The 72,089-nt window shown below is 38.7% G+C and overlaps 1 protein-coding gene across 1 annotated transcript; it reads left to right on the top strand.

Annotated features, from left to right (window-relative positions):
* The first annotated feature begins 19,703 nt into the window (after positions 1–19,703).
* Positions 19,704–58,380, top strand: ntf3 (neurotrophin 3). Its single transcript, XM_087785781.1, has 2 exons — positions 19,704–19,834; positions 57,250–58,380. Exons 1-2 carry the CDS (start codon positions 19,817–19,819, stop codon positions 58,114–58,116), a joined length of 885 nt encoding a protein of 294 aa, XP_087641907.1. The 5' UTR covers positions 19,704–19,816; the 3' UTR covers positions 58,117–58,380.
* Positions 58,381–72,089: the final 13,709 nt, after the last annotated feature.

Here is a 72,089-nt window from a genome sequence, read left to right on the forward strand (position 1 = left end):
ACCACTGTGTTCGATCTATTTTCTTTGAAAAAAAGGCAAGCGTGACGATAATTTAATTTACTCTCAAATAAAACAACTTTATTTAATTTACTAATATTATGTCACTGTTGTATTTTTTCAATATGTCCTGCTGTTAATAGTTTTATTTCCTTCACGTTACAAAAACCACATCGTCAAGTTGTTTCAGAACTTTTTTCTTTTTGTGTCTTCTTGCGTAACATTTTCTAAACTCGCCGTTCAAAGTCATTTTCCAATTAATAGTTTAGTCATTTGGTTTTAATATTTACTTTCTGCTAAATTTGTTTTGTTCTAAATGACAAAAAGAAGTTTGTAACTATAAAAAGGTTTACAAATTACAAAATGTTCCGATATCAGTTTAAAAAAAAGGTTAGCCGGAAAGAACGATGTTTCAGTTCTTTGAACGGTCTATAATAGGAATTTTAAACAACTTTATCTTTATTGCTTTATTAGCGTAAATCTTCTCTGTTGTTTATTTGATTTTACATAAACTGTCTTCAACACGAACTCACAGCACATCTGCTTCCCCCGTCTTTTAATGAACCGTGATGCATCTGCAACAATGTTATGAGATTCATTGATTCAATGAACCCTCTGTCAGTACTGATGTGTCTGTGAACTGGATTTACTCTGGGAAGAGGCCCAAGGCTTATACATGTCCATAGATTCAAATTTTTACCTTTTTTATTTTTCAGTTTCCAGTTGAAGGACTGAGAGGTGTTGTCCCGCCATAGTTAAAAAACAAACTCCACGATCGTCTGTGACGACTGTAAGAACATATGTTTGATCAAAACCATAAGAACTAAAGGTAACTTGATGGCCGGCGTCTTCAAAAGCCTCCTCGGACGCTCGAGTCACTTTTACAACTGTTTAAACGATTTAATTCTTCTTCCCCCGTCCATTGAGGAGACGTCCATTATTTATTCCACCAGGGCCACTTATTCTAGTGTTACCTTCCTCCGCTCAGATGGGAACTGCAGCATAATCTACCTGCGCAATCTAACCCGACAACTCTCTCCTGCGCTCGGACACACACACACACACACACACACACACACACACACACACACACACACACACACACACACACACACACACACACACACACACACACACACACACACACACACACACACACACACACACACACACACACACATTTAGGAGTAAAAAAAAAAAAGAAGTTTTCTTTGTTGCTTCTACCTCTTGTCTATCTGGCCGAGCGATCTACTGCAGCAACCCTCCTGCCGTCTGGCTTCCCCGGCGAGTAAACTAAACCTGCGGCCCTGAATTAACCTTTTCTTTCTCTTTGCCAACATCTCCTCCCTTCTCCTGACATCCTCCTCTCCTTCTCTTACTCCCTCACCTCCTCCCCCTTCCCTCACTCACTCCGTCCTCTCCTGTTTCCTGGTGTCCCGCGACACGGTCCCACGCTTGGAGGAAGTGATGCGTGATATTGGACGACACGCCGCGACGTCAAAACGCTCCTCGACGACCACAAAAGACTTCATGTCGCCGTTAAAGCGAAGACCTCTGGGATTCTTTTACGAGAATAGTTTCAGTGGAGCTCCGGTTTCAAACTACGCTTTTAAAGATGGGAAATATAAACAGAGAGCAAAGACGGGGACGAGTATTTAGACGTCAGAGACACTTTCAAATCCCTGCTGGTCCATTTGTTTTTTTTATGTGTTTGATAGATATTATTAACACAAGATCAGACTTCATTTCTTTTTTTTTTTTTTGGGTACATTTTGTGTTTCAGTCATTTTTGCACACGGCTGTTAACGGTATTGTTCAAATTTTCGGTTAAATGATATTCCTTTTTAGAAGTCAATTCAGTTTAAAAGCCTTTATGTTTTTTATTTTTTATTAAAATCTTCTCATTCTTTTCCCTGTTAACATAAAAAATGTCTATAAATTGTGTTAATAGTAAAAAAAAGAAAATCAATCAAATATATTACAACATTATGGTAAAATTACACTTCATCATATCACTATAGTTTGTTTATTGTTACTTTAAATAACCGTCAGTGATGTTTTCACACCTGGAAAAAAACGAGTTTATCTACTTATAGAGCAATAATCTAACATATATTACCAATAATTGACTTGTATATCTGTGCATATTTTGGATTACAATGGGAGTTGTGAGTTTTAAATAATTCAACAACTGCACAAAAACCTTTATATTTCTATGTATTCTGGTACATTTTATTTCTTTCATTTTTATTGGCATTTACTGTTGGCAGATTAATGCCACATTTACAAGTTGATTCCCCCATTTATCACTTTCGTTATGCACACAAGATGTTTTTAAAAATCTACTCAGCAGCTCATATTTTCATCCAACGTTGGCAGCCTTTGAACCTGCTTCTTGGAAGAGGTGTTGCGTAGTTGGTTAGGTGTTTGATCAATTGGCCTCATTTTACACGTGTCCAAAGCTTTATAGTCTCTTAGATTGTCTTTTATTTTGTTTGACAAGTTTTATTTTGTATTTGCACTGGAAATTATCAGATCTGGCAACTCTTCTTGAAAGCTACGGTCTCCATGCACTTCTTCTGATGTGGACATCGACTTATTTGTAAGTAAGTAAATAAGTAATTTTTATTTATATAGTGCTTTTCCAGACCAGGGTCACAAAGCGCTTAAACAATCAAAACAATATTCAATAAAGTATGTACTTTAAAGGGCAAGATAACACCGAGAACAACACAGGAGTTCCAGAAAGCGAAGGAAAAGCCTGAACAAATAAATATGTCTTAAAATGTTTCTTCAGTAGTCGGTAGATCCTTCAAGTGCAAAGAGAGAGGAAAATCATTCCAAAGCTTAGGAGCAACAGTCTGGAAGGATTTCTCTCCTCTGGTCCAGAAGCGTGTTCAGGAACCATCAGTAGATTCTGATCCACAGACCTCAGAGCCCGAGCTGGGGTGTAAGGCTGGATCAGATCACTGATGTAAGGAGGAGTCTGACCATGAATAGATCTGAAAGTAAGAACCAGAATTTTAAAGTTGATCCTGAAAGAAACTGTGAGCCAGTGAAGAGTTTTAAGGATCAGGGAAATGTGAGTTCTTCTACTAGAGCGAGTCAGAATTCTCGCTGCAGAGTTTTGTATCAACTGCAGGCGAGACAGATCCTTCTTGTTAAGACATGAAAACAAACTGTTACAATAGTCCAGACGAGAAGAAACAAACGCATGGATTACAAGCTCCAGATCATGTTGTGACAACATTTTCCTAAATTTAGAGATTTTTCTCAGTTGAAGGAAACAGTTTCTGGTCAGTTTTCTACAGTGTTGAACAAGAGACATGTCTTTATCAAATACAACACCCAGGTTTCTCAGGTTCAGTTTGACAGACTGACGTAAGTCATCCAAGAACTGACTCAACCCTGGAATCTTATCATTTGAGAACCTTAAAATCAACATTTATCTGGGTTCAACATGTGAAAATGTTCATCTTGAATCAAAGCTTGTAGCAAGTTGGCTAATCTGCACGAGGTTAGTAACTATTATGGAAGTAGTCCCGTCCCACATGGCAGTCCCATCAGAATATTCAACGGTTGAATTGAACATTTGTAATGTTGAAACGCATCCAATCTTTCACTATACACATTTTGAATTCTATTATTCAATAAAAACAAATTCAACCAGCTCTGTATAGAAATTATTGAATTCAATTATTATTTAATTTCAACAGTTATAATGTTTAAACATTCGATATAATGATGGCTCTGATATACTTTTAATAGACGACAACTTCTCAAGATTCGACAGATAAAATTTGTTTGTTTTGTTTGTGTACAACGTTGACTCTTCTAGTGAGAAGACGGTGAGAAGAAGACAGAATGTACCAGTAAGACACGAGTCGCCCCTCAGGACATGGAAAATCCCTCCGACAGGATCATATGAGTTACTAGAGTCAAGTGTAGTTGAGCGAGTTTGTGTGCGGCATGTGTGCGTATAGGTGTGTGTGTGTGTTTGTGTCTGTGTTTGTGTGATTGTCTGTTTGTGTGTGCGTGTTTGAATGTAGCATGTGTGTGTGTGTGTGTGTGATGATAATGTAAACACCAGCAGATTATTTGATAAGATGTTGTAAATAAACACTGGAGTGTTTTCACTGTGGAGGTGTCTCATGTAACTGAGAGGATGTGTGTGTAAACCAAGCAGATGAAGAGATAAACGTGGTGTGTGTGTGTGTGTGTGTGTGTGTGTGTGTGTGTGTGTGTGTGTGTGTGTGTGTGTGTGTGTGTGTGTGTGTGTGTGTGTGTGTGTGTGTGTGTGTGTGTGTGTGTGTGTGTGTGTGTGTGTGTGTGTAAGTATGTGTGGAAGTATGTGTATGCTTGTGTACTTTTTTTGTGTGTGTGTGATGTTAGGTCACATTGATACTTTACTTTTGTGTCAAAAAAGGCAACTGTTTGGGTGTTTATAGAACACTTTTTGTAAATTTGTTTCAGTTAGTTAGTGGAGGTTTAAGTAACTAATGTTAAACTGATGACAGGCAGAAGTGAAAGCTCATCACTTAATTAACTTTGAACCCAAGTCCATCAGTTTGTCACTTAAATTTGCCGACAAATTACGTAGAAATGTCAACGAAACTTACAGTTTATAACAGGACTAGCAACAGACGACGACTAGATTATGATTGAGATACTCTTTGAAACCAAGGCTGTGTCCCAAATCGCGCACTTCTTTGGGTGCACTGTTTTATAGTGCACATTAGGATAGTGCACGTACTTGGCCAGTGCACACATTTCGACATATAGTACTGTCTCAAATCAAACACTGTTGCTACACGCTGACCGGACATGACTCGACGGCTTCTTCTTCTACTACTTTTTGACACGGCTGTTGTAACACTATCGCCGACACTTGACAGCACTTTTCGCCAATTGTAACAAATTATTAAGTTGTGTTTCATTGTGATATTATTGTTCGGACTGTTTTCTTGAGACATTTACGCCGGTATCTGCTCCGAAGATGTGTCGTCAATGACGTAGCTTCCGTTTGCCGCCATCTAAGTATCTAAGATGGCGGTCGATCCACACTTTTTCTGGCTATTTGAGTGTGCCAATTGAGTACACATTGTACACTACATTTTCGCACACTTCTAATTGGGACCAATTGTGCACTCAAAATACTATGTGTAAGTACAGAAGTACGTGATTTGGGACACAGTCCTGAAAAATAAAATCATGATGCTCATATGGGGTAAAAAGAACGAGTGGTTTGGGCAAGAATTATCTCAACACACTGAAGAATTCACCTTATATAATGTTAGAAAACATGTACCCACATGCTTATTTTGTTGGTTGTTCAAAACACTTCAGACAGTTGGTTCCCAAGATTTTTTTGTCGCGCACAGAGAGCGAAGTTGAAAATATAAATATTTGTGCTTTGCAGAAATAATAGATTTTCAGGAAACAGTTGAACTTTTTGTTTTACAGACACGCTGATGTAACAATGTTAGAAATTGTTACACAGAGAAATAACGGAGAGCAAAACAACCGTGCTGCGTTCAAAGACACGTTGTCTATGGGGAACAAATCGGGGATCACCATGCCTCGTTGAGATGTCAAATATGAGGACAAATCTTTTTTTCAGTTGACTGATATTAGCTTGAAATGCTAAATGTGACCGCCCCCCCTCAGGCCCTGGACCACTTTGAGAAGCAGTGTATCAAGGAAAGAATAATAAAAGGATTTGTTTGCAGATCTAGTGTCGTCATGTCTCTGGGGTCTCGGAGGATAAAAGACAGAAGTTTGTTTCAGTTTGAATAGAACATATAATCGATTCTTAGGGACAGTTTGTAATGGAATAAAAGCCCCAAATGGTTTCTGCAGCGGGCCTCGACGCCGAGGTTAAACACACAAGCAGGCCATAAAACACAGCAGATGAGGCTGCAGGCGGGAGTCCAAAGGGAAACGCTTGTTCCACATGTGACTTCCGACTCCTACTCATGCGTGTTGAGGAGTGTTTGTGGGAAACATGACGAAATACTTCCCCTCTGGGACGGTCGGATGCACAGAACAGCAGTAAAAAAAAAGGTTTAGCTTTGGAGGATAAAAGGAGAATCTTGGCAAAAAGGTTCAGTTTCTCTGGACGGAGAAGTCAATATATATCATGACCACACCTTTGTTGAACTGATCATCCATCCGTCCGTCCGTCCGTCCGTCCGTCCGTCCGTCCGTCCATCCATCCATCCATCCATCCATCCATCCATCCATCCATCCATCCCAATTGACGTATAAAAGGACCTTAAACGACCTTTAAAAGGACAATAAAGTGATTTAATAAAGAACTTTCCACATGATTTTCATCCTTTGACTTTAATCTTACGAGGGCCACAATGATACAGTCAATGACAGACTGTGACTCTGGAACACAGCGTAGCGTTTCCTTCAAGTGGCACAAGTTTAATTCCCTCTCCAGGAATTTGTGTGTTAACCCAAATCAATTATTTAGTCATGATTGATGAGATTCACAGTTCATTATAAAGTTATGTGACATTAGCTCCTCGGGGGTGGTAATGTGGTTTCGGTGTTCTCTCATCATTTCATGCCCTGGGACTGGAATCCATCTGTGTGTTTTCAGGCAGATGTTATTGATGCGACTGCTGACTGATTTCCAGCATTTATCTCATGAGATTTTCCATTGCGTGACAAAAGCACACCTACACAAATACTAGAATGAGGTTGGGTGACTCTGGGGGGTTCGATGTAAAGCACACACTGGTGTGTGTTTACAAAGACTTACTCTTTGTTCTGTCAATAAGAGAAAAAAACAGTGAAATCTGGAGCTGATCACTTAATTGCGTGTTATTGGTATCAGGCACGACTATGTGCTTATTTTTGAGTTCTAAAGTGATAATTTATTGATTCAGGTCAGATTCATGAAGCGTAGAATATAACATCAGGACGACAGGTTTTTTTTGTGGATCCAGATGGTAGCTATAAAAACATGGACTTTGATTCAATGTACTGGAGCTGAACCAGAACTCAGTTCATCCAAAGACCTGCTTTTCGCAACTTGCTACCGAAACACAAGAAAGTCGTTTTCTTTATTGATGGATTTGGTTCTTCTTCCAGACGGACCGTAGCCTTTAAAGTTTTAACACCATTTATTTTGTGAAGACACATTACTGAAGCCTCAAAATATTTGTTCTAGTTGTCTGTCTCTAGTTAAAGCTAATGATGGCTACTTCCTGTTGACTTCCTCTCCCTTCTTATCTTTCTGTCCTGAAATATAAAGTTTAAAAATATTAAAGGTTTTATTAACAAAAAGAATCTTTACTGCTACGATTGTCAAGTCAAGTCAAGTTCTTTTATTGTCAAATATGCATGTATTAAGGCATACAGCATATATTATTGTGCCCTGACTTTAATTCACATTTTAAAAGTGCTTTCTTCTTTTTCCAACAAAAAATACATTACATTTCTTACTTAAAATGATTGTCAAGTTTTTAATAACAATTCCAATGGTCAAAAACAATAAAAAAAAAACTCAACTGTATCTTACAATTGTGTAAGATTTTAATAACTATAAAATGAAAACCAAGATGATGAATTAGAATTATTTGACTTTTATCTCACTCCCTCTCACTGAACTCATCACTGCAGCTCTGTGATTTTAATATCATCATTTATTGCACATGTTCATCATCTCGTTTTTCTGTTTGCAAGAAATGTATGAGAACTGTAAGGAGAATGACATTATTTCAAGTGCTCAACAAGTACATTTTAGACTTAAACCCCAGGTTATTGTTGTAACCGTGGTTCTACGACTGTGTGTTACGGCCTCTGAAGGCTGTCACTATGGATTACCTCCAGAGGTCCTGCCTTGTGACAGGTCGTTGAACTCACCACATCCATAAGGTTGTTGCCAGCAACCACAGGGTGGAAGACCAGGATGCAAATCTCTTGAGACTTAGGTCACCAGAGCCGTAGACGCTGACACCTCAGTTAGAATGAACCCCAAAAAAACCAACTGGTGACCTTGTATATATAGCCAATAGGAGAGTCGTTTGTGCGGACAATGGTCTCCCCATGTGACCCACACCAAAAACACCAGCCATCCGACCCACCCTTCAGAGAAGCAGGCGAGCGCTTGCATGACTTGGACGACTTGTCCTGCAGGACCTGCTGTAACGGTTCGAAACAAGACGAGGATTCAGGGATGAGAAATTGAAATGACCCAGAATTACCTGGAAAGATCAAACCATCGATCTTTAACTGATGATCAATGTTTCTTTTAACGCTCCTGAAAATGTCATCATAGAAATCAAACGCAGATGAACTACCAATGTACTGACCTCAGCATCTTTAATTTTATCCAACGATCTCTAAACTATTCTCTTGATGTTGCTCTTCCAGCTCCGAGCAAACCTGTCTGGGTCGAGTTTCAAAGAAGTCTCCGCGAACATCACACTTATCATCGCATCTGTGTGTAGTTTAGAGAGCTGGACGAGATGTCTACAGCAATTTATCTGAGTCGTTTCATAGTCTCTGACACAGAAATAAAACATTCCTCCTCAATACTTTTCTTCTAATATTATATATATTTAATATTTTGAAACAAAAAGTTTTACCCAACATTGTTTTATGGCATTTATTCTTCCTGTTGTTGGTGTGATCCCTTTTTTGGCATTTGAAAAAAAAAACAACCTTAAGCAGCCAGCAGGTGGCAGTAGAGCTCCGTGACTCTCCTTCTCGACACATAGCGGCGGCGGCTGGTCAGCTGCCATCTGCACCACAAGACATCACCAGAATTGATTTGACTTTCCAGAAGATCTAGATTTCCAATCAAAGTGGAAGCGTCGGCAGAAAACCGCCTTGATGTGAGCGGCGGTCGAAGAGAGCCCTCGCTGTTCTTAAACATTTACCATTTGTTTCTGTTTTATTTCTTTGGGCTATTTATGAAGGCTGTAGTGACACAGCTGGAATGCTTGCGGTTGAATTACTTATTTGTCTGCACAAGTATTTTGCCTGCAATCTTTCACAGGAGACTCTTCGACTCAATAAAAATAAGACGCCGTTTGCTACAGTTTTCATCTGAGCTTTAGTGGATAAGTTATAATTTTTGATTTAGTTAATTATATTACTTACACAAAAATGTTTGACATGGATATTATTTTGAGAAAACAAGAAATCCAAGTTATTTAAAGATACGCCTAACCCTTGTGTTATCTCTAGGTCAAAGTGACCGGGAGGCCCCTTAGAAAAAGTGTTTGAGGTATCCCTTGTGTTGCCTTTTTTCAGGCCTCTGGGTCACCTAGACCCAGATATGACACCAGGGTTAAAAACTTTAGAAAATAAATTCAGTATTTTAGTTTACTGGTGTTACAGGAGAGCACAGTAAAGTGGTTCTAAATATCCGAACAGGCAACAAATTCCCTCGATCGAAGTACTTTCCTTCTTAATAAATGATATTTTTGACGCTCTCACGCGATTATCGGGAAGCTTTTCTTATCTCCGTAGAACAACTAGATCTGATCAACAACCCATACCAGGATTGGATCGGTACATTCTTACTAAAAACCTATTGAACATACTACTTGTTGTTACGCTGCTTAATGACAAGCCATGTTTTATTAATGGGCTGAGATCAAGAGAGGTGAAGAAGAGAATGCAGGCAGGGTGGTGTGGATGAAGAACGACCGACGGCGGTTACCTGTGATTGAGCAGGAACGTCATAAACAAGGCTTTATAGTGGAGTCATGGTGCAGATAAGGCATTTTATATTCTGAATAAAATGGTCGGCTTTTTTTCTCTTAAGTGAGATACAACGTCTCAGGAATCTTAAACAGAAAGAAAGGCTTGTATTAGTCTAAAAAAAAATACTTTCTCAGTAACCTGTGCCATGTCCTTTCGCAAGAAATGATCAATGTTGTGTCTCCATTTGTGTTCCACAACTACGTTTCCGCTGTGTTGAGGTTGAGTTGAGGTCGTGTTTTTTTGTGTTGTTTCTGAGTGGGCGGAATATTTTGCGCAACATGTGTCGAGCAATTCATGCTTGAGATTGTTGTAAATATCGTTTAATAGGAAGTGATTGAATCAGGCCACATCGGAAACATATTTGTTTGTTTTTTTGTGGTAGTCTTTTCTTTTTTTTTTTAGCCTCAAAGTTTCTCTCCAACGCTTACACATGCGTCAGCGCTGATGGAAATATTTGTTAAATATTCATGTTCGTTTTCGGACCGCTACGGAAGGAGTAAAGTCCGATACGAGTCATCGCCGATGACCTCACGCTCACTCACTGCAAAGAACTGAGGTCATTGTGTATTTGTAACAAATAAGTTACTTTCAATATTATTCATTTATTTAACTTTAATTTGAGTTTTTTACTCTTTGATAAAAAAAACAACTGTGACATGAAACTGAGATGATAAATTTGACAAAATACGTTCGTTTTATCCTGGACTTTAATTATTCTGTTTTACTGTTAATTTACTAATATTAACATTGATTTTACTTGTTAGTTTCAAGTGACACTCAAGACAACACTGCTCAACTATCCTGCTAACTGGAAATAAACAACTGTCCGTTTCACTTTCTAACTCAATAAACACAATATAACTTGCACTCCAGCAAACTTTATTAAAAAAAGTTTTTTTCAGTGAAAGTATTAAAAATCTATCAAGCATTTAATTCAATCAAACATGCCTTATTTTACAAAAAAGTGTTTATCTTCGTAGTAGCATTTCAAACTGTTTACTGTCAAAGAAACGTATGTTTTTCCAAGAATACTTGTAAAAATGTATGGTAAAGTATTTGGTTTAACACATTATAAAACGCTAAATGAAATGACCAGTTTCAAGTTGATCTTTGAATAATCTTATTTTTTAGACCAGACTTGAAAAAAGTTATAGTGACATAACATTAGCACCATTGCCAAACACAGCATGTGTTTTTGTTTATAAATCAAGGTAGGTACAAGGTAGGTACAATACACTAATGATGTTGTGGGTCTGCTTGTGTGACCCTTCCGGGTCAAGGTGACCCAGTCGCCCATAAAAACAAATGCCTGAGGTATCCCTTGTGTTGTCTCTGGGTCAAGATGAACGACCTCCCTGGCTTCCATTAATACGTATGCAGTGGTGGAGGTCGTTCACCTTCATCCAGAGACAACACAAGGATACCACAAGCATTTTTTGGGGGCCACCGGGTCACCTTGACCCTGAGATAACACAAGGGGTTAACATGAATTGCCATATAAAAACATCTTACAATATGAACAAATAATTTAACTTAAACAATATTTGAGAGAGGGTTGTATTATAGATATATTTTAATATATCAGCTTTAGCCTCTCATCCCTCTCAGTGAACTCATCCCTGCTTTTAGCAGCTATTATCTTGCAAGTACATGCCTCATAATTTTACTACTTCTGTTGGAATTTTCTCTAACATAGCATTTAGAAGTTCTGAACTGAGAAACTTTCTGAAAAATTCTCTGTTTTAAGACGTCGATTGACTTCGAAAAAAACCTTTTAGAAGTTACAGCCGTTTGGTTAATAAAGTTTTTTTTTGGTTTATTTATTATCTTTGGTTTCCTCCCAACAACTTACGGTATGTTAGTGAACCAGTGCCAGTAAACTCATTTGTTTAGTATAATTAGTGAATTTGTCTGCCAAGTTTTGCCAGAGAGTGCCAGAGAGGATTGAGGGAAGTCAAGTCGTGACACATACCGAACGTCGGAGACAAGTTTCCGACTTATTGTTCGACGTGTTAATGGCGACAGCTAAACCTGCTCACTCAGACGAAATCTGTCGTGTGACGCCAGTGAAAAATGTCACGAGACTTGACCCTTGAGCTATCTCTGGGTCAAGGTGACCCGGTGACCTGAATATAAATGTGTTTGTAGTATCCCTTGTGTTGTCTCTGGGTCAAGGTGAACGACCTCCACCACAGCTTATGCTCAGCTTGACCCAGAAATCACACGTGAGATACCTTTAATCACTTTCTGTTTTTTCGGGGCTACTGGGTCACCTTGACCCGGAGACGGTCCAAGGGTCGAGGGCTGTGTTGAAAGATGATGCTCAAAGCTCAGGATAGAAATGTTGTTTTAACAAAACAAACGTTCCAACTCTCAATGTTCTCACGTCCATATTTATAGACTAGTTGTAAAATTTTAGGGCTTTCATGACGTCGCCCTGCAGCGAGTACCCGAGCGACCCGGTTTCGACACATCGAGCTGTCGTCACCCACTCATTAGCCGTCCTGTTAATGAGCCTGTTTTAACACGTGACCCGCGAAAGTGTTTCCTTTCAAGTCGCAACTCATCAGAGACGCCGAGTCATTTGTCAACATTCGCGAGATTCCTCCTGAAGCGAGTAATTACAGCATAACTGAGGAGGAATGAAGACGACGATCAACACCTGTGCGGATGAGCAGGTGTGTTGTTGTGTGACGACGACACAGATCCAAACAAGGAATCAGAATCAGAATCAGAAAACCTTTATTAGTCCCGCGAGGGGAAATTCGGTTTAACAACAGCAAGAGAAATAAAAACACCCAGAAATAAAAACGAGAAAGAACCCATAAAATGCATATTATAAATGCAATCAGTGGACACAGACCTCTGCCAAGCAGCTCACCCATTATTTATCATAATTTATCGTTTTATTTCCCATTCGTAGCAATGGATTTGATGGAGCAGCAGTTCTGTTCCAGAACTCACCTGCACAACACACATGTCTCTCAGCGTCATGTTCCCCCTCAGGTTTTTAATGAACTGTTGTTGATCATTGATTCCATCATGAGGCTGTCAAAAACGTTCTAAAATGATTCCAGTCGTGACCTGCAGAGCATTTGATTCATCTTTTAAAAACAAATTCCATTGAAGGGGGGAGAAAAAGGCACACAGACCAATTAAAACGACTTGAGATCTGTTGAGTTTTTACGCCTCAGGTCCTGTATTTTGATGAGTTTTCTCTTCCTTATTTGAGTAAAAGTTTTGATCAGTTTGCTACTGATGACAGTTTAGTTACCGAAAAGAAAAGAAAAATGATTGTAATTCATCGATCACAGGTGGATACTGTCCTTGAGGGAAGGTTGTAGGTTCACTTCCAGCTGATTTCACACTTCAAACATAATACTGTAGTAAGTATTGAGTATGTTTCAAGTGTAATGGAGAATACTACACTCGCTGCAGACTTTTTGTGGAGTAAATTACAAAATTCGCTTCTGAAGTTTTTTTTTCTTTATATGGGAGACGGATTTCCTGATGTGTTGATAGAGCTGTGAAAACATCTGAGATTCAAAGTCGTCATAATCTCTTCCAATTTGAAAACAAATCTTGATTCTGGCACCAACTCCTCACTTTTCCTTTTTTTACCGAGCGTGTCGTGACGTGCCTGGATTCCAAGTGTGGAAAGTGAAACCTGAGGACACCCTCGGGAGCAAACTAGATCAACCGCAACATCCCCGAAATTACAAGACGTGGAACTCACTTGTTTGGACAGAGCGATGCTGGAGCTCTGGTGTTTGAACAGGGTTATTACACGCTTATTTGTACGTCTGTATTAGCGTGTAATCGAGCCGGGGTCGGACTAATTGATGGAACATCGTCGGCGTCACGCTCTCCTCGACCCGCCCGTGTGGCTCGCCGGCCCGTGTCACATTAAACTCTGGTGTGGACACAAACACACCGATTAAAAAACAGTTGGAGGCGAACAAAGAATAATTATTAAAATGCCCGGCGGAGCAGAACAAACACACCTGGCAGGAGAACACAAAAGATCGGGAGAAGCTGAACGATATATTGAAGTACTAGAGGTTGAACTGGTACCATGAATGTATAGGAAATAAGTTTGTTATTACTCAATCTATCTCCTTTTTTTCCAGTTTCTTAGGCTCATTTAGTTTAAAGAAGCGGGTGAATGTGAGTTCTTCTACTAGAGCAGGTCAGAATTCTTAATATTCTTTATGAAATGATTGGTTTAATATAAGTTTTTACTTGTGTTTATTGAATGCAACTTCAGTGACGTGTACTGCTGGCCCATGTTTCAACTGGGACCCATTTCACCGCCGAAAATCAAACCAAAGCATAGGTTGATGTAAAAGTTAAAATTAGAAAAGGGGAGTGACGTCTAGTTTTGGTTTGGCGGTTCGATGGCTCCGGGAGTGTCAGCAAGTGGCGTCAACAACAAGCTATTCGCTTCACCACCTGAGACAACAAAACACTGTTGTTTGCGTGAAGAATGTTTGAAACTCTTCTCATGTGTTTACAAGTTAAATGATTCATAAATATGTTTAGTTAAAGAATTGGAATCTGTTTATTGGTTAATTAATGCCAAATTTGGCAAAACATGATAGTATTTGATAGTAACTGAGAGATTATGTGGGTAAGAACGCTAGTGCAATAATAATTTTAAAAAAAACCCATCAAATTCTAAAAAATCAATCTAATTACAGAAAAAACTTATTCAAATGTATTTTACAACAGACCATAAAAGTATTGAAAACCCCCCCAAAAAAAGCATTCAGAAAGAACAGTTCAGTAAAGTAAATAAAACATTGATTTTTAAAAATAACATTAACTTACTAATCTCTAATTTCTGCAACAATTCTATGGTGTTTGAACATCTTCTCCTTCAGTAAACTCTTCTTGCAACGACAACACATACTGGAAGGAAAATCAACTTAATTTGTGGTACAGTTTTTTGGAACGTTTCCACACACGAGTCATGGTGAAGCCAAAATTTGTGCCACATTCGATGGTACGACAGGGACCTCGGGAAACGTAAACCAATTGTAGTCATTTGAGGGTTTTTTTTTTCAATGCTAGAGAAGTTTTATTTCAGAACAGGAAAGAAAGTGAATATTTCAGCTCTGGGATCGGTATCAGCCGATACTCAAGACCTAGATTTCGGTATCGGGACCGTAAAGGCTGGATCGGTGCCATTCCTACACTGAAGTTCCTTTGCTAAACGTAATGATAGCGATGTACTTTATGACAAACAAATCCTGGGGTGGAAGACAAAATCCCAAACATGCCAATATGACAAGAAACACGTTGACCTTGGCTCAAAGTTGCACATTTCTGGACTCGTCTGTCAAGATGTATATCGTGGAAGCGTATCTTTGGCGTGTGAGAGTGAAAATCGGGGAAAAAAAGAGCAACAATGATGGTGATTATCAGAGCAGAACGCTGCATTATTCATCCAGCTCTCCGGAGAGAAGAAGGATGGAGTGAGAGGAGCCTGAAGAAGAAGAAGAAGAAGAAGAAGTAGGTGAGTTCACGGGAAAACTGGTGGGAAATTCACCAGAAGAGGAATGTGACGCAGACGGATGGAGGACGTGATGACCTTCTTTCTTTTCAAAGCTGTGGTCGGTTCTTCATGTTGCATTTGTATCTGGTGTTCGTTTCGGACGCCGCGTGACGCCTCAGAACTCCATGATCTGTGGTCCGGTGTCCCAGCCTACGGTCGGAACACCATAGACAGGAGCAGGAAATTGGATTTCCAAGGGACACACGTTATACACCGGCAGCGTGGTACGGGAAGAAGTAACCAATATAAATAGGCATTAATATGGAAAACAAATAGGGAAATATTATTCAAAAAATGTCTTTACATTTCCGTCGGTTTGTTAATGAATGGAATGACATTTAAAAAAGTTTATTTTTATGTTGAAAATATCAAGCCGAATTATGAGTGAATAAACGTAATAGCAAAGTAATTATGATTTTAAGTTTTTGATAATGAAATGATTTAAAAAATAATAATACAAATATAAATACAATGTATATATATCATTTTAAATGAAGCCAAAACACATGAAGTGAGTTGTATTTGAAAAAGAAACCGAAACGAGTAAATAATTACGAGCAGGGCTTTTTAAACGGAGCGATAAACCAAAGAACAACCAAAAAGTTCAGTTTTTATAGCTTCACTCTAACTTAATGTGGGCACAGAACAGGAACACGCTATGGTTCATTAAAAAAAAAACTAATTTACCCTAAAAGAATATAAAACTTAAAGACTTCAAATAAAAATAAAAAATAAAAATACAACCTCTTGTGGGACAAAGAATATATTGTGTGTCTGAGTTTGATTCATGTGCTCATCTCTGGTCAGATCATTTCCATCATGGCGGGAATAATAGTTTTTTAACCAGTTTCTTACTCTATTTCACGGGTTGGACAAAATAGGAATGTGTTGGTTTTGTTAATGACGGTGTGTTTAAAGGAGAAGATTGTCAGGTGTGTTGTTAGGATCAATAACTTCTTTTCACTTTCGCTCATGTACCTTTAACTTCTTCTACTTCTATGTTAACATTTGTTTTGCTTCTGCAACTTTATTGAACAAACGGTGTAAGAAAACACAGTTTTACACAGAGTCGATGTCTGCTGATAATTTTTTAGTTCATCTTCTCAAAAGAATCTTTGCCTAAAATGTTTCCACCCCTTTGGGTTGGAACTGAGAAACGAGGGTGAAATTGTTTTGAAAGTTACCGGGATCCAAAATGAATCGAGTACACACTGTGTTTTTATATAAAATCATGACAATCTCACATGTCCTCGTCCCCTGCAGCCATGTTCTTGCTGATACAAACACGCTGTTTCTTTAATTTATACTTTAAGATAGTAGTTAACATCCCCACTCTGCTGCACACGATAGATAGAAACGGTTGCGATACATTTTTTTTTTACTAACTTAAATGTAAAGGATATTTTTAACTGGATAATGTACTTGCTAGCTTAGCTAGTTGCTAAAAATGCTTCCAACAGTAATTCTGTGGTAAAATTTACCGCCTTGTAACACTGTGTCCTAAATCAGGCACTTCTCCGAGTGCACTGGTTTATAGTACACATTAAGATAGTGAGTGTACTTGGCCAGTACTCGACAGGGTAGTACTGTCTCCAATCAAACACTGTCGCTACACACTTGACCTGAAATGACTTGACAGCTACTTCTTCTAATACTTTTTAACGCTGATCGCAACCAAAACACTATTACTGACACTTGACAGTACTTTAATAAGTACTTTTATTTATATTTTAATGATAATTAAAAAATAAAACATGTATTTGTTCATGTATATTTGTTATCAGTTGTGACTCACATGAGTGTTCATAAAATAAATAAAAGTTAATATTTTTATTTGAGTTTCGTCTTTAAAAAAAAGTAAATTCTTTTAAGTAGATGTCGGACTCTATTGTACTCATCAGTGTGTGTCTGTTGGTACAAAACTCTTGTTTCATTGAAATATTCACATGATACCTGAAAAAAAATGGGATTTCTTAAATCTGGATAAACAACTGCCTCGTGAATTGGGTAAATCAACCATTATTAAACGATTCAAATACCATTTTTAATGTCGCCTTTAGAACTCGTTATGACAGTAAAACTTTTAATGCTCTGTTTTAAATCTTGTCAAGGTTTGTCATGGGTTGGTGTAAATGAAAAATATTATATAAAAAGATCATATTAATAGATTTATGTCTTATTTTTTATAATAGTCATGATGTTTCTTACATCATGTGAACATCTTTTACCGGATTATTTATTTTGAATGTGAGATGGAAATGACAAAATATCATCCACATTATTTTAATTACAAGCAATCCCTCTTTCTTCCCTCCCTCCATCTTTCCTCTCCTCCGTCATCCCGGCTCTTCTGCCGTGTACAACTCTTTGCTCTTTACATATTTGATGATCCACCACCGTCCAGGATAATCGTTACTCACTTCCACGTCATGTGGTTCGGCCCCAGGGAGCCGCCAGAGACGAGCGTTGCCGTTGCTCACATTAAAAATGTAAAACATCCTTTACAGCGATGACGCCGAAGAAATAAGTGAAGGAAGGGAAGTGAGTGTTCGTGTGACTGATGCTTCGTCATGGATGAGGCGTTTTCTGAGGACGTTTTATTGTGAAAGACATCAGACGTCCTGGATTAAGAGAAGGGTAGTTGGTGTTTGCAGTACATTGTTTTACCACTTCCTTAACTTCAAAGATATATGAAAAATATATAAATATATATACAAAGTAAGAAGCTGTTTTCAGAAGCCTTTCAATAAGCTTTTATTTTGAAAGTTTTTTTTTGATGCCGAACAGTGTAGTCCATCCAGAAACAGGCGATCAAACATTGTAATGTTCATTTATAACTGTGTAGAAGTTGCTAATGCTACGCTAAGAAGGCAATACTCACTGGTTAAAAATGACACGTGTTACGCCAATTCAATTCAATTTTATTTGACGTGTAATAATAACAAAGTTAGCAAGAACTGCATTCCAAACTATATTTAATATAAAAATATTGTGAACCGACAAATTATTTTTACATATTGGACATTTGGCCTGTTGGGACTCACGGGAATGTTTCCTGAGCTCCCTGTAGTATTGTCAGATGTGGGAAAAACCAAAGTTTGTGGGATTGTGGGGAGTACGTCCAAGAAAGTACGGAATTAAAAACAATATTTGCATGAAGATGAAATCGATGCTTCATGGTACTACAGTTTGTTAAAAGATGTCTACATACATTGGAAGTTGAAAAATAGTTTCACTTTAGCTTTTACTGAACGAAATATAACGCTGTGCTCACTTCCTGCCTGATTTTATTCTGTAGCTACTTCCTCAACTTTTACAGTCCCTTAAATTCTCAATTTCAAACGCTATTTATTCCTCACTGTCTTAAAAAAACAACCATAATACTTATAAAATATAATGTTTTTAAATTATTTCATTATTAAAATAAAGTTAATTACTCACTTTTAAGTTTTTTTAAAAGCAAAATTGTTTTTTTTCAAATTATCCACAGCAAATTCAGCAATTTTTCATCAAAAATAATCAAAATAAAATAATAACAAAGAGAAATAAAGAGAAAGAACAAGATGATACAATCTAAGTCTAAAGTGTTTGCTCTTATTGGTGGTGGATATGATCGAAATAACTTTTTTTTATTCTAACTTTCTTTAACTGCAATGAAAATTGAAGGACATTTTGAACGTAATGATAGCTGAGCTAGTGGCTAACATAACGTTATTTCTGAGGTGTAACTACCTACCCTGTAACACGTTGTATATTTTTGAATATTAGAAAGTAAATTCTGCAAATTTACAATGAAATAAATAAATACATTGTTTCTAAGATATTTTTTAAGACAGGAAATAATTCAATATGAAATAAAAATGACTCCTCAAATGGTGGGAATCGTGTTTGTTACAGGCTGGCTATGAGAAATGACACTTTATTAATGTATAGATTGTATTCATAGATTTGTCTGACGTGTAAAATGTTTGTTCAAGGTCACAAGATTCTTTCAAAAAGGACTTTTTTTTTAATATAAAATGTCCATTGCATGTAAAAAGACCTGAAACTTTTACTCTCATTTAAGTTTTCTCTGGACCTCCTGCTTGTCCCGGAGAGTCACGCCTGATCCTTGACTCTCACCCCCTCGTCCCTGAAAACCAAAACTCTCCTCCGTCTGCGGGTCATCAGTCGCTCCCGAGTATCGCAGTGGAACGTTCCCCATGAGAGCCTAATTCTCTGTCCTAATTCAGCAGACAGTGGCCGGCGCTCGCAAGGTCTCGGCGGCCGCACGAAGCCGGCAGCCATCTGTCCTGCCGGCCCAGAGAGAGCATATAGATTATGGTGATGAGGGAGGGAGGGCGAGCGAGGGAGAGGGAGAAGGAGGGAGGACGAGAGCATTATGCACACCCTGATCCTCTCCTCACTCAACCAGTGTGGCTCACGGAGAGGCGGCCGCCTCAGTGACTGGAGAAGTTTTTTATCCTGAAAGGATTCTGTCTAGAAATTAATCACCTTCATGTCGACTCTGTTGGATACTAACCGGCCGATGCTATGGTTACCTTTATTACGGTAGGAGACACTTTTTTTTTTTCTCACCTGATTGCTGAGAACTTTTGCAGAGAGAGAGAGAGAGAGAGAGAGAGCGGCTGTGAAAGTTGTCGAACTACACTTTGTGTGCGTTTTGAAGAATTCGCCTCTTGTATAACAGAGGCTGGGTGAGGAGTTCAGCAGCTCTGAAGGCTTGGCAGGTATTTAAAGGTAGATCCGTCCCACGACTCACTCCAGGTTGTCGACGAGGGTTGGGTTCTTCTTTTTTTTTTTCTTCTCTTCTCGCCTCTGATTGCGACCTGTGAGCTCTGGATGTGTGCGATGTGTCGGCCTCGCTCAGCAGGATAGCAAACCAATTGTCCTCCCGATAATGCCGATAACATCAACCCCTCAACAACAACTCCGTCCACCACAGATCTCCAAAAGAATCTGGTGCGACGGCTTCTTCTCAAAAGCCTCACTTCATGACATGATAAGCGGTGTAGTGTTCGTTTGACGAGCGGCCCTGAGGAGGAGAAAACTCCCTCTGGTCTCACCCGTAAACAAAGACACAAATTGTTGTGTTTGCCTTTTTTTTTCTCGTGAAGCCGAGCGCATTGTGTCGGGTGAGAGATGGTCTGGTTGCACCTCATGACTTGTCACTCAAGTGGATTTAAAACTTCTTCTGATGTGCACCACGACCACGACCTGTTCTTAAACTGCATCACAAGTTTATCACCGTCTCTTTGAAGGAGAACTTTACAATCTTAAACCAGCAGGTCGTACTCTAATAAAATGTTTACCATTGAGACCTGTCAGTCGTCTCCATGGAGACCTGACTAACAAGAGTTTTGTTTGTGATAATGAAGTTATCATCATCTACTTGTCACTGAACTTTTTTTTATATTCTGGGTTGTTACGTTGTGTCTTTTTAGCATCTTCGATATTAAACTAAACCATCCATGAACTTCAGGATTAGATAAATCCAACATAGAAAGAAACTTTGATCGTAACTTCTTTGAACTTCTCTGATTTTTAAAATCGAATGAACTCGCTTTATTACTTTTACTCTGTGTTCTGCCAACACAGGATTACTCCAATGAAATCCAGAAAGTCTTTCTGACGGATTTTTCTGGACTGTCGTGGCTTCCTCTCTCCAGTGTGTGGATCATGAACTCCAACACTGAGACCTTCATCTCGCTTGAGAAACTCACACTTGTTTTCCTGTCTTGGCCTCGTGATGGTGATGGAACCGCATCGTTCTTCAGAGTTCTTTCTTTAAAACTCACCTCAGACTAGAACTTGAATTAAAAATGGGAAAAAAAACCCCTCTATTTCCTAGTTTACCTTTGGATTATTACTTTGTTTGAAATTCTTCTCGTTCTTGGTTTTGGTGAAAGTGTCGCCTGAACGACCTCTAATGTGATTGACATTGACAGAACAGTTTCATTGGGATCCCATCTTCAGGGAACTCTTGAGCCTGGATTCTTTCTGTGTGGATTCTTTGTTCTTGCATGGATTTCTTCGGGGACTCCGGTTTCCTCTCGCCCCGAGTAGCTGGGATAGGCGTGGATCCCATCCCAGGATAAAATGGATTTGGAAGCTTCACATGATTTCAGTCAAAAAAGTTCGAAAATATATAACTTTATTTAATTTACCATGTCATTAGTGAGTTGTCAACACATTGTTATTACAGTCAGAAGTTCAACATTACTTATAATTATGTAATTGTTAGCATTACTGAAGCAAACTTACATTCAGATGTTTTCTCTTGATTGATGGCTTGACTGGTTCCATTTATTATCTTCAGATTCATTAAGTTACTGTTGAAACAAAAACAGACGAGCAGAAGTCATCAAAATTTATTGTTGACACAAAATCCAATCTCAGAATGTTTTCTGGAAATCCTTCGAATCACAAAAAAAAAAGATTTTCGCAATATTGACGCAGTCAAACGTCAAGAATGAATGAATTTATTGAGTTTTCAATCTTCATTAATTAACCCCGGAAACAAGTCTTTAGTTTTGGACACATTTAAATGTCTCAAAATTGATGTCATAACGTGATTTATCGAAGCGTTTCTCAATGTTTTCGTCTGTTCTAAGAATGAAACGTGTTTATCGTCAGTTTTGTTGTGAAACCGTAAAAACTTCTGAAAGATATATAGTCCATAACTCAAGTGTTTCCACTGTGCTATTTATACATTTGACCTTTTTAATGTCCTCCGAGGATTTTTAGGTCAAACTAGTTTGTCGCCTGCGTCGTCTCAGCAGCTCCATGCTTGTGTTTGACGGCGCACACTAGCAGGCCCGCGGTGCATGTTTGTGTGAGTCCACGTGTGTGTGTGTGTGTGTGTGTGTGTGTGTGTGTGTGTGTGTGTGTGTGTGTGTGTGTGTCGTGGCCGCTGCAACAGCTGTTGAACCGGAGGACTTGATGTTGGAGTCAGCGGGACAGGAAGTGGGACGTCAAGAGCGGAGGAAGACCACCCGGTTCACTCCTGTGCTGCGAGCGGGAGCCGACGGCATCTGCAACAATTCAGCGTGACCGCATGGATTTAGTGCCTCGCAGCAGGAAAGTGAGGAGCGAGGGGTGTTAAGTGAGCTCCAGGCAGGAGAGCAGAACTCACCGTAAATGGCTGCCAGGTGAAAACAGTAAACATAAGTCCGGAGGAATGTTGCGCTACGACGTCCCGCTTTGGCACGGCATTCCGTGACTTGTTTTTTTGCTCCGGACTCCTGCCTTCGACACCCAACACCTCGTCCCGATTTTTTTCCCTTTATCTTTCCCGAGCGTCTTGCGGGACTTGTTTGGCAACATGAGAAGCACAGAGTTCATCTTGGTGTCGTCTGGAGACGCTGACGTCGCTGCGAGGAACACAGTTTATCAACAATATCTGCACGAGCTTCGTTTGAGTCGCAGCAGCATCACTGAGAAACACAAACCTTCTCCTCGCGCACAAGCTTGGATTGTTCAGTCAGAATTCTTACTTAAAGTGAGAGTTCACACAAAATTCAAACTTCACTCATTTTCTACTCACTCTCATGTTGACTAAGGGTTGGGATTATTTTCAGAGTAATCTGTTCCTTTTTAGAGTTATAGCCAGAAATGTTTGTTTATTTTAATGTAGCGACTGAAGCTCAGTTGTTTTCGTCTTTGTCCGAAAAAACACTTAAAAACCTCCAAATACCTCCGTGTTGCTCGTCTTTAACTTCCCTCTACATCCATGAGAGGAATTGTTTCGGAAAAATTTAAACAAATCTATTGTTTCTGTGAACGTGTTTCTCATTGTAACACATTGCAAGTGATCTAAAGTGAAGGCGTAGCTGCTTCCGCTAGAAACTATTTTAAAAATACAGACTTGTTTAAGTTTTTCGGAACAATTCCTCATGTCATGGCTTGAACAGAAGATGGAAGTTACAGACGAGCAGTACGGAGGTATTTGAATGATTTTAAGTGTCTTTTGGACAAAGATGAAGACAAATACAACTGAGCTCCAGTCGCTACAGTAAAATGAAAAAAACATTTCGGTCTATAACTCTAAAAAGAAACAGATTACTCTGAAAATAATCCCAACCCTTAGTTGACATCAGGGTGAGTAGAAAATAAGTGAAGTTTGAATTCTGGGTGAACTATCACTTTAAGCGTAATCACGGATTTTATTTTCAAAATAAAAGCTATCGCCTAAAAAATAAATGTAGGCAGTTGGAGCCTGTTACCACGTATGGATGATCTTTAAAACCTCCACGTTCAATGTATCCACATACATAACATATGTAGAATGGATATCATTTTGGATTTATTCAAAACTGGTGCTTGATGAATGAAGACCAATGATTGTCAGAATTCATACATTGTGTGTGTGTGTGTGTGTGTGTGTGTGTGTGTGTGTGTGTGTGTGTGTGTGTGTGTGTGTGTGTGTGTGTGTGTGTGTGTGTGTGTGTGTGTGTGTGTGTGTGTGTGTGTGTGACGCATGCACGAGGGCCCTCGCAGGTGAGTTGAGGTGCAGAGAGAGAAAGACGGTGATGCTGAGAATCATTGACTCAGGTGTGATGTTATTTGATTTTAAATGTATTTAAGGTAAAGATTTTCTTTAAGAGAAAAAGCTGTAACTAGAGTAGAGTTTATGTCAGAACTGGTGCCATGACGGTAAATATAATATATACAAATATATGAATATATATCCCTAGCATAGCTATCATGGTGATGAGAGTATTAAGACTGGAACATGTCATATATAAATATACAGTAAATGATGTGAACATCCCTTTCTACGACTTCATCTTCAATATTTACTATTTCCACACTGTTCTCCCAGTGACCTTCTATGGGGGCAAACCAAGGTGTTGCCCCTGGCAACCAGGAGACCTAGTCCCGGACCATCCTGGGTCTTCTCCGGGGTCTCCTCCGCAGTTGAGGCATCCAGGAGACATCCTGAGAACATCAGTATCTTGGTGCTCCTGGTGTAGACGCGGCTCTGCTCTGAGTGTCTCTGGAACGACTGAGCTCTTGACGTCATTTCTCGTAACATTCCTCTCGCGTATCATTTTGGTGGCTTGTTGTCGGAGTACACAGAGTAGACCACAGACCACGGCTGTGAGAGGGATCCTCGTGGTTCACTTACGTGTGTTGTTGGTGTGACTGTAGTCGGTCGTAACAACACAGTTGTGCGGTAACGCCTGTTCGGTAACGGTTGTGTGACGGCGGACTTTCCATTGTGAGTTAAAGGGTTTAGGCGGGTAAACAGATTACTTGTTGTTAGGTAAGTAATCCCAGCGCTCATTAAAAGATTGCCCGTGATCTTAATCTCATTCTCTTGCAAAACAACAGCATCTTTTTGGAAGCGACAAACAACTGATGGAGATGAGAGTGTGTGTCGGTCCGGCAGGAACAACACAACATGTGACGCCTGGACACGATCTGATGTCCTTCAGTTCAGTTTAACTCTGGTTATCTGCACTAAACTAAATGAGGAAGACTGTGAGAAAAAACTACCGAAACACTCGTCACTGATTTTCTGATAATAAAGAGGTTCCTGTGAGTCGCGACCATGATGAAGGAGTGTGTTCTGTCGCTCCTCAGGCCAGTGCACTCAGAGAAATAAGACCTTTATTATCTTCTCAGTCACGACTGAACAGGATGGAATTAGTTCTAGGGATCATAGAAATCATTTAAAAACCTTCAATACACTGAGTTAAATGTTTCAGTGAGAGAATCATCAGACGTGTGTGTGTGTGTGTGTGTGTTTGTGTGTGTGTGTGTGTGTGTGTGTGTATAATTGTCAGATGTCATCACAGCCCTCACTCGTGTGTTACAGGTGCACTTCAACCTTGTCTATATGATAATAAAGAACATTATTACTTCAAATATATCTGTAATGTTGTGATACTATAACATAAACACAAGCTCACGAAAAGTTAAATGTAAGAAATTGTATTTAAAAGGATGAAAACTTTCCTTCAAAGTGCTGTGAATTTGACAATATGTCAATGTTTCTTTGTAGGTATTAATATTCACAATAAATATATAGTTTCTCTACAGTGTTAGTCAGATTTTCCCTGGAAATTGTTGTTTTTTAAAACACATTTCTTACCGAAAAATCTTTATTTACGTCCACCTTGCAGTTTTCGATGCTACAAAAAGACACTTTGAATTAGTTGCAGCAGACTTTACAAGAGCCAGGGTCTCAAGTGGTCCAGCTGTCTCACAATTTGATTCATTTTCTACTTTTATTCAATAGATAGTTCTTTAAGCTTAGTGCACCGTCACACAATAAAAAAAGTTGTTTTCCGATGTAATGAAAAGTGAAGGACATTTTAAACTGAATGCTACACTTGCTAGCTTAGCTAGTTGCTAACAGTTGCTAATGTTATCTGGTAAAATTGACCACCCTGTAACATTTTGAATGTGTGTATATTCTGATAATCACGTAAATCTACAATAAGAAAAAAACACAAATCAACAAATTCTATTGTCACATTGACACATTGTTGACAGGTAATTATTTGACAGACATTTACTACTATTATTATTACGAATTATGTTTTAAAAGAGGTCAATATTGTCGTACAGGTGGATGAATCTGCTGAATAATGGCACCTGCTCAGAGTCGAAAGCTCACATTAATAGAGATTGATCGAAGGAGAACAGAGAACGACTCACACTGTAACCGAATATTGAAAGCAGAAGGAAAGAGCGAAAGGAAAAAGGGATTAATACAGATACTCTGTCAGCACTTGAAACAATCACTTCACGAGCATGAAAAGGAAGGATCGTCGCTGCCATCTCAAACACTCAGCAGCCTGTCGTGAAAGTCAAGTGCAGTTCAAGAACCAACCAATAGATTTCGTCAATACAGTCGCTCGCCGCCGTAGTTCGGATAAAACCTTTCATCTCCAGTGTCCTGGTGACAAGAATGTTTCTCCGTAAACAAATCTTCTCGTTTCCTCTCATTCCTATATGATCGTCTGAACCACCAACGTTTACAGATCGAGCGCCGTGTTTATACGCAGCACATTCTTGGCTAGTTTGAACAAAACACAAGAATCTGGACTCGGCCCAGACCTCCTCGTCTGAGCCATAAAACGGAACCACAGCGTGTTCACATATGTTCCGAATGTATGGATCTCTGCGGGAGGGGGGTTGCGGTCGTCCTCCAACTGTTTCTGTTTGTTTTACTTCTGGAAGATCCTCGTAGGACGTTCCGATTAAGATCATGTGACGTGAAGGTGCTTCCTAGAAGTCTTATGACACCTCACGCCTCCCCTCTGTGTGTCCGTCCTGACCCGGTAATCTGGCCCGTCTTTAAAGATCTTCTTTATCTCGGCGCACCTCGCTCGCCTTCCGACTCGTCTGCTGCATCTGAAGAAGAAGAAGCGTGACCTCCAGATATGGGTTTATCTCTGAAGCGAGCCGGGTGACAACGATCTCTGCCAGGAGTGACTAATTTTCTTGCACGGGACGGTTTATCTTCGACTGGTGTTGGATTCCAGCTTTTCACATTTGTTTTTCATTCTAAGAGCCTTTTGTTTTGACGCTCCAATTTGTTTTCCACACGATACAAACACGATGAATGTATAAAGAGATCAGTGGAGTTTCATGATTTTACTTTTGAAAAGTCTAGAAAAAGTACTTTGAAGCCATTGAAGAAGATTATTTTTAGAAATCAGTGAAATTCTTTTCGAGACAGTGACGATTCCATTTTTTAATTCATTTATTTTAATTGGCAAACTCAACATTGCATAACAAACCTTTCAGTCATGATGACCTGAACAGCTCCTGTAATGCTTTGCCGCCCAGCCAACCGTTCACATCCGTCGATTACTTTTGACAACATAGACGTAGAATTTAAATATGCTCTTGTAAAAGCCGATTCACATTCATTACTTAGAGCTGTGTGTTGAAAGGCATCATGGGAGATGACTTGTTTGTATAAAATACAGACTATAAAATAAGATGGTAGAGTCAGTACTTAGAGGATCTTAGTAATTATTGTGGTTGAATAAAACTTGATCTGCTGTTTAATTAATTCACTAGTTGTGTCAATAAAGGTGCTTTATTGTTGAACAACAATATATGTAAACACTTTGAAGCGTGTGCAAATCATAATTGTCAAAATAACAAAACTATAGCCGGGGTCAACTTGATGTTCTCATCTGGTTCGCAACCTTAGCTGTTGCAGAATGAGTATTTGTGGTTTTACCGACAAAGAGAAACGGGCCCGGAATATTAAGATGTTCAACTCTGAGGTGTAAAAGGTGTTTGTTTCTCTGACTGAACACAATTACAAGGATGCATGGCCTTTTGAGACCTTTGTGGTAGTAACTAACGTCTTCTTTGTGTTGACAAAAGCTTTAGCTCTTAATGTAGCCATTAGCTTAATGATGCCATTGATTGGTTTAAAGTGATTGAACTCCTTGGAAACACAACCACTTGTTATTCTCAGGATTCCATGATCATGCAAATGACATGCTATGTACCTGAGATGATGGTTGGAATGTTTGAATTGCAGTTTGAGCAGCATATTTAAAGGCAATTACCAGGAGAAAATATAAGTACTTCAGCCTGAGACACCAGGTATGTGTTGAATAGTGAGGATCCAAGAGACAAATGCTCTAATGTTGCTCATTTCAAAAATAAATAAATCACAAACATCTTCTTGCTATAGTTAATAAGAATCTTGAAAAGGCTTTGAAATGATGTTTTCAATAGGAAAAACCACAGATTAATAATATGAATCTAGATCCTGGAAGGTTTTAAACACTTGTTTGTCTGATCAAATACAAGCTCACTTCAGAACTTTATAACTTTGTTAGTTATTTAACACTAGAAAAAAAACAACCTCTGGAACTTACTTTTCTAAAGTCCTAAAGAATCCAAAGCATCAACATTTGAAGCAGATGTAAACCCTCAAGCTAGTTTTATTTTGTAAGAGCACATGAACACAGATGGATCGCAGAGTGAAGTTGTACAGTTTCCACACATGGTTAGGTGTTGAATTGAAATGTGTTGAAGCGAAACATTTTGAAATGTTTTCTAGAGGCGAAAAAACAAACAGATGGAAATGAAAAAAACATTGTGTTAATATGATGAGAAGAAAACATGGACAAAATATATAGAAAAAAAAAAGAAGAAAATCCTAAGTTTATTTGAGGATTTTATAGAAATAAACTAATATTATTGGAAATTGCAAAATGAACAAAATACAAAATTACGATATTCGGTCACTTTATTTAAAAATATATATATGCTAACCGAATTTTACTTTATTTTGACTGAAAAGAAACAGACATGAAAACAAAGAGAATGAAGTCCCAGAACAATTATGTTTTGTTTAAGATATTAATGAATAATAAATCATCAGCAAAACAAATACAAATATTTATGTGAGTTAAGCAGAAGGTTCTTAAGTTAGAGAACTGGACCTCTCATCCAAGAGGCGTCTTAAGTTCCAAGTTAAGTTAAGTTCCCAGAGAACAGGGAGGAGCTGGGTTTAGTGTGCAGGTCGAAGAAACCCGTCAGGGGGATTCACCTCTTGAGGGTCTTTAGCCGAGACTGTCAAAAGTGAGGTGTCAAGATCACATGATCCTAGGTGTGGATGTTCTGGGAATTTCCTGAGGACAGAGGTCAGCGTTACATTGTGGTAAAACATTTCAACTTCATTAATACTGTTTTACTGTGACTCCCTCGGTTCCACATTCATACTTGGAATGGTTGACATTTTCCTTCAAATCTCCCCAATGTTAGACGAATAAAAGTGTATCTTATCTCGTATTATTTTGCCCCCGAGTCACACTTAGACCAAGTTTTCTCTACAGCGACCTCTAGTGATTGACCACGAATTTTAAAGAAGCCCAGTAGTTAAGATATTTCCAACGAATATCCCACCAATAGAAAGATATCGTAGCTATCAAGTTTGCTCATCCGTCAACGCTCTTGTCCGACCACGGCTCGCCCCTCTTTTAAATCTTTTCTCTCTCTTTGAAAACAGTATCAGCTTCCATGATGTTCCCGGGGTTGGTGTTAGAAACTGGATCTCTGAGATGCACTTGTTAATCTCGAGCACGTGATAAACGCAGCTGAAATACACGAAACATTTAGCGAAGCAGCAGGAGAAATTGTTGTTAATCGAAAGTTGAATGTAGCTCTCGATAAGAGAAAACCAAGACCACCACGACCCACTTATGAGTTCGATCAGGACACTCTTGACAGTGCGGGGCACGAGTGTGTCACGACCTCGAGGAAATATCTGAGACATCTGGATGTTTCTTTGAAACGAGGAGCAGCTGGTTGGTTTTTATCGAGCAGCTTGAGGAGAAAGAACGTCTACAGGAGAGGAGGAACCATCTCCACCTGACCCTCTGGAGCTCCAAGAGTTGGGAGAATCCCCCTCATAGAGTTCCTCAGCCAGAGGTGACATTTGCGAGGATTTGTGTGGCGACTTTGATATCCGAGCTGGCAGATGTTCAAACAACCAAAGGGCGTAACAAAGTCTCTCAACGACAAAAAAAAAGACCCGTCTTGTATATAATCCCGAACCTCTGTTTTCACTGAGCTGTGTATCCAGAATTAAATCTTTCTAATCCCCCCCGGGAGCGTTGCGGGTTTGTACGTGACACCGTGTCAGGGTTCCGTCCCTCAGGTGGTTTGACCTTCATGCCTTCATCAAGGGTCCACCAAAGTTTAGGAACTGAAGATGAGTTGAAAAGAGCCCGTAATACTCATGATGGCTTGAGATCTGAGTTAATGGTAGGACCCAGACTAAGAAATATTTAGTGTTTATTTTCTGTTTTAATTGCTTGAGCTGAAAAATAACCTAAAAAACGATGTATTTGATCGTTGTGAGTGGTTTGCTTGTGGCTTTAGAAGTCTTGGATCAGATGATATTGTTGTGTCCCTGATGGTCCTGATGGTGAGCCAGTGCGCCGCATCACGGCCTACTCCCGTCAGCGTGCGGTTGTCTGTGTGAAAGTTTGAAATTGGTTGTAAATTGCTTCGGAGAAAAGCGTCTTCTCAACGCATTTATTTGTATTGAATCATGTTTCGTCGTTCTGTGAAGGCTTGTTCGTCTATATGTGAGCTTCGCCGTAGACTGACGACCTAGTCAAGGTGTAACTGGCTTCTCTTCCTACGAGCTACTCTAGCTGTGTTAGGTGTCAGCTCGAATGATCAGTAGGATTTAGGAGTTAAAAAAAGATGGATGGAAACGGCTTTAAAGCCCAATTGTAATTCATAAACTGCTGTAATATAACACATAAGAAAGATGAAAAACTTAATTTGTGCCTTTTTCAGGCACCGACAAATGTTTAAAGACCAGTGTCGACATGTTATCTGACTTTAAGTATGTTGTTATCACTGTACAACTGTCATGACCAGCATATGAGTGCAGAGGAAAATACCAGCAATTTGTTTAGTGGCTTTGTAGATACGTTTTATTGCTATTTTCGGATAGATAAAATCAATATTTCTCACAGTGTTTTGAACGTGCATAGCAGACTTTGTTCTGTCAGGAATATTTTGATGCTCGATTGTGTCTGATGTTGTGCGCTCGGTCTTTGCCAGGTGAGTTCAAAGCAATGATAATGTTTGCCTGCGTTGGCTTAGTTCATGTTGGCAGACTTTAAGAATAAAAAAAATAAAAAAATAAAGTATATAACAAACCTCCGTCCAGCTCAATCCATCCCATCTTTGTATTTCCTTAATGTAGTGGATCAGAAACCACAATTGTTTTCATTTGAAACCCCTTAAGAAAACAAAAAAAGCCACAATGTTGTCCCAGTTGACGCCACTGCACCACAGAGCGGTGGAGGAACAACAGCGAGTTTGTCTCCGGTGAGATTCTGTTTCTCTCCCGTCGGTTTCTTCTTGGGTTGGACTCGTGTCAAAGCAAACCACCTGCTTGTCCACATCTGTTTCCTTTCGGGGGGTTTATCACAGTGTCAGAAACAATCAGCCCGACTATATTATATATTTGTTGGTTCAAGAAATTGTCCCGGATTATGTTCGTGCCAAGCGTCGACTCGTGCCATGATTGCGAGCTCGAGTCATTCTTAAGACTCCCAGGAGCCGTGAAGTGTTCGGTGCCTGCAGATGTTGGACATGTTTCAATGCTTTCAGAGGGAAGAGAAATATGCGAAGCTTTTTAGCTGCGGCGATGACAAGTCCTAACCTGACCCGAGACCTTAAAAGGTCAAGCATGTTAATCTGAATTTATATTCCATCTACAATTAGGAATTGCGGTTGATGTTTCATCCATGAATGTCTCCGTGTGAAGGAAAATGTAACATTTGCAACAACAACTTGCAGGTTTGAGGTTCTAACCTGAACAACTGTGTTTGTAAATTGTGGTTCGGAAGAGAAGTTTGAAAGAAATCTTGGTGAGACTTCACAGTGAAACGTTCGCAGCACAGACAGATTTGTGGAATGTTGCTGACAGTCGAGGTATGAAGGGAGCGAGACCACCTATGTCTCTGAGGGAAATACATCTATATAAACTTTTGAAGGAGGATTGGTGTCGAAACACAAGCCAGATGTCAGTCAGTTCTTCACATGTGTGAGACTGGAGATGTGTTCTGTCATCACTTCTTCTACAAAAATACACAGATCAACTGCATGCTGACTCAGAATAACAAGGACAGTACGCTTGGATGGACATTAAGTGTCCACGACTTCACGTCCATGTTTCGAATTGTTTCCATAACTTGAGAATTATAATGACCGTGAAAACAGTTTTGGAAGAAAAAAGCTGTTCAACAAGCTAAGATACCTGGACATTGAATAACTCAATATATAATCATTTATTTAGAAATGAAAGCGATAATTTTAAAGAATATATATATTTCCTTGCTATTACAAAGACACTGTTTCTTTAAGTGACAGCACTAGAAGCCTGAGTTGACTTCACTCTTATGGTACCGAATGTAAGTTAGTAAGTAATTTAAAATTTATAGAGCACTTTTGAAATGTTAACCTTACCAACCCATAACACACAATATATATGGAGTTACTATTAATCATTAGTTTTATTTAATTTCTTCTTTTTCGAACTATATAGAATGAATGAAAGCTAAAGCAGGGAAATTCAGCACCCCGTAACGCTTGGTATCTTTGTATATTTTGAAGATAAGTCATGTCATTTAAATTCGCTGAATAAAAGTGAAATAAAAAAATATATAATGATTTTATGAAAAACCTTAAGCTGTGGAAGGTAAACATTAATTGAGTTATAAAAATATATGTATATTCTGTTTCAAACTGAAGGGTGGTAGAATTCATGTTACTCACAGTGAAGACACAACATTAACACGATAGTTTCATCTGATGTGGGAACATTTCATCGTCACGGAAAAGGCTTGAACCATCTGTGTAGCTTCAGAGTTTAAGAGGAAACATATTTGCTTCTTACTCCGCTCTGTGTCCGAGGCTAAACCCCCGGCTTACCTTTGAACTCCATAGTTTACTCTCTTTCAGCAGCTCCTGTCAGGTACTAGAATTTGTCAAACCCCGATAATTGCTGTTGTTTCTTTGGAATCGGTTGTTATTTCTGCTGCTATTGCTGTGGTGTTTGGTGGTTCACCGGTCTGACCTACAAGTGTCCGTCCTCCTCCTCTGGCGTCAGCGTCGCGTCTGGTTTGTTCACGTGTGACTCGGTGTCTTTTCACTCTCTGCTCTCACTCTCATACCTGTAGCATTTTCCAGACTTTTGAAGATAATTCGTCCACATGTTGCTACTCGTCTTCCCTCAACTTCATCTCTTTGCGTCGCCTCCTCCTCCTCCTGCTTCGACCCAGTGTTCTGTGCTTGTGTTCCCTCTGCGGTTCCTCCAGCAGAACATGTTTCATTCCTGGTTGAAAGATGTTTCCACTTTTGTTGTTTCTACTCTGTGTTGTATGAGGGTTTTGAGAATTCTCAAATCGGTGCAATGATCTCAATAGTAGAAGTGACAGTACTATGGTGGAACTTGCTCCTTCTACAGATACAGATGGTAATCAGGAAAACACCATTAAAATGTTATCATCGTTGGATTGAAAGACTCCATGAAAGAAGTAGATCAGTGCCATCTTTGAAATCGTTACAATGTTAAATTAAGTCTTTTTTTTTGTCAGGAATAGTTGGTCAGATCATGTGATTTTACCCCTTTCAGATACTGAGTTCTTTAGCAGACGTATTATGCAAGTAGTGTAAGCATAAATAAAGTGTGATTCGTTTTAAATTTAAGATGATGACATGTTTCAAGATGGACATTTGCTCGCCACAATTTGTTAAAGAATTACAGTTATGCGATATATTGTTAACAGGGTGACAAAATGTTTTTTTTTAAGCATTTACAATTTTTTAAATACCATGTTTACTCCCATAGTTGCCTTGTTATCAATATTCCTGATGAAGACCACGAGACTCCGAACACACGTGGGAGTCATTTTGCTTTATTCCACTTGTGTTACGTTGGATCGGAGTGTGTTGTTGAATGAAGTGTTTCAACGTGTCGAGGATGTTGAAGAGTTGATTTGGCAGGATTTAGTCCATCACTAATAATCAACTCTTGATCTATTTTCACCGAACAGGTTTATTGTGGCGAACAAGTCACACTTTCAATTGACCCAGAAATTGATAATGAAACTCAGATGTTTCCCCCTTTTTTTTTTTAATACCCTTCCACTAATTTATCAGATGCTGAACGTCGGACTCTGACATTGACTGTGATGTTATTAGCTTCGGCGCCAGATGAGCGGCCGTGCGGCCGATTACAGCAGATGAATACGAGCCCTCACTTGCACCAGCAACCTGATTTAAGAAGGTTAGACATACTTAGCAGCCGGGTCTCAAACAACTGCTGTTTTTGTTGTCGCTCGATCATGATGAGGAAGCTCTGCTGATTCAATAACACTCAGAACATCTTTGGTGTGATGCTCCACGTCCAGGAACTGACGGAACGACCCTTTCATCAGGGTTCCTTTGAGTTGTCTTTTAGTTCAAATAGTTCAAAAGTTATTTAATATTCAATTATTGTTTGTTTTGACTGTGTAATAACAATTAAGTAATAATGCATTTTTCAACTGAGGTGATACATTTGACACATTTCTGACATACTGACATATTAACCCTTGTGTTATCTCTGGGTCAAGTTGACCCGAGCCACCTCCATGGCTTCTATGAATACATATGCAGTATCATCTTCACCAAAAAGCAACACAAGGGATAAAACAATTACATTAGTTTTCGGGCCTCGGGTCACCTTGACCCTGAGATATCACAAGAGTTAACAACTTTCACTCCTGCACTTATATTGTTGACAAGTCGATGTCCAGGTGTTTTCATCTGCTTTGGCAGAAGTCGCCAAAACACATCATTTTTCAACTCAATTTTCAACTCAATAAACATAGCGCACTATTTGTCTCACTCCCTCTTAGTGAACTCATCACTACGATTGTGTTTGTGATGATTACCATCATTATTCATGAAGTTGTCGCCCGAAAGCTGTTTTTTTTGCTGAAAAACGTATTTTTAATCCTCTGTAGCTGTTTTGTTCCAGACCAACAGTTAGATGTTTATTCTCAGGTAGAGAAAGAGGAAGAAAGACGAGGAGGGACAGACAGAGACCAGGAGTGAAATGGATTAAAGAGAAACAGGTTAAGACATAAAAGAGACAAATGAGGAAAAACAGATACAACCAGAGACTAAGAGAGACATACAGAGAAAAGAGATGTATAGAGAGATGAAAAGAGAGGCATACAGAGAAAAAAGATATAGACCGAGAATAAGAGAGAGAGACATACAGGTAAAAAGAGATACAGTCAGAGACTAAGAGAAAGACATACGGGTAAAAAGAGATATAGACAGAGACTAAACGAGACAGACAGGTGAAAAAAGATTTAGACCGAGACTAAAAGAGACATACAGGTAAAAAGAGATACAGACTGAGACTAAGAGAGATATAGAGGTGAAAAAAGATTTAGACCGAGACTAAAAGAGACATACAGGTAAAAAGAGATGTATAGAGAGATGAAAAGGGAGACATACAGAGAAAAAAGATATAGACCGAGAATAAGAGAGAGAGAGACATACAGGGAAAAAGAGATATAGACAGAGACTAAGAGAGATATAGAGGTGAAAAAAGATTTAGAACGAGACTAAAAGAGACATACAGGTAAAAAGAAATATAGACAGAGACTAAAAGAGACATAAAGGTGAAAAAAGATATAAACCAAGACCTAAGAAAGACATACAGGGAAAAAGAGATATAGACAGAGATTAAGAGAGAGATTCAGGAAAAAAAGATGTATAGAGAGATGAAAAGAGAGACATACAGAGAAAAAAGATATAGACCAAGAATAAGAGAGAGAGACACAGGGAAAAAGAGATACAGTCAGAGACTAAGAAAGACATACAGAGAAAAAGAGATATAGACATAGACTAAGAGAGACATACAGGGAAACTTTATACAGACAGAGACTAAGAGAGACAGACGGATAAAAAGAAAAGACACAGAAACAAATAGACAGAAAGTGAGAGACGGTTTAAGTGAGAGACTGGTATTAATATCACTACATCTGACTCGTCTGGTACAGATGCACAGACACTATTGTTGTATTTGATTTGTATTTCTGACACATTATTGCGTGATTATCTGGTTATCTCACCGGTCATGTAACAATTATCCTGTGTTTACTCGCTCGTGTTCCTCCAGACTCTACTGTACTTGGATTTCCATTCATCTCTGCCTGAGTGAAAGTGTAATTCTACCTCGTGTGTGTCCTCGAAGTGCAACAAAGCTTGTCAAGCTAACAAGCTACAACTTGTTCTCTGGCTGAACATCTTTGACGTAAATTAAACTCTGTTGCTATGACTATGTATCAAAATAAAACATCTTCAAGAAAAAAGAAATCATCTAAAATACATATTTAATCGTTTTTCACTAAGTGCGCATGAAAATGATCAACAGATCGTTCATGAACTATTTCAAGCCCAGTTTCAATCCTTGGTTTATCCTTGTTCAAACACTTGAGTCGCTCACTTGAGGAAATGACATTTTTGGGCGTCTGCCCGGAGCTAATGTGGCGCTGATGAGGCGGAGGAACTTCATTCAACACATCGTTGCTCAACTTAAACACCAGACAACATCTGATAATGGGCTTCACAGTATATATACGACCCAAGTGTACCCATGATTCCAATTTCTTTAAAGTCGTCAAGGGATTGAAGTTTGATTTCATTACACTCTCAGTAGCTGAATACGAGCGTTTCCTTTCACGGGCCTGATCGGATCGCACCGTATCAGCCTCATTTTGACCTGATTTGTTGTCGCCCACCATTTTACAGTATTATTTTACACTTGGAACAGTCTCTACAAATATAAATTACTTACTCACTTACTAATGCAATAATACTTCATGAATTGATGTTTTTCTCGTTCTGGCTCGTCAGTCTAAAACCGATTTAAAAGACCATCGTTTATGTCTTGTGAAAACACACTGGGAAGTACTTACTGTGGCTGCCAGCTAGCTAGCTGCTAGCTACACCATGGCGGACAAGACGTTAACTTTTGATACCAAAGGGCACCTATTCATCTAAAAATAATCTTTAATCCCCCCAGAGGCTTTCTTCGGGTCTTCTTAAATGACAAAAATAGACGAAAGAATGTATGATGTGACCTTTCAATCATCAATCCTAGAGCTAGCTAACAGCTAGCATGATAAAGTCGAACCAATCACAACTTCGTTCAGATGAGAAGTGATGCGCCAACGCGCCAAAAATGATCCAATCATTGCGACTGTTAACACTTCGAGATGAGGAACTTTTATTTTCAGTAAATAATGGTAATATAAATACATTTATTTTGGATTCAAGGAACAATCCCACACATTGCTTCTCTCGAGAATAAATAAATAAACGAGAGAGTCTATACAAACATATGTAGCTAGATGTTTCGTTGACGTTTGTGTATGATAAAAAAAAAGTATTGTGATGACTTGAACTGGTTTGAATCTGTTTTCAAATGAAATGATTATCAGACATGAGATCAACGTTAGGAAAGATTTAAATTATCTTATGATGTGGTCTTTTTGCAGTCGAAGCACTCGTGACAACAAGCATAAACAAGCATAAACAAGCAATGGATGGAAAAGTTTTTTGATGTCGAATTTTGAATATTGCTATTAAAAAGTAAGTAATTTGTATTTATATAAGGCTTTTCCAGACCAGGGTCACAAAGCGCTTAAACAGTATTTTGTTCTATTCTTCTTTTAATTGAGACACAAAACAGTGTCACGTCACTGTTGACAAACACAGTCATTACTGTGAATTATCATCATTAATATTGTTATTATTATCATTAGACGTGTGCAAGTTGTGAAGCAGAAGCGCTTCAGCAAAAAAAAGAAAAACCTCCCACTTGACGGGTGTGATTGAGGAACCGTACGCTAACAGGTTTAAGTCTCTGAGCTGCTTGAACACGAGTGCTTCACGCATTAATTCACTTACGACAAGTCAAGAGTCAAACATCCAAACGTCAAGTGTGACCTCGTCTCACACTCCATGAATCAGTCGTCGTCGTCGTCGCTCATTCAAGGAGCCGATCTGAGAGCTGCCTCCAGTCTGACGCAGGAATGTATCGGCCGGTGCGTACACGCACGTCGCTGTTTGCACAGTTCAAATGTCGTTTGCACTTTGACCTCCCTTAATTTGATCAGCGTTCTGTAAAACACACACAGCAGAGATGTGTTTGCTGCCACAACAACACAAAAGGATAATGGCAGCGAGTGACTCACCTCGCCGGAGGCCGTGAAACACGCTGTCACGATTGGAATTCTGCCCTTCCCTTCCCTTACCTGGACACCCCGGGGGTGAAAAAAGAGAAACGTGGGAGGCGGAGGACGAGCGGGAGCACAAAAGCTTTCATCTGTACCGTTTCAACAAGCCCTAAACAAACACACATTCATCTTGCTCTACCAGTTCCTGAGGATGATATGAAAATTGACATTCCTGATGTTTTTTAACATCATCTCTCAGTAGCGTTTTTTCAGTTTTCACTTTATTTTCATCTCTTCAATTTTAATTGTGAAATGGAAATTATCGTAGTATATTATTAACTAACTAAAGTACCGAGCGTTGCTGACGAATTTTCCCAATATGCAAAACAGCAAAGGCTGTGTAATTTAGTTTTTGACATTTTAATTACCCTTTAACTTGCCTGCATGGACCCATACGGCCGCTGGCGTCATTTTTCGATTGTGATGGATTCCGAAAAATGAAGTCAAAAGTCCAAAAGAAGACGGTAATCCCTAGAGAACTTGCGACTTCTTAAAGGCTCTTACTTGCTTAATATTTGACCTAAATGGCTCTAATTTAGTGTAAAACCTCCCTTGTAAAATAATGAAGAAAATACGGATTGTAGCAATAATAATAGTATTAGTTACACACGACCTTCGGCCTTTTCTTTAAGCCTTTGTGGACGAATAAGACCAAAACAAAAACCAGGCTTAGTCCAGACACAGAGCAGATCATGGTTGTCATTTTAAGGACCCGAGAGTAAACTAAGCTGACGTTCATAGATATTTGTCTGGGACTGTGTAATATGAGGAGTGTAAAAGTATAAATGGAAAAGCATTTAGATGAAAACAAATACAACCTTCTTTTCTTTATGTCCATATAGTTCCCATATGTATTCCTTAATTATTTCACCTGAAATTAAATAACCGTTTTCTCTTGAAATATACACAAGTGTGTTTCTATGGTTGAGATTATTTTAGACCATGTTTAGTTTCTAATGCACTTTATTCTGTTATTTGATTCATTTTTTTTACTCAACTAGATGTTTTTAAGTTAATGTTCCCGTATATTATGAACTTAGTGGTCTGAATTTGGCCCTTGAGTCTAAAACAGTCTCTTAGTGAAATTCAACTTTGGATAAAACTAAAATCACAAATATTTAGGTACTTTTTTTTAAAGTTAAGTCTATGCTTGTCTCCATACCCACGATTTTAACATAATAATGATGATAATAATAACAGTTTTAATCTGTTTTCCCAGATTCATCTTATTTCCAGGGCGCACTAGTTAGCGGGATTGCCTCCAAGCATGAAAGTGATCCCGTGTTGTGTGAATTTACTCCGGGAACTCCGGTTTCCTCCTACAGTCCGAAAACATGATGGTTGATTGTGTTGACATTTTTGTAACTATCTTGTTGTTTTCATTGATTAGTAATCGCCACAATTTTCACATGATTCTGTCATCCGCAGTCAGAATGAAGTTCATTTGTAGAAATATTCTATTTTGATTCGAACTCCATCTTCTTTTGCAAATCTTTAATCATTGATTGGGTGCTAAAAAGCTACACTTTATTTGTTGACAAAGTGGACCAAATAACATCTTCCTCACACCTCGGTTCATCTTCTAAAACCTCCTCCTTATTCATCGTCTCATCTGCTTGACCCTGAAACCGTTTTGAAATCAGTTTTATTTTTTAAAAAGACGCCCCTTTCATAAAGTAAAAATAAATAAATAGATCATCAAAAAGTCATCTTCATCTCAGTATCAAAAGACTGTTTGACTGTTGAGATCTTGGCGATGGTTCGCGGTGCATGAAGCCACCGTTGAATGTCCTTGTAATTCAATTTGGTCTCTCTATACGATAAATGTAATAAGCAGAGCTCATCACAAGACTGAACTTTGGCTAATCCTTTCAGGGTCACCCAAAATATAACTCTCTGCTGATCACTTTTAATATGCAGCACTAATATTTGGCGGAGGTTCGGCGCTTGTCATCCTGCCTTCTGTGCGACAACATCCGGAGTCGATTGGAGTGTGTTTGGAGATCAGACGTCGCCGGGTGAAAAATCCCGCTGGAGGATTTTCAGCTTTGGCACACTGTCCCGTAAGCTGCCACACTAAGAGGGCCTGGACCTCATCGGCGGGGACCGTCCTGAAGCATGTGTGAAGTATACATGGCTACATGTCTCTTGATATTGATGGTTCGTCCGTGAGAAAGAGGTCATAGAACTCACCCTGGCTTTAGTCGACTAGTCTAAACTCGGCAGTTTAACACAGTCGACCTGCAAGTTATATGGATGTCGTTAGAGATGTTGATAAATGTGATATTGTTTTAGGTTTATTTTCAACTTCTGTAGTTGTTGTTATTCAAGAAATCTTTGTCATCTGTGAAGTTTCTTCAGGGGCCGAACCGTTGGGGGCCAAATGTGGTAATAATAAACCTAGCGAGCGATAACCAGTAACGGTTTTACCTGCAGCTTTAATTTACTTTCATCTTCGTGTCAAATTAAATGTTGTTCTAGCATTTGAAAATGTGTCTAAAAAAAACTAAAACTGAACTGAAGTGATGCAACATGTTTCCATGTCCAACATACTATATTAATTCAAAATTTAGATATTACACATAATTTTATATATTTTTTATTAATGTTTTATTCTTTAAATGATACCCTTGATACTAAACTATATATCTTTTCTAAAATAAAACTGTTTTTTTACTGTATCTAAAAGTCATTTATGTCTGTGCCTCAGTTAGTAACACATCACTCCAACACTTGAGCCAAGGTCTCAAGTAGGCAAGTTTCATTTGTCCTTGATAGAATCAATACCTTTACCTTACTTTTGTGTAACCCATGATAGAAACTACTACAATCATGTTTATTTTATATTCAAAAGATGTGTAAAGTAAAAGACATTTCAACCCGTTCAGTAGTAGAATGACTCAGTTTGTGGGTTTTTCTCCAACAACCGGGGCTACTGTGAACACGTCATATGACCGCAGAGAAAACAAACCTCAATCTCCACCTGTCCATCATCTGAGCTGCAGAGTCAAATTAACAGGTTGTCTGTTGAGTCAAGATCTGCTCAGTTTTTATTGGCTGCTCTGCCTGTTTGCTTTGGCATTTGCGTGTAAGACACACACGTCCTTTCGCGTCGTAGTAAATGTCTCCCGTTCATTGGTGGCAGCTCAGCACGCCTTCACCCTGAGATGAGTGTGCGCTGTGAGACTGGGATGCAGGAGCCGTTGAGGTTCAGTCGTGGCTCCGGTTAAGATCTTGTGCCAAAAGATTAAGAAGGTTGCGTCCCGTCGTTCCAGAGGGTCGAGGGTGATCGGCTGGTCACCTTCTCCTCGTCCCACTGACCTCAATCTCCTCAACTTTCTGTAACTCTCTCCACTTGTTGTATTCCATTGATTTCTCTTATAGAAAGATCCAGAGGGCCACAACCATCATTCGTAGGTTGCTGTGTCCGCAATACAGCTTCCCACCACAGGTGGCGACAAACCTCTTTTTTATGATCAAGGATTTATTGATCCTTCAATATAATGTTTACGAGTCCACAGCAGCCATTGATCGCAACAACCAGGCATGTTTTTTATAACCTGGAGCAACATCTAGTAATCATCTAGCTTAAGTTTTTTTTCATGTACGTATTCCTTTAAGAGATTAATGATAAAAATGCTTAGTTTTTAATTCAAATGCCAAACAGCTGTTTGCATGTAGTTTCTGATTCAATCTTTTCATTTTTCTGTTTATAAGCTTTAACATCTGTTATTGCAACACATTTATTTGATCAAATAATCATCTTTGCATACTGTGTTGTTTGGTTCATGTTTGGTTCATACTGTGTTGACACATGTCTCACAGATGATGACAGTGAATGAACTCTTTTGGTTCAAAGTGTATTGGCTTGTTTACGTGTTAGTAAACCTGAGTCAGTAGCACAACACGGGCAAAAGCAAACCTCGACCAAATGTAAATGTAAGTGTTAAATAAAATCCCTGGTCTGATCCTGTCTGCTCAGAGGAAGTGATGGTTTTCTACTAGCCCTCATTTCAACTCTTGGTTTAGAGTATTTTCAGAGTAATCCATGTCACAGAACGAGGTGAATATCAATAGAACTGTAGTGAAGGGTCCTCACTTTCTTTTTGAGTTTTGTGTTACATTTCCACTGCAGATAACCAACCATCATTGAGTCAAGTAACCTGGCAGTCGTCAGTGATTTGAGTTTGAACAGGTTGTTTTCACCGTGCTCCACTTCCTCCTTCGCTCTCGCGGCGCTGAGCTGAATTTATGTTTGTGTGGCTGCGACAAAAATAAAAAAAACCTTGTGTCTCAGCTGTGAAGTGTTGCTGCCAGCTGACCGAGTGCAACACACTTATTCATTACAAATAAATCCTGTGTTCATTGAGAGCAGCGGTTTGATGAGCGGCTACATTCAACACACTATTCTCGAAACTCAAGACGTCTGTCGTAAGACACTGTTCATTGATGCCATTAGTATCACGCTGGTTTGAATCAAGAACAAAAACAAAACAAAAGTTCAAGTACAACAATACTGATACTGATACTAATATAATCAACCTAATCCATAATCTGTGCTTTGCTCTGTTTTGAGTCTGTTTTCAATCCACAGAGGCGCAGTCTTGTCTAGATAGTTCAGGATAGAAGATCTTTGTCTGGTTTGTGTCTTGCAAGCTCTCGGAAATTGTCTTTCCAGTCAGAGCTTGAAGTCTTCCTGTGAGTTATACAGTCTTTATTACACTTCTGTGTTGTTCAATACCTTGTCAAGCACAGATCATCCCTGAACTGTGTTTAACGACTGAGCAACTTCTGCTTCATTTCTTTTATTCACTTCAGTCGTTTTGGCTCAAGTTCGCTTTTGCATGACTTGTTGTTCCCTCTGTGCGGTTTGACGCTTTGTGATTTGTCTCGTATTAATTAATGCAAGTCATTAGTTTCAACTCTCTCGTCTAAAAACACAGGAAGCCAGCGATCAGAAGGTGAGACGATCTGACTTAGTTACAAGTCTTGCTATTTGGTTTTAGATCGTCTGAACCCAAAAGAGTGATTCTTGGGGAGAAACCGGAGAGAACACATGAGGGACTTGAGTTCTCGGTGCAGATGTGGAGATTGTGTTTATCTGTGCTTCCTGTATCTGAGTGTGATTGACAACCGCCTCTGTCCTTTTGATTTTCATAGATATGCTCTTGGAGGAAGTAGCTACAGGAGATTGATCTCAAGATATTGATCAAACTCACCATTGATGGATTCAAACTACAACTAGTGACTGGTTTACATGTGAAGTCAATCTTAAGGCTCTATTATTGCAAGGAATGTCAATTTGTTACAAAACGATGTTAAACAAATCGAACTTCAATTCGACAACACATCAAATCATGTTGACCAATCAGAGCGCAGATTTTCCTGTGATGTTAAGATGGCAGGAAGTCGTTCTGTGTTGGCGAATAAGCAAAACGAACTTCTCACTCAGTATTTACTTTTTGCAGCCTTTACCTTTTATCCATCCATTCATGTCCATGGAATCAGTAATTGTTTTTATTTATTATTGATTTCTTTATGTTTTTTCTCTTGCTTGATACTTCCTAAAAATAATCACCTCTCTCTCAAGTTGACTAGCGTCTAGCAATCATTATAGAAACCCTAAAACAATGGCAAATTAACCACAAATTTAACGTTACAGCCACTATTTGTCCAGAACTTTTAACTTAAAAACTTTTTTCATCTTTTTGGAGGAGGTAAGAAATAATCAACAAAGACAAACATTGTTCTTGTGCATCTAAATATCCTTGTCTAGCTTTGACAATCTCATGTCCGTCCGTCCACGCAGCACGAGGGAGTGATGAGCCTCTGTTAGGCGTCTTGAGAATAATCATCGGAATCAATCCGCGATGACGACTTGATAACTCGGTCTAGACCGACTGAAATAGAGATTCAGGCGAATATATTGTGTAGAGGTCATGTGTGGTGTGTCGGTGGTTATAGGACTGTGCAGGGAAGTAAGTTAATGTGACTAATGTAGACCTTTTCTTAAGTGGTTTGAAAATGCATACTTTAGCAGCGATAGATATAGATATATGTATGTATATAGTCATTGGGTTCCAGCGACAAAACAACTTTTACAAAAGTAGGTCATTTTGCTGGGGGGTCAGTTGTTAGTGGGAAGTCGCAGATCAGAGTCAGAAATGTATCTTAAATGTGAGTATAAAAAATACAAAAAAAACAACATTTAGGGCTTCTCTGGGTAGTTCATTTTCTTTAGAGGAAATAAAAACTTGATATGTTTTATTATTTTTTCTCAATGATATATGTAAATATGTAAAACCTGTCTCTGATTTGTTGTTGATGAAGTTAAGATTTTTCAACGATGGATCTTAATTCTTTTCATCTAACCAATTTGGTTTAAAATTCTTGTTGACTTTCCTCTCATTTGATAATTTTACCCTTGTTCATTGAGGGGTGGAATCATGGTCACATGATTCTAAATGTGCTCTCATTGGTCCTTGTTTAACTTTCTCTCTGAAGAAAGAACTCCTGCTTCATTCAACTAACATGTTTACAGATTCTTCTGCAGTTAGTTATGTTGTAACCTACAAGTTCCAATATTTGTATTTCTATTTATTGTATAATTGACGTTTCAAATCAGCAACATATGTTCACTTCTAGTTGTGGATTAACTTTTTTCTTGAAAGTTTCCGATTGATTTACTCGATTACGTGAGTTTGGTGTGTGTGAGACGCTTCTGTGTTCACTTCCCTTTAAAAAATACTCTCTTGAAGTCATGTGAATCAATCACAAGTGCTTATATATATATTTTTTAATATCTTGCGACTTTAAATGTAGAGGCAGACAAGCAGCTCATCTACACACACAGAATTATTTTCAACCAAAGTTGTTGAGCTGCATTCTAAGTGTATGACTTTCGATGAATATGTAAGAGGCGGATTCTATGCGTGACTATAAAAACAGGACAAGTGATTCCTATTATTTGTAAAAGTGAATTAAAAGTGTATATTTAATGACATTGCTGTGCTGTTGCGACGTCTTAGTTTGCAATCTTTTTGAAAACAATATGGAATGAAGAGTTTCATAGCTTCATAAAAGTGAATCACTGATTTGATTATATGTTGTGTTGTATAAAGTGTTTACAAAACTACAAAATAAAGTCGGTTACTATTCCTCTGTCCAGACAATAAACTTGAAAATCATTATCAAAATTCCCTGAAAACGTCTTTTAAATCCTTTCAGACTTTTCCAAGTTGTTTTGCTAACCGACCGACTGTCAGATAAACACAGGCGAAAACATAACCCACTTAGAGGAGGTTATTACATGATAGAGCAGGAGGTCAAAATATTAGACCCAATTGACGTCCGATATTTAATGTAATCAAATGTTTGTCCACAGACACAGAACTGTACATTAGTTTGTCCTCGAACCAAGAACAGAAACATCTTTTATGAAGTCACCAGACAAGAGGAGAAACTTCCTCAATACATTGCACGCTGAATTATTCTGGTCGAGATGGCATTTTCTGATTAACAACTCCTCCTCTTCATATCCTGTTATTGGCCTGAATGATGCTGCAGTGTTTTGTTCTCTGTTTTATACACCTACACACACACACACACACACACATACAAACTTAATACTTAGCCCAATGTCGCCATTTTGATAACCACGTCTTGAGTCATCGTGAAGTCTAGAACAAGAAATTGTGTTTTTAAATCGACTCCTCTTAAACTCTACTACTAACTATGAAGTCCAGGTTGAAACTAACTTTCTCTGGGGTTGGGATTTTATTTTAGTTAGTAAGTTCAACAGGAGGTTTTCAAATGCGACACAAAAAACAATTCTTGCATCTGTAAGCTCTCTTCTGAGCGACTTTAGTTCAGGGTATGTGATAATAATGACCTTTGATTCAAGTGTGTACCTAAGAGGTCACTTCTAGAGCTGACCACTGACTTCTGAAGCTGATGAAATAGTCAAATGTACAGCAGGTTATTTCTGGAGATCTGAAGTAAAATCACCTCTAATCCTCTGAGCAAGAGTTTGTGTTCGTTCCTACAACCACAACCTATCTGTCCCCATCTGATACTTTTACATGGATGGATGGGTGGTTGTATAGATGGATTGATAGATGGATGGATGGATGAATGGTCGTATAAATGGATTGATAAATGGATGAATGGATTTTTTAAAGATGGATGGATGGTTTTTATAAATGGACGGATGGATGATTTTATAGATAGATAAATGGATGGTTGTACAGATGGAATGAAGGATAGATGGATGAATGGTTGTATAAATTGATTGATGGTTGTATAGATGGATTAATGTATAGATGGATGAATGGTTGTATAAATTGATTGATGGTTGTATAGATGGATGGTTGTATAGATGGATGAATGGTTGTATGAACGGATGGATGGTTGTATAGATGGATTAATGTATAGATGGATCAATGGTTGTATACATGGAGTGATGGTTGTATAGATGGATTAATGGATAGATGGATGAGTGGTTGTATAAATTGATTGATGGTTGTATAGATGGATTAATGTATAGATGGATGAATGGTTGTATAAATTGATTGATGGTAGTACAGATGGATTAAAGGGTAGATGGATGAATGGTTGTATAAATTGATTGATTGGTGTAAAATGGATTAATGTATAGATGGATCAATGGTTGTATAAATTGATTGATTGTTGTATAGATGGATTAATGTATAGATGCATGAATGGTTGTATAAATTGATTGATTGTTGCATAGATGGATTAATGTATAGATGAATGAATGGTTGTATAAATTGATTGATTGTTGTATGGATTGATTAATGTATAGATGGATCAATGGTTGTATACATGGAGTGATGGTTGTATAGATTGATTAATGGATAGATGGATGAGTGGTTGTATAAATGGATGGATGGCTGTATATATGGATGGATGGATTGATGAATAGAGTGATGGGTGGATGGATGTATGGATGGATGGATGGATGGTTAGTTGGATGAATGGCTGGATTTCTAAACTGCACAAACTATATTATAAGTACTATTTAGTTCTTGTTACAAGTAAACCTTTCGGATTTAATTTGAGTAACATTCACCTGACAAGTCGAGAAAATATCTCTTTTCATGTAAAAAAAAAAGCCATTGATTGCTTGTAAACACTAAAAAATGTACTTTCAAAGGTTAAGAAAAAATTACTTGTTTAGTTTCTCAAATTAAGACGTTATTGATTTTTAAAAACACTTTTTTCTTTACCCCGTTGTCTACATTTTTCATCTGAGAACAGGTAATTTAGGCGTCATATCCTAAGACTGTTCCTGGATCAGTTGACTCCATCTGAACACTTGAAATGAACTCAACTTATGTTATATGATGTGAATGTTTTAAGGTACAAGTATCTATGTCTAAACATGTTTTGCTCAAAGGCACGTTTTTAGTGATCTAGACAAGATTAGCAAAAGTGAAAATGCTAACAATGTTGTTTATCACCCTGAGGCCTCACATGTGTCACGGTTTGAAACATGGAAGTTTGTCATTTTACATCGCCTTGAAAAACACTGTACACGTTGTTGCTAACACTGTAGGGTCTTGAGTCAGCAGCTGATTCATCCGCTTGAATGATCCATCGTTTTATATGGCTGTCCTTGAGCAAGATATAGAAAATCCCCTTGTGGTCATGTTGCCATCATGTGTCCGACCCCGACATAGAAGAAAACAGTGTATTTAAAAAAAAATCTTATGTATCGACCCCAGCGCTAGAGGAGTCGCTCGTTAAATGAACCCGTGAGTCGCTAAACAACATCGAACACGTGAAGTCATGAAGACTTGACTCTGGAGTCACAAAATGTGTCGCAGATAGTTTCCTCTATTTAAAGTGTTAGTTCACGAAAATACTAATTTCTTCGTTTAAGTGTTGGGATTATTTTCAGAGTAAGTCGTTCCTTTTTAGAGTTAAAGGCAAAAGTGTTTGTTCATTTTAATGTGGCGACTGGAGCTCAGTTTTCTTCATCTTCGTCCAAAGAGAAAAAACTAAAAAACATCAAAATCCCTCCGTGGTGCTCGTCTTTAACGTCCATCTTGTGCTGAAGCCTCGTCAAGAATTAAACAAATCTAATCTTGGTTGTAGAGGAAGAATGAGTGAAATTTGGGTTTTTGGCAAATTTTTACTTTAATATTTTCCTAAATTTGTGGTCTCACTTTAGAACCTTAGAATTAAGAAATTCAGGTGGACTTCTTATTAGGTTAGGTTAGGTAGAACCTTATTGATCCCTCAGGAGGTTTCCTTCGGGAAATTGTTTTTCTCCAATTAGACACAGCAATACAGCAATTATTCATAAAAGATAAATACAAATAAAATAAGAACAAGAACAAGAGAAATAAAGAGAAAGAACAAGATGATACAATCTAAGTCTAAAGATAAAGATAAATAACATAGATCAAAGAAAATAACAAGACAAAGGAACATTATGCTGCTTTTCTATGTTGAAGACACAAAATGGATGTTCTTGTCAGTGAACAATGAAGGTGTGTGAGACCGATGTGTGTTCCATCTGCTCCACATTTCCTCTGATCACATCTGTCGTCTTCCTCTTCTTTAACATTCTTCAGTTTGAACCTTCTTCGCCACATGTCCAAACCATCCATCCTTCATAACCTTGTCTGCACATGAGCTGTCCTTCAGAGCGGCAGAGAACATTCTTCTGAGCTGCTGATGCTGTAAACGGATTGAGGTGGACCTCCCACTTTTGTAACTCAAAAAAAGGAGAAAAAAATTTGACGGACCATGATGTTTGTGGATGATATAGTGATCTGTCCTGAGCGTGTAAATCAGTCGGAGAAGAGAGAAGGGGAGAAGGAAGGGTGCGGAGAGATGGTGTTTTTTTTTATTTATTCCAGTATTAAAAGTTGTCAGGAAAGACACAAAGGTCAAAAGTAATCTGAATAAAAACAAGTTTATTAATCCTAAAGTTATACAATTGGAATTACTAGGGATGATGACTTTAATACAGAAAAGTATTTTTTGTTGTTGCAATTTTAGGAATTTACAAATTGAAAATAAGTATAAATAAAAAGCTTAATTCTACTAAATCTTGTGCACGTGGAGGTTCTCTACAGAGTTCAAGGTGACATTTCCCACCAGAGGTTCTGGAAAACCTCTGGTGGGAAATGTCACCTTGAATCATCTGGATCCTCTCAGTCCGAACTCCATCGAGATTGTTTCTTTCCAAACACCTGCTAATGATATTGTGTCGCTGGTGACCCGGAGTTCATGAGCGAAGGTGAGGAGGAGGAGGAGGAGGAGGAGGAGTTCTGTCTCTCCTCACTCTCAACATCTGTCCATCACACCAGTCGACACACCAGACACTCGTTTTAATCTGTGTGCGAACATCTGTCCTCTCGACACACGTAACATACAGTCATGTGTAACTGACTCCCATCACGCCTCCATCACACCACAATAGTGAGGTTTCATGTTATTGTTTATTCACTTCAGGTGATAAAATGCAAATTAGATGTTGATTCTTTGAACTGGACATTAAAAGGTAATCCTTGCAGGCCAGTGCTGGAAATTATATTTCCTCAGGGCTGTGGTTAGGGACTGTTGAAAAGTAAAGAAGTGAAAAACCTCAATATATTAGTAAAAAAAAAATAATATAACAATATGTAAAAGCACTTAAATATCAAATAAAATTGAGCAAAAAAAAAAAATCATTTTTTGGTGTTTAACTTAACTTAAAGCATGTCTGATTTTCCCAACTCTTTCCCCAAAAATATTCTTTAAATCCTCTTTAATCTTTTAGGGAGTATCAAGTACTACCAGGTGCTAATACAAAGACATTGTAATCATCGTGAGGGATGAACGAGTTCGGATAACAATAGATAAGCACAAACTAAAATGGTTAGTTTGTACATGATTGTTATTTTTATTTATCCAAGTTAGTCTCATTGAGATTAAAATCTCTTTTACAACAGAGACCTGGCCGGGATGGATAACAAAAACACAGTTACACATAAAAACTATTGCATATAGTTTTAAGTGCATTGGTACAATATAAGAAATAGGTACAAGATTACTGACTAAAAACTTTCACACTTGCCGATAGAGTCCAACGTCAAATTGAGCATGATCTTGGGAAGTTAAAATATTGTGATTCATCTCAACCTTTTTGAAAATACCATAAGTTTGGTCTCATCAGCATCGAGAACAAGCTTCAGTTGACGAAGCTGAGCCTGCACTTGAGCAAAAACACTTTGAATCTTCTCAAAAGCCTTATAAAGCGATGATGCCCAACAATAAGTAACGATGTCATCCCATTAGAAATGGAAATGATCTTGAACTCATGCTGTCCACATAAATCAAGACTCTTTCCTTTCAGTTAGATAAGCAGCGTCTGTAGATCTTTTTTATCTCTGACTCGTGGTTACTGACCGCAGACTCTCTTGTCGGAAACAATAGCTGCTGGTAATGAAGTGAACCAGCTCCTCTGTTGCATGATGGGAATATTACTGTCATTATATAAGATTCTATATTGTTCATCTTATTTAAGAGATTTTATCTTATTTATTTCTCAGTTTGAGCTTTCGTCCATACGTACATCCTTAGTACATTTTCTATACTATAGTATTTAGTATTTAATAGTTTCTAAAGTATCTCAACAATCGATGGCTCAACTTCAATAAAGTATTCAAGAGGTGTTGATGACAGAAAAAAGGAACTATTTTGGTGTTTATTTCTGATGTGGATCCAAAGGGTTTTGACTCTCTTGGGAGGCGAGCGACCCTGAAACTCTCGTCCTCACTGTGTATCGTGGATGTCAGTTCTGAAACACTACAGCTGTTGTGTAATGGATTTCTTTGTTGACGTTTGGTCGATGTTTTAGTTTCTAGTCAGTAAATGCATTACATTCATGTACGGCATCTGTCATCTGGTGTTTTCCCTAATTTTTGATTTATTTCTACTATCTTTTGAAAGGTAATTCAAAACGTACAATTCTTAATAAATAATAAAGAAATAATATTTAAAAAATATATTGATATAGATTTTGCTGTTGTTGTTTGATTTTTATTATAATAAATAAAAGCTTTATAATTTAATTAAGTCATTTAACAGAGCCATTACAGAAAACGTTTGTTTTTTGTGTCTTGGTTTTGCTTCATACTACTGTGAAACCTTTCTAACATATTTTTTTAACATGTTTGTTCAAAAAAAATAAAATAATGACGCACTTAAATGTTATAAAGAGATAAAAGGATGCACTTATTAAAGATTCATAGTAACAAAAAGAATAAAGCTGAAAACTCGCCAGTTTCAGCCTGTAGTTTTGAATCTGTATTCACTGACTTGTTCTTTAGTAAGTTTGTTATCACATGACTAGTGATGCTGTGACACAGAAATAATTTTACGTTGTCGAAACATGGACAAGAACGATCCGACCAAATAGCAGTTGTGAGCCACAAGCTGTGTTAACACATGTAAGCGACAACAAAACACAAATCTCTGTTGTTCTCCTGCCACAAACCAACACTCACCAGATTGCAGTCCATCAGACCATCTCACGCATCTCAGTAATCCCTTTTTTTTGGGAGGGAGCTTATTCAATTAGCGTCCAAATCTGAAGCCGAGGATGCTGCTCCATCAGCCCTCGGACTCTTCTCGACTTTCTACTCGGCTAATGGAAGTTTAGCCGCTGAGCTAATTACGCTAATGGTCATCTCATGCGGCGCTAACTCCGGCTTAAGCTCTCGCCCTCGACTTTTCCACTTTTCCCTGTTGTTCCCGAGGCTTCGTCGCTCGAGGTCAAACGGGGCAAAAATAATCAGAGATCGGGGAATTGAACCGTCGAGTACGTGTCGAAGATGAATGCACTGTTATGGGTGGAGGAAGATGGAGGGAGTCGATGAATACGATGGAGGAGAACAGATGTGGAGACGCATGAGTTGAAGGTCTGCATTAAAAGGCTGTGAGCGATCATGAAGTTTGGATCATGATAAACATGATAAACTCTGACAAACTTCTATTCCATTCACTTCTGACTTGACACGGACATGAGAACTATGATCGCGGGAATTCTTCTTTTGGGTTCATCAAACGGTGATGACATCACTTTAAAGACCCTTTTTTTCTCCCTTGAAAATGTAAACAATCTTGTTGCCTCGGCAACTTGTTAGTGCAGATGAGTAAAGAAAAATAACTTTACATTCTTGTGAACTTTATTGTGCTTCAAACTTTTAAACAGGGACATTAGGTTCTGAACGTAGAAAGGTCATGACCTCGGTTACTTCAGGAATCGGCGTTTTTTGAATTTGGTTGGTAGATTTTTCTTTTATATTTTGCATTAGCAACAGAATGATATTATTGCCCTGGAATAGTCGATATAAATTTACATAATTTCATTTATTATAATTATTATTATACTTATCATTATTTGTCCATTTTCTAAGTTGAGGTTCAAAATGGAATTTTGCTTATAGAATGCGATTAATCGTGATTAATTTAGGAAACCATGCACTTAATAGATATTATAAGTTCTAATACTACCTGTTTTTCTACTAAATGTAAAAATAGATATTTCAATATAAAAACAAATAAAAAATCCTCCTAATAACAAAAAAAAACAACAGGTGTTTCTTTACAGTTATTCTTTGATATTAAGTCATTACTGAGACTCTTTGTGGCTTCAGGTGGTTGTGAACTTGAGGCTCCACTTCTATTTGAGTTGCGAACTTCACAGTCAGAACTTTAACAAAATCTGACATGACAGATATAAAGGAGACATTGTTGTGACTTGTGAGGGAAAAACTGAAGAAAACCACAGCAGGAAGTCAAACAAAAATGAGTTTGCTAACAATGTTCACCGTATGTTTACAGCTGAGATATTAACAAATACCTGTTTACAATAAAAAACTGTTACATTAATCGAATCTTAAATGATCTGTAGATTAATGTCAGTCATCTTGCGTCTCACAACGAAGGTTCACTTGCTCTGAAAGATTCTGAGAATTCGACTGGAAAAATGCAGACAATTTCTTCATAGAGTCTAGTATTAAAAGTAAACAAATACACATATTTTAGTGCGGTCACTATATTACAAATGTCCTGGGACGGCATTGTTTTTGTCTGTGAGGAGATTCTTGGCCCAAAGGTTTCTACATATGTCTGAGAAAATTATATATTTGTCTGTGAGCGTCTGCTGCATCTTAGAGGGTGAATTGTCACTGCACTTAAACTCCAGTAGTCACTTACACCAGGAGTCACTAACACCAGGAGTCACTAACACCAGGAGTCACTAACACCAGGAGTCACTAACACCAGGAGTCACTAACACCAGGAGTCACTACTAACACCAGGAGTCACTACTAACACCAGAAGTCACTAACTAACACCAGGAGTCACTACTAACACCAGGAGTCACTACTAACACCAGAAGTCACTAACTAACACCAGGAGTCACTAACACCAGGAGTCACTAACACCAGGAGTCACTAACACCAGGAGTCACTGACACCAGGAGTCACTAACACCAGGAGTCACTGACACCAGGAGTCACTAACACCAGGAGTCACTGACACCAGGAGTCACTAACACCAGGAGTCACTACTAACACCAGGAGTCACTACTAACACCAGAAGTCACTAACTAACACCAGGAGTCACTAACACCAGGAGTCACTAACACCAGGAGTCACTGACACCAGGAGTCACTAACACCAGGAGTCACTAACACCAGGAGTCACTACTAACACCAGGAGTCACTACTAACACCAGAAGTCACTAACTAACACCAGGAGTCACTAACACCAGGAGTCACTAACTAACACCAGGAGTCACTAACTAACACCAGGAGTCACTAACACCAGGAGTCACTAACAACTAATATGTATACACAGAACTTTTGATAATCAAGAATAAAATATGAGATAATGTTATTCTCCTGTAACATCTGACATGAAAGTGTGAATGTCTTGAAACTGTTGCTTAAAATAAAAAGTGCAAACTAAAAAAATGATCCTTCTCCCTTTACCTTTTGTTAAATAAGGTGACCTTCATTTTTTACAAATCTGACGTCAAGATTTGATCACATCCATCTAGTGAAACAGGGAAAGTCCACCAGTTTTATCACTCGGTTTAACAATTGATAGTTTAAGTTTTTTGTGTCTGATTCGACGCATCACCACAAAATGTTGAAAAGATTCTTGTCAATCTCCACTGAAGTCATGTAGTAGCAAGTTACTTATAACTAAAACTTATAACTTCTAATTAGGATGTTTAAATTCCTTTTTTTCCCACAATAACTATGTTTAAATTTGTATTTCTCACTAGCGAAGCCAACAGTAACACTGACGATGGTGACTATCAACAAGGAAATAAATATGTTTTGGTCAAGACTCATGTTCCCCCCCCCCGGACTTCTTCTGGTTGTGGGTTCCCCTCCACAGTGTGTGCTCTGGCTCGTGGTCACGCTCGGTTCAGGGTTCGTGTGGGTTTAGGCGAGGTCAGCGGCTTCTGCTCCGGACAGCTGGAGGAAATCCCAGCACATCTGCCAACACATCTGGGAGTTTTGGCCGAAACAACACATAGTTGAATGAGAAATGTGTAGATGACAAGTTCAGGAAAATGAGTTTTGGAGACGATACAAATACGATGGAGATGTCCTCTGGGAGTGAGCAGGACACACAGACCTCGAGTTGTATCAGCTGAAGTTTTGACTCAACTTTCTTTTATTTATTTTTCCACATTTAGGGGTGTGTATTGGATGATACCAGGTCAACAATTCGATAAATGGAGATATATTTGAACTATTGTTGAGAACTTGACTCTGTCGTTACATCATTTACAGACCACATGACTCTTGACGAAGTCGTAACTGTCTTCTTTTGGTGGAAACCAAAATATGTCCAAACATCAGCTTTAAAAAGCTGCTGGAGTCGACTGTATCCTCTCGTCCTCAGTCATCACCAGGATCTTGTTGGATTTTTTTTTTTCCCTTGAAGTGCGAAGGACGTAATGACTGCTGTAATCTACAGCCTGAAGTTTAAATGCTACACAAAAATTAATAAAAGGTGTGAATATGTGCATGATAAATGTTGATTAAAATATGTTAATTATTTTATTTCATAAAAACTTTATAATACAAGCCATAAAACAACGATGATGACATTAAAATATGAACAATAAACCCAAACAATTTAAATATCAATACAGTGCTGGAAAATATGTATATGGTTTTGTGGTAAAAAGAGAAATTACAGTAAATAGACATTCAACCTTTATAATAATATCATTACAAATATTTTCATAATGTTTTAATGATAATAGTTGTAAATATTATATTTTATTTTATAATGTTGGACTTTTCTTCCTCGTCTTCATTCTACGCTTTATTATTTTCTTTTGTTTTCACTTTGTTAACTCTATTGAGCGCCCGTTGATCAATCTTCTGAGTCAGGAACTAGTCGTAATGTTTGGTCGACGAGCATCGACATTCCGTACATGTCTAGCATTCCCGGAGAGAATCCATGTTGTTCTACATATGATTAGGGAGGTTCGAGGGTTTGTGACAAGAAGTAGCTTGTTCGCTTCTGAAACCTTTGCTGAGGAATCTTACACTGATTATTTCCACCATCCAAAATATATATATATATATATGTATATATATATATGTATATATATATATATATATATATATATATATACGAAACGCTGATCAGACTTTGGAAATAAACACAAAAAAGGTTTGTTAAGAATGACATGTTGCTCTCGACAAATATCCATGGGTTCTTTTTTTATTATTTTGCGATTTACTACATGTTTAGTTTAAAGGTCAACAGCACTGGTACTTTGTTGGTGACCTATGACCTAAACCTAAAAAAAAGAATGAAAAAAATCTTTATTGAAGTTTACCGAAAAGAAAAAAATGGGTTGAGATATAACGTTGTAAGCGACAGTAGCCTTAAAAACTCTACAATAAGTGTTATAATTACGACAAATATTGATACACTTGAAAAAAGCAGTTTTTTCTTCACGTAGATGTTTTTGGTGTGTTTTTGTTGGATGAGGAAAAGATAGCCCCTTCACATAGACATATAGACCCATCTTTAAGTCACCCTGAAATTGATTTTAGTGAAAAGAATCCATTTAAATAAGTCTATTCCTTTTAATAAAAGGGAAATAACTTTTTGTTTGCTGCCCTCTATGTGACCCGACGTTCAGAACCACAGCTCTACAGTAGGCATAAGGGATTTGTTATCGATCAGGAGCTTTCTTTCAAAGAGTATGTTCGGAAAATGGTTTCTAGATTAAGAGGCTTGTTTTCTTTTATAGAAACATGGTGTAGTTTCTCCCTCAGAGCTCGGGACGTCCTCGTATCAACAACATTCTTACCAATGCTGGACTATGACGACGTGGTCTACATGTGTGACTCGAACATCTATGATCTTTGACTCTGCCTTTGCGTGAGTTTACTTCAGGAACTCCAGTTTCCTCCCACAGTCCAGAAACATACAGAGGTTGGTTGTGAACCTGGGGTTATGGTCCGTAGGTATGAGTGTGTGTGTGAATGGTGAGTCCTGTCCAGGGTGTCCCCCCACGACCCCCATAAGGAAACAAGCGGTGGAAAAATGGATGACAAATGACAGAGAACGCAAAAAATCCACTGAACGGTGCCTGTATTTTGTTAGATCAAAAATTATTATACACTATACTTATATTGCCTTAAATATCGCGATGTTTCTACGGTTCGAGACCGTTTCTCCCGGGGCTATTGACCTGTACAATTGCCGGAAGAAAGTGCGTCCGATCGATCGTAAAGCTTGTATTTTGTTTGACTTGAAGCGGCGAATAAACGACCCGTGACACACAGGAAGTGACGGCGTGTTGGAGCGACCGGAACGGACTCCTGTTTGGAACGTTTTAATTTATATAGTGTGACCACAACTCCTGTACTTCATGTGTGTTTAGTTGTTGTGAGTCAGGGTTTGTTTTGTACTTCTTCTTCTTTTTTTATTCAACTATGACGTGGCTGCTGCCTTTTCGTCGCCCCTTATGAACGAGATCTTGATTTTAATGGGGTTTTTATCCAGTTCAATAAATTGTTGTGTTCTTTAACTCACTTGCAGTGTCTTCTCCCGTAAATAACACAGGTTTGTGTTTGTGGTTCCAGGTCTTACAGGTGAATCTAGTGATGTCCATCCTGCTGTACGTGATGGTCCTCGTGTACCTCTATGGTATCCAGGCTGCCAACATGGACGCCGGTCGTCACGGGCAACAGCAGCAGCAGCAACAACAACAGCAGCCGAGTCCGGACCCGCTCAACGCCCTCATCATCCAGCTGCTGCAGGCCGACCTGACCCGGGGGAAGAGCCGGGGGAACCAGAGTCAGCAGGGCCGGACCCGAGACCCTCAGGAGACGCTGCTCCCGCTGCTGCTCCCCGACAGCCTCCGGGAGGAGTGGGGGGACGAGAGCAGCGTCGGGCTGCTGGACCCGCTGGTGCCGCTGCTGCACTCGGACCTGCTGCGGCAGCAGAAGCGCTACAACTCCCCCCGGGTCCTCCTGAGCGAGAGGAAGCCCCTGCAGCCGCCGCCGCTCTACCTGCCCGACGACTTCCTGGGCGGCGGCGGCGGCGCGCAGGAGGCGTCCGTCACCAGCAACCGGACCCGGAGGAGGCGCTACGCCGAGCACCGGAGCTACCGCGGCGAGTACTCGGTGTGCGACAGCATGAGCAAGTGGGTGACGGACAGGAGCCAGGCCACGGACAATTTAGGGAACAGCGTGACGGTGCTGGCCAAAATCAAGACCAGCGCCACGCAGGAGGTCAAGCAGTACTTTTACGAGACCGTCTGCAGGGAGGCCCGGCCCGTGAAGGGCGGCTGCCGGGGCATCGACGACAAGAACTGGAACTCGCAGTGCAAGACGACGCAGACGTACGTGCGCGCGCTGGCGCAGCTCGGCGCCAGAACGTCCTGGAGGTGGATACGCATCAACACGTCCTGCGTGTGCGCGCTGTCGAAGAAACGCCACCGGACGTAAAAAAAAAACTAAAAACTGCGGCTGGAAAAACAAAAACTCTTACTTCCTGGATTTTATCAAACCAAATTTCTGCTGAAGAAAAAATCTCGGGTCCTTTTTTCAACGTTATTTCACGACGTCTGGTGCGCGACGGCCATTTTGGAAGAACTTCTTAAGTGTGTGAAGAGCAAATGTACATATAAATTATTTAAATTATATGAATGCATGTAGGCTGTACATGTGTATCTATCTATATATGAATATATTTGTGTTATTTATTGACCCTCAGATGAACCAGACGAGCTTCATTTTGAGATTTTTTTCCAGCTGCAAAAGGTGCTTCAGTAGGACTCGACTTGTGCCTTTATGACCAGAGTGGCTGCAGAGTCTTCGTGTGAAACGTGCAGGAACCATCTGAACCTGCTGCAGGAGATCGCATTCCTCTCGTGGGCAAACACTGAAGGAGAAGCAGACCAAACATTGTGAGGGTCGTCTCTGGTCCGATTGTTCATGAGACATTTGTTTGTTTCTTCCTTTTTAATAAAAGAATTGAAATCAGTCCAGAAACATTTCACTGCCGCAGCTGCTGACAACATTTCACAAATAACTTACTCGCTGTAGAAACAACGCTGACCGGCCGGAACATTATGACCACCCGCTTCTTTGAGTCTTAAGAGTCTTAGTTTAGCAAAATGTTGTCCAGGTTCTCGATGGTTAAACCAAAATAGTTTTGCAGCTCAACTATAAATCCAGTGTCTTGCTCAGGGGCACATCAACACTAACACGTCTGAATCCGGGAATCGAACCTTCCAGTCAGAGGTCGCGCTCAAACAGATCAGTACCACTACTGTCAGTGTTCATCAGTTTGGTGAAGCAACAACTTCTGTCACTCAAATAACATAAAGTTTGTGATCAATGGTAGATACGTTTTTGCATTTTGTTCACATAATAACAAAATCTAATTTGTTCATTTCAATGGTAACATGTTGTTGTGTTCCACTTAACTAAATTACATTTTAATGTTATTCATTGCATTTTTTTTCTTTTCTTTTTTTAACTAGACAATTCTATATGAAGAAAAACGAATTTTTAATTACTATATTTTATATACATTTACCACCAGGAGTCATACATTTTCAGTGAGTGTCACCCGTTTACTAAAATGACCTTTTCAGTTCAATGTTACCTTAACTTTTTTCCTCATTTTCCATTTATTCCTAGTATTTGTAGGTTAATTTAACATAAATAAAAAATAATGTATCAATAAGGTTTAGCTATTAAACAACAAGTCATAAATAAAAATCAAATAACATTAGATATTTTTTTTTAATTTAGCGTAAACGATGTCAAAAGTACAAAATTCCAAATTCAAGCCTTGATCAGCATGATGTGACCATCAGTTATTAACTCTGTGATTCAACAAAACCACCTGCCAGGCGTAGGAAACCCGAGGTGATGGAGAAAAGGCGAAGACGGGAGGTTGGTTTACCGTTTTATTACTTCATGATTACTAGAACTGAACTGCGTTTGGTCGAGCGTGATGCCATTCTTTACTCTGTACGGTACATCTTCGTCTGAGTGGGACAGTAGCGAACAATTCATAGGTCCTGTCGAGTCGGAGTCGACCTCCTCACAGACGCAGACGAGGAGTCCAAAGAGGTCTCAAGATGGTCACTGTTCATGCTGTTATCATCGTGGAACTGGCGCACGAATAACTCTTCGAGTGCGTGAGTGACTCTCTGTTATTACACAGCAATAATCAACAATCGAGAGGTGGTCATAATGTAACGGTAAACAAGTCACAGCTGTTTTATTTTATTATGTCCAGTGAAGTCATCTTCCAGCCTGACTGGAGGCGTGTGACTTCCATGTGTTGCGTCACACATACATGTCGCCCGGGCGGCTCGTAAAAACAAATAAAAAGGTATTAAAAGCGTGAGAGTGACGGATTCATTCCTGGTCCCGGCAGACGTGTGACGTCACAGGAATGTCCCGAATGAAACCCGAAGACATGGCGTGACACCGGCAACTCTTGTGTACGACGTCTGACTCGAAGAGAAGAAGAGCAACGATTGGATTTGATGAGGTCGTTGAGAAAGTAGAGTCTGACAGACGGACACACACTGGACGCTGATGACAAAAGAGTGCTGAGTCAGCGACTCACTGATCAGAAGAAACTGATGCCACTAGCCTCTGAAAAAACCTCTGGTTTGTGGACTCAAAAGTAATGTCTTTTGGGAAGAAGAATTTAAAACAGTGACACTTCAGGCGGCCATTTTGACCATTTTGGCGGGAAGTTTATATATATATATATTTTTTAAAACCAACTCCACTCAGGTGCAAGTAACAAAAACTGCGCAAGAACTGTATAAAAACTGAACAAACCTCAAGCAACATTGTTTCAATAGAATCCATGAAAAGTCTTCGTAAATGTCAAATATATATATTCTGAAAGAAATCCCTTTTTACTATATCAGTGTTTTTTATTAAAAGTGTTTTCACATTGAATACAAGTTCTAACGGAACATTATACATTATATATTCGTTTTGCCTTTGATTAAAAAAACTTACATTTCACTAAGAATTAAAGCCATTAAATGAAATAAATGTAGTCTGTCATGATATCAACATGCACTTAAATCGTTTTGTTTTTATTGGATCAAACGTAGTATTGTCGGGGGTTTCAAACTCTTGCCTATAAAATGTCTTGAAAGTCCAGAATTTGGCCCCCGGACCTTACTGGAACTTGGACAAGCACTTTTTGTAAACATTCGAATTTCTCCCAAAGTAAATAGAAGAAAAAGTGTATTTGTAATAGTAGGAACATTTCATGTAACCGGGTGTAAAAATGTGTGACAGAAATCTTTTTTTAAATAAGTATTTTTTATTTTTATTCCATTTTTTTTTTACCTTTAGTTTAGTATGAAGGGCAATATTTTCTACATAATGTAATTAAGACTATTTAAGATGGAATCAAAGATGGATCGTTAGATGAAAATAATTATTTATAACTGAAATCACACAAACATTCATAATACTTATAATTATTATTATTATATTATTATAATTATATTATAATACTAATACACAGTGTTGATCCTTAATAACATCTTTCTTTAACAATACTCTATGTGGAATGGTATGGAATGTTCTGAGTCACTGGTTCCGGACGGCCCGGCTCTGATAAGCCGGTGCGTTCAGGTGCCAACAATCCCCCCCTCGTGTCACCGGGTCGTCTCCACCTGATTATCTCTGGCCGAGGCTTGTCACAGAACGTGATCGCAGCCATTAGAGCTTCTTATGATCGTCCCTCACCTGAGCTGCTGGACACACTTGTGGAACAAACACCGTTCATTTCTCCACAGAGACCTCGATCCAGGGTTTGCTCAAGGGAACCGAGGCGTGGGACGGTGTGAGGAGGCAGGTGAGGAAGTGCAGCGGAACGTGTCTCTAATGACCCGCTGGGCTTTACTGCGAGGCAAAGCTGACTTAAGGAGATATACTTGCAGAGCCGGGGTTTACGGCTGTAATCTGCGCTTCTGAAAGGAGCTTATTACTTGTCATGGGAGAGCAGGACAAGTGGACCGAAGACTCTTCCAGACGCCTTTTCATGATCCATTTTGGAGGCGGAGCTTGAAGGCAGCAAATCACGTTGCGTGTTCACGAGTCAATAAAGAGAGCAACTACAAACTAAAACATTACACGTGGATCATCTCAGCGATAAAAAAAAATGGTATTATTTTTACTAATGTGAAAACTCTCCGGACTCACAGGTTTCAAATGTTGAAGTATCTCCAAGATGCTGTAAGTCCTTCATCATGACCATGTTTTGAACTCATTACTTTATAAAGTTCGTCTGAAATCTCGGCGAACGAGAAGTTACAAGAGTGGAGTCCATTATGACGTTATAATAGTTTCATGCCCTGCTTTGTTTATAGAACAAGTTTATTGGAGGTGGAGACTTCCACGGTTGATGACACGCAGTGACAGACCTTGATGTTTGACCAATCACAGCAGAGTGGGTGTGTTTATGGTAACTCATGTATTTTCAGTGGGCGGAGCTTATGCACATTTTCTAATGTAATTATTTCAATGAAAAGAGAGTTTTGTACAAACAGACACTGATGATACAATAGAGTCCAACATCTATTTAAGACACACTTAACTCAACACTTGAGCTGACCTTAAGGACAGATAAGCGTCGAAAATGAGAACGTCTAAATTATGTTTGGCTTCTCTTTACCTCAGGACAGTGCGGCTTATTTTAACGCAGAGTCAGAGTCAATATGAGAATTTAGAAGAAATGTTCTCCGATATCGAAACATCTCAGATTTATGCATTTTTTATTATTTATGCAACTGTAAAAAAAAAGTTTTATTAGCATTTATTTGTGATCATTTACTATCTGATATATATTCCTGTTACATATTTTAATGTTAATTGAAAGAAAACCCCATACATTTACTTAGTTTGTTTCTTAGGTGATTGTGATATGATTAGGTTTAAATAAATGTTGAAACTTAACCACTTTTCATAAAAATTATATATGAAATTCAAATATAAACATTTTAACAGCAATTTTTTTTTTAAATAGTTATCATAATCTTTTTTTTTTTAAGTTTAACAATATAGCTGTGTTTTGAAGGTTTCCTAAAAAATAATATCTTTGAAAAATGGTGATTTGACGGCCTCTAAGTGTGTTGCTAGTATATGATGTGGTTCTTATTTTCTCCACCTTTCGTCTACAGCTAACAGTGAAAGTAGCGTTAGCATGACTTCGTTCCACAAAATAACAAGAGGGATACTCAAGGTTTTATAAAACAAAAGCACTAAACCTGGACCGAGTTTGTCGCTGAAATCGTTCTTATGTTCAGTGAAATGTATGTTTTAAACGTAACTGAACGTGACGTGAAGGAGTCGCTGCATGTGTAAGACGGTTAATGGCTCAGAGAACAACACGAGCTGCGCTGGTCTCACATGAAGCACCTGTGATCCTCTAATCTGGGATTTCACAACAAGCAAACGGTTGAGCCAGAATGAAGAGGTCAAGGCTGCAGGATCAAGACTTGGCTGACAATAAAAAAAAGATCCACGAAGAAGAGAAGATTCATGGAGAAAATCTCACATGTGCAGCTTTGCTTTCACAGCCGGTTGCATGTCTGAGGTCGTGGATTATTTCTGCAAAGAGGATTCCTGAGACCTAAACGACCGGCGACAGACGTCAGGAGGGGTTTCTCTCGCCGCCGAGAGGGTCCGGGGCTGGAAGGGGTCGCGTGAGACTCTGAGCCTCAGGATCACTTCGGTGTCTTTCCCACGGAGTCGCCTCTGACCTGAGGGTCGGAGGTCATTTGAGTTTACACACCAGTTGATAAGATACATGTCAACAGATACATTTAATTTATTTTTAAACGACATGGATAGCTGGTGGAAGCTTCTCTGACAAATGCAATTAAATAATAATTTAACCCAAAAAAACAGTTTGAATCTTTAAAAAAAATAGTTTGAATTGCTAAAGCAAACATATGATCTTAAATAACTAGGCTTTGATTTAAATAGTAAATAAATAATCTGAATAAAAAAAGACAAATAAGAACAAGATCAAGTATTTGGATTTAAAACCATTAAAACAAATGTTTTTTTTAGTTCTTTGCCCATTAATGAACATTAACTTAACTACATTAATGCTATAAAATGATGTATATTCCTGCAATATCTGTATGTGCAATTCTAATGGAGTACTTTCCATCGAGCAGTGTTTAATGTCTGTGTATTTTGCATGATATTCACGTGAATATTGCACAACATGGTTCCTGAACACATCACACTCAAGTCACTGGAACACTAACCCTTGATACAAACAATCAAATCTATGAAACGTTTTTACATTTTTTTAAGGTTTTGATTCATAGAAACGTTTCCCTAATCTGATAAATAGGAAGATGAAAGAAAAGTAAATAATAATAAAGTATATAATAAAAAAGACCTTTAAATACTAATAATTAAAAGTTTAATACATTTGTATTATTATTATTTAATTTATTACTAATTTCAAACCCCTAATATGAAATAAAAACCCTTCAACAGATCCCCAGTGTATTTCCCGTATTCAACCCGTAATTATTATCTGTGTTGGTTCTGATCCAAAACCACACAGATCGCTCAGAAATCCAAAAATCTTTTCATCAAATCCAGTCTTAGTTCTTGTCATGAGTCATGAAATACCTTCACCGGAGCAACGTTTCACTTAAATCCTTTTAAAATCAAATAACCATAATTATGACTGATAAGTTATTTCATCTTCCTCGGTGCGCGGATCTCTCGCTGCAAACGTTTGCTCTGGTTTTCTTCCAAGAGAATTTAAGGGATTAAATGGTGCTTTAGTTCGAACATCTCTGATTATACAGAAGCGGCTCCGACAGATCCTCTCATCCTGGGCTCTTAAGCGGCAGCTCCTGCAGACTCCGGCCCTAATATGGTTCCTCTGCCTCGCGTTTCATTTTTAGAAGCGGCGTCGAGTCGTCTTCGGTAAAAAACTTCATATTTGAGAGAAACAACCGGAGAGAGGCTTGAACATTATGACCACTGTGATGCCATTGAGATTCTCTGTGACTCACTTTCGTTTTCTTCTGTCAACTGACACGTCCATCAAGAGTCATTAAGGAGTGTTTCCCGCCAAATAAAACTCACTCAATTAAGATAAACTAACACACTTAATAGTCTCATAAAATCTATTATTAAAAAAAAACCTAAAATATCAAAACACATTGAAGAAAAAAAGAAATATTGGCAATTTAGTTTATTTTTTATTCAGCTAGAATGATGTATACATTACAAAGTAATATCGAAAATACATACCTCTAAATATATTTTGTGTAAATGAACCAATATTGAGCAGAAGTCCTTGTGATCCGTCGAAAGATGATGATGGACGAAGAAACTCAGGTTTTCTTTGAAGGTGAGTCGAAGAAGAATATTAGAAAAGAATCACAAAGACCATCCAGGATGTTGAAAAGAAGAAAGAAAAAATTGACTTCACTCTTTTCCCTCCGGAAACATTTACAACAGAAATAAAATCGAAATCAAGTTTTATTTAAAGGTCCGTGGATGAACAAACAATTTGACTTAAACAGGAGTTAATACCCGAACAGGAAGTAACAAAGTGACTAACTTGATTTTTTATTTGTATTCTCTTTAATAGAATGTTCTGTTCGTCCTCTTGGAGTTTAAAGTCACGTTCACAAGGTGAGTTTTTTTTTTATATATTCAAATGTTTCATGTACAGTAAAGTGACTTTTGAAAAGTTTAGTTAAAAAAATAAATAAATTAAACGTCAAACTGGGATTAAGATATATACTGTATTACTAACACATCATCATTATATTTATTTTTTTCCTTACGTTTTCAAAACCAGATTTATTTTTCCTAGTTTAAGAGTCTTCAGTAAATAAACAGTGACATGAATATCTTCCATTTGGGAAGAAAAGAGAAACATCATCATCTCAGTCATCATCATCATCATCATCATCTCAGGAGATCAGACGTCACACGTCAACGTCCCTCGTACGTGTGCGTGGGAGGCTTGTGTCAATGGACGAACGTGTGCACACACACACACACACACACACACACACACACACACATGAACACACACACGCCGGGGAAAGGAAACAGGAAACGAGGAGGTGCGTTAAAGCGGATGATTGGCAGGAGAAATTTCCTGAGATGTGAGCGATGCTAACATCTGGACTTAAACGCGACCTTGACCACCCACTGTGTCAACGTGTGTGTGTGTGTGTGTGTGTGTGTGTGTGTGTGTGTGTGTGTGTGTGTGTGTGTGTGTGTGTGTGTGTGTGTGTGTGTGTGTGTGTGTGTGTGTGTGTGTGTGTGTGTGTGTGTGAGGGTGTGAATGTGTGAGCGGGTGTCAACACAAACTCCTGACTCCAGACACACACTGACCTCTGAACTGTCAAACCCCTATAGAAGCACTTCTTGCCTCACGATGTAGAAACACAACCTCGTTTCACTTTTTGTCACTCACAATGTTACTATTGACGCCTGGTTACCATGACAACCGCCCCCGTAACCTAGACGACGTCACATATGATATGGTATTAAATTACATCCAATCCAAGTTAAATAAAAGCAAAAACATTTTGATTTATGTCAAATATTGACTTAAATCATGATCCAAAGTGTAGCTCACATTGTTTTGAACATCACCTACCTACCCGGTCTATTTTCGTTTGCAAAGTAAGGCCTTGAGAGAGCAGTTTGAGGGGCCTGAGAAGACAGGTCTGCAACTGTCTTGGATAAAATATAAATATATATGTATAACTTGATTCGTCTTAAAAATGTGTTAATGGTATTTGGGTCGGTTCCACTTCCTGTTTTCATAATAAAAGTCCTTTGAAAACTTTACTTTTCGTCTTTCAGTTGCGTATCATCCAAACGAGTGCTGACGAGCGGAGACCCAGACTCCCCCCGTGGCTGAGAGGCTCTGAACTTTTACAGCTTCATGAGACCAACAGACAGACAGTCTGACCGCAGATGAAGCAGGTCTTTGTCAGGACTTCCTGAAGTCTATTTTAGTGTGTCGCCGAGTCCTGACTCACCCTTGGAGGGTTCGGGGTGACGGCGAACGACTCGCGGTGTCCGACTGTGACGAGAAAAAAAGTGCCGAGGCCACGATGAAGACGCCGTGTGAGGCGACGGATCAGAACACGGTCTAAGAAAAGACGACAACAAACATTATCATTGCTTTGACGTGACACTGGCGCCAGAGTGTTGTCGGTGCCGCCATGTCCTCCAGGGATGAAGACGCTCAATAAAGTTTTTATCACCATTATTAGATTAGGTAAAAACATGTCTTATAAAGGGACAGTTTGAGCGTTTACAACCATTAAATGAGAGTTTTATCGACCGGAATTCTTGTAAATAGTACTTTAGGAGTCAACACTGTGTATAGTATAAACAGTAATATAATAATCATACTTTTTTCAAGTCGTTACAGGATTTTAAAATAACTTTTCAGCAGGAAATCTTGAGCAAAAGTTTTTTCTGCACCTTCTTAAGTTTCAAACCATAAACTTTCTGAAAGTAATTTAAAGAAAATGTACTCGACACTGTTTCGATCTCTATGTTTTGGACCATCTAACTCTTAAAATCTCATGTGAATCTTCTACATCAAGAGCTCTCTCGTCCACTGGTTTTCCTGTGTTCAACCCTCTGGTCAGCGTGTGACCCCCGATTAAAGCGTCCCGGTGGGTGTTTGAGCTCAGAGTGAGGGAGGATCCAGGGTCAGTATTGTGGGCTCAGAGAAACCGGGTCCATCTCTGGTCCTGCTGTTCCCATAACTCTCCTACATGATGTTATTTCGGTCCCTGAAGTGGAGCCATAACCCAGTCAATCTTGTCAAATACTCAGTCTCGATCTCACACTTCTGCTCGTGAGATGTTGTCTTCTCTGAGATAGATGTGGTCTTCAAGAAAATGGTTTTAGGTTCAAGTGCCGATGTCAGCATTTTTTTTTAACCGAGATGGCGAACCAGACGAGTCTGCTTGATGTCCGCCCTGGAATGTTGATCAGAGGGACATTTTATGGAGATGTTTGGAGTCAAATTCATGGAGGACCGACATGAAGTACAGTCCCTCGCTGTATCGCAAATCCCTTTCTGATCTGTGTCTTGATTGGTTGAGGGACTCTGGCCCAGAGTCTGTGTTGTGAAACTGAAGTTTTCATGTTCATTCAGAATCAGAAACTTTTCATTGCTACTGTTTTAAACTCAAATGTTGTTGTACTGATAATAATATTAAATAAATAAAATTTAGACATTACTATATCCTGATCACTTTCACTATTATAAGGTAGTGTTGCTTCGCATACTTGTTGTTATTTGATATTTAGATGTAAAATATAAAAACGAAGACATAAAAAAAAACCCTGTTCCAGTTGTGTTAAGTTGTGAACCTAAAAGTAAACCTTGTCAACCTGTAGCTCCGCCCACTTCAGGCTCTGAAACTGCAGTTGGTTTCTTCCACAAAAAAAAACTGGAAAAAAACACCTGTTTCTAACCTATTTCAAAGAATACAATCACCATTTACTGCTTTTATCACTTCATATCAGGAAGTCAGCCTCATGGTTTTTAACCTTTCTTGGTCTTCAGCCTCCTTCATCACCTTCACTGCCAGCCGCTATAATAGAAGGTACGAAACCCACCTTTAGCTGGTAGAAGCAGTTTAAAGTACTAGTGAGTTATGAACCACAAATGTAGCTACTGATCTTCTAAACCTATGCTTATGTTCCATTGAGGATCGCGGCAAGAAAAGCCCTGGAAACCTGTGCTAGTGCTAAAGCTAACAAGCAACGTAGAGCCCTGTGGACCAATGCTGTGTCTCAAATCACGCACTAAATTTCAGGATACAGGTTAGTACTGTCTCAAATCAAACACAGTCGCTACACACTTACCGGGAAGTATTCGACAGCTTCTTCTTCTACTACTTTTTAACGCTGATCGCAACCAGTCACTGCAACTATCGGCGACACTTGACAGCACTTTTCAACAATTGAAACAAGTTATTAAGTTGATTCATTTAGTTGTTATTATTGTTGTGTTGTTTTGTGGTAAAATGAGGGTCTTATTGAGACATTTACGCCGGTATCGGCTCCGAAGACGCGTCGTCCGTTTAGCGTCATCTAAGTGACTAAGATGGCGGCCGTTAAGGGTGGTAAGTGTCCGTCGATCCACACTAAATATTCTGGCCATTTGAGTGAGATAACTAAGTGCTCATTGCACTACATTTTCACATACTACTCATCGGAACGCACTTGTGCACTCAAAATATTAAGTGCAGAAGTACGCGATTTAAGACACACCCAGTTACAATGGTTTAGGGGGCATGCCTGTCAATGACATGGTAACTCGTCACCAGGAGGTTCACAAGTGTGTCCCTATGATCGTGAAACACCCTCCGATACACGGAGGGAGATTAAGGTCAGAGGATTGTCCAAACAGTGTCGATGCCAAAGTCTGCGGCCGCGGTTCGTAACCCTTAATCCCACCGTTCCGACCTCAGAGTCTCGTGCACCGGCGCTCGGAGGGACGGCGTCACGTTGAGACTCAAACTATAAACAGATTCTTACCGAGAAAAAGAATAAAAAGTGTGTGAGGTGGAGGTGAAGCTGCGCCCCCTGCTGGGCGGCTCCACAGAGTCGGTAGCTAAGCCTCTTGTGTCGAAGAGCTCGGTGAGCTCCAGGATCAGCCACTAAGACATATAAGGTGTGAAGTATCCGTCATGACAAGAGCTTTCTCACAGTCATGAAGCACTAACACGCTCACGTCCTAAACCCTCCGACGATCAAGAAGCCTCGGTGGCGGCGAAGCCTCGGTTCTGATGGTCACCGTTCGACCCACTCACTCCACCAGCCATCGACGTCTGTGTTTGATTTATTGCTGCATTCTTGGAGGACGATTGAACTTTGATAGCAACACTGAGACGTCCCACCGTCAATATGTCCAGTGATCCAGCAATTTCCTCTCTTTATGGCAGACAAATCTCATAGAAGCTCACAGAGGAGCTGCAGGACAATATATCTCAAACTTGTATTATTTTATTTGAGAGACAGTCAACATATGTATATATACTGTGAATATATATATATATATATTTATATATGATTGCATAACTCGGAAAATCTTAATTTTAACAGTTCTGTTAGGTAGGACTTGATGTTGGTGTGTTGTGTTGCTTAAACCAAACCCACACATATGCGGCGGTTGTCGTTTACGCAATTGTGTTGTGTCTTAATGTTGTTGTGTTGTCAATTTTGCAATTGTGTTGTGGCTTATTGTTGTTGAGTTGTCGTTTTTAGAATTTGTTGTGGCTTAATGTTGTTGTGTTGTCGTTTTTGCATTTGTGTTGTGACTTAATGTTGTTGTGTTGTCGTTTTTGCATTTGTGTTGTGACTTAATGTTGTTCTGTTGTCGGTTTTGCATTTGTGTTGTGTCTTAATGTTGTTGTGTTGTCATTTTTTGCAATAATGTTGTGGCTTAATGTTGTCCTGTTGTCGTTTTTGCAATGGTGTTGTGACTTAATGTTGTTGTGTTGTCGGTTTTGCATTTGTGTTGTGACTTAATGTTGTAGTGTTGTCGTTTTTTGCAATTGTGTTGTGACTTAATGTTGTTGTGTTCTCATTTTTTGCAATTGTGTTGTGACTAAATGTTGTTGTGTTGTCATTTTTTGCAATTGTGTTGTGGCTTAATGTTGTAGTGTTGTCGTTTTTTGCAATTGTGTTGTGACTTAATGTTGTTGTGTTGTCGTTTTTTGCAATTGTGTTGTGACTTAATGTTGTTGTGTTTTAATTTTTTGCAATTGTGTTGTGACTAAATGTTTTTGTGCTGTCATTTTTCGCAATTGTGTTGTGGCTTAATGTTGTTGTGTTGTCGTTTTTTGCAATTGTGTTGTGACTTAATGTTGTTGTGTTTTAATTTTTTGCAATTGTGTTGTGACTAAATGTTTTTGTGCTGTCATTTTTCGCAATTGTGTTGTGGCTTAATGTTGTAGTGTTGTCGTTTTTTGCAATTGTGTTGTGACTTAATGTTGTTGTGTTTTAATTTTTTGCAATTGTGTTGTGACTAAATGTTTTTGTGCTGTCATTTTTCGCAATTGTGTTGTGGCTTAATGTTGTAGTGTTGTCGTTTTTTGCAATTGTGTTGTGACTTAATGTTGTTGTGTTTTAATTTTTTGCAATTGTGTTGTGACTAAATGTTTTTGTGCTGTCATTTTTCGCAATTGTGTTGTGGCTTAATGTTGTAGTGTTGTCGTTTTTTGCAATTGTGTTGTGACTTAATGTTGTTGTGTTGTCGTTTTGCACAGAGATTTTAAGTTATAAACCAATAAGATAAAAGAATATATTTTAAAAATGATTCCGTGTCTTTAGCATACAAGGACGTTTGAAACGCGACTAGTTAGTGAACGATCTCCTGGAGAACTTGTGGATTGAGATGCTGACGATGCTTCAGGTCCATTTAGTCGGCTGCTGCTAAAAGTGCCTCCAATTAGCTTGAAAGCTCAAATTAACTTTATTGATCGCAGCCTGGAAACAGCAGCTTGACCATGTGGCACCGGTTCAACGCTGCATAAGCAAGTTCCCCCTCGAGGAGTCATTGCTAATGTAGACGTAGACACGATCAACCGCTTGGAGAAAAATGTATCATTATTAACTCGTTTTTGTGACTGATCATCTGCTTTTCTCAACATTTTCTCTCAGTACGTAACTGAATATAATGTGGATCATAGCTCAACACTCACTCGACTCACTCAGTTTCATCGGAGGTAGATCCGGTTGTTGTGATTTCCCGGCTGCGATGCATCAGTTCGGCAGCAGAACGGATCCGTTTGTGATCCACACGCTCTGACATGATTTTACGAGGACGGTAAAAACATAACGCTGTCATCTGGAGGACATTATTTTGTCAGGAGGTGATTATTTTGAGCCGGAGATTTCTGTTTATAGTTTTCAAAAACCATCTGAGTTATTGCTCCTCCGTTACAAGGAGTGTTAACTTGTTCAAAGCAATAAAAAAACTTTTATTCTGCTCATGTTTGTGAAGAATTTCAAGATGGATGGAATATAAATCAATTATTTTGCCTTTCCTTTTTTTTTACTCATCATTGGCAATCTTAGACTACATTTATCACCTTCAATTATTTATCTTTGCAGGTAATATATTAAAAAAAATACAAGCACCTGATGTTTGCACGTCAAGTTAGTATCACTGGTTCATTGAGACAGTTACTGATGTGTAATTACGGGAATAAAAGTCGTAAAATTAGTACTTTCTATTCACACAAGTTCCTTGTGGCAACAGGTCAAGATTATATCAACATCCTAGTCTTTGATCTTTTTGCTATCATAACATTTTTTCAAAAGAACAGAAGATATCATTTTCTGATTCACTGTTGCAAATATGAATGTTTGTACAACTTACTGGTTAC

The sequence above is a fragment of the Callionymus lyra genome, chromosome 3 (genome assembly GCF_982586985.1).
Source record: "Callionymus lyra chromosome 3, fCalLyr1.hap1.1, whole genome shotgun sequence".
NCBI classification, from domain to species: Eukaryota; Metazoa; Chordata; class Actinopteri; order Syngnathiformes; family Callionymidae; genus Callionymus; species Callionymus lyra.